Below are 54,302 nucleotides of genomic sequence, written 5' to 3' on the forward strand. Positions count from 1 at the left end.
ATGGTAGACTGTCCCTGTGGTGTGTGCACAAAATCATCACAGGCTGAAGATCTCCCCTTCCATGGTGCCCCCAGTACAGAATGCTCAGGGTGACCTTCACACAGAGGACCTTCACACAGTGACCTTCACACAGAGGAGGGCCAGGATCTCTTCTCAATCCTCCCAGAGTGCAGGACACGGAATAACAGGCTCAAGTTAAAGGAAGCCAGATTCCAGCAGGACATCAGCTCATTCCACAGCCGGGGTGCCACAGCAGAGAAGGCCCTCCTCCTGGTAGCCACCTGCCTCACTTCCTTTGGCAGGGGCTCGCGGGGAAGGACCCCTGAGGACGACTTTAGGGTCCGGGCAGGAACGTACGGGAGGAGGCGTTCCTTCAGATAACCTGGCCCCAAGCCGTTTAGGGCTTTAAATGTTAATACCAGCACTTTGAATTGGTCCCAGACCTGGACTGGCAGCCAATGAAGCTGGAAAAGGACTGGTGTGATGTGAACTACAGCTTTAACTGTGGTGATGAAGAGGGAATTTCACCAGATTCATATATACAAACGACACCTGCTGAAATTCCCTTGTCTATGCAACTGTTAATGATATAGGAGCCCTGTCCTCTTTTCATATTATTATTATTATTATTATTTATTTATATAGCACCATCGATGTACATGGTGCTGTACAGATAACACAGTAAATAGCAAGACCCTGCCGCATAGGCTTACAATCTAGTAAAGTTGTAGTAAACAATAAGAAGGGAAAGAGAATGCAAACAGGCACAGGGAAGTGTAAACAGGCACCGGGAAGGGTGAAGCTAACAGTATAGAGTCAGAACAAACTCAAAGTTTAAAAGCTATAGGGAAAAGAAAAGTTTTTAGCTGTGTTTTAAAAGCTGTGATTGAGTTGGTAGTTCTCAGGTGTTCTGGTCACCCTAGTCACCGCCAGCTCAGATCCCATTAGGTTATAGTTGAAGTCAGGGTTTTTTTTGCCCCAACATGCATCACCTTTAGGGTGACCATATGAAAAGGAGGACAGGGCTCCCGTATCTTTAACAGTTGCATAGAAAAGGGAATTTCAGCAGGTGTCATTTGTATATATATGGAGAACCTGGTGAAATTCCCTCTTCATCACCACAGTTAAAGCTGCAGGAGCTATACTAGAGTGACCAGATTTAAAAGAGGGCAGGGCTCCTTAAAGATACAGGAGCCCTGTCCTCCTTTTCATATGGTCACCCTAATCACCTTACACTTGCTTACATTGAACCGCATCTGCCATTCGGACACCCACTCTCCCAGTTTGGAGAGATCCCTTTGGAGCTCCTCACAATCCCTTTGTGTTTTAATTACCCTAAAGAATTTGATGTCATTGGCAAACTTGGCTACTTCACTGCTCACTCCTAATTCCAGATCATTAATGAACAAGTTGAAAAGAATTGGTCCCAATACTGATCCCTGTGGGACCCCACTATTTACTTCCCTCCACTGGGAGAATTTACCATTTATTCCTCCTCTCCGCTTTCTGTTCTTTAACCTGTTAATGATCCATAAGAGGACCTCTCCTCTTATTCCATGACTGCTAAATTTACTCAGGAGTCTTTGGTGAGGGACTTTATCAAAAGCCTTCTGGAAGCCTAAGTAAAAAATGTTCACCACATCACCCCTGACTACATATTTATTGACACTTATTATTATTATTATTTATTTATATAGCACCATCAATGTACATGGTGCTGTACAGAGTAAAACAGTAAATAGCAAGACCCTGCCGCATAGGCTTACAATCTAATAAAATCATAGTAAAACAATAAGGAGGGGAAGAGAATGCAAACAGGTACAGGGAAGGGTAAGCAGGCACAGGGTAGGGAAAAACTAACAGTAGAAAGTAACAGTAGAAGTCTGCACAACATCAAGTTTTAAAAGCTTTAGGAAAAAGAAAAGTTTTTAGCTGAGCTTTAAAAGCTGCGGTTGAACTTGTAGTTCTCAAATGTTCTGGAAGAGCGTTCCAGGCGTAAGGGGCAGCAGACGAAAATGGACGAAGCCGAGCAAGGGAAGTAGAGGCCCTTGGGCAGGCGAGAAACATGGCATCAGAGGAGCGAAGAGCACGAGCGGGGCAATAGTGTGAGATGAGAGAGGAGAGATAGGAAGGAGCTAGACCGTGAAAAGCTTTGAAGGTTAACAGGAGAAGTTTATATTGGATTCTGAAGTGAATTGGAAGCCAATGAAGAGATTTCAGAAGCGGAGTAACATGGTCGGAGCGGCGAGCTAAGAAGATGATCTTTGCGGCAGAGTGGTGAACAGAAACCAACGGACTGATGTGAGAAGAAGGAAGGCCAGAGAGAAGAAGGTTGCAGTAGTCCAACCGTGAAATAACCAGTGCATGAACAAGCGTCTTGGCAGAAGAGACAGACAAAAATGATCGAATCCTGGCAATATTATACAGGAAAAATCGACAAGATTTAGCTACTGCCTCAATATGAGGAATAAAGGAGAGCGAGGAGTCGAAGATAAAGCCAAGGCTACGAGCTTCCTTGACCGGAGTAAGCGTAACATCATTGACAGTAAGAGAGAATGAGAGAAGAACTCTCAAAGGTTAGTAAGATGGGACATATCTTTGTGGAAGCCATATTGATTCTTTTTCCATAGGATATGTTCTTCTACATGCTTACTAATTTTGCCTTTAATAATGCTTTCAACCAATTTACCTAGAACAGATGTTAAGCTAACCAGCCTGTAATTTCCTGGACCCCTCTTGATCCCCTTTTTAAAATTGGTGTTACATTTGCCGTCGTTCAGTCCTCTGGTACAGAGGCTGAGCTTAGGGACTTTTTGCATATTTTGGTTAAAAGATCAGCAATTTCATATTTGAGTACTTTGAAAACTCTGGGATGGATACTGTCCAAGCATGGTTATTTATTTATTTATTTTATTACATTTATAAACTGCCCCACAGCCGAAGCTCTCTGGGCTTCCCAGAGCACTGGGCTACCCAGAGCCTGGAGCCAAACCATATTTGCATTTAATTTGTCAATAAGGTCAAGAACTTCAACTTTTGATACCACTATTTGCCTCAGTTCCTCAGACTCCCTTCCTGAAAACACCATTACAGGCACACCTATCTGTCCTATATCTTCTGCTGAACACCAATGCGAAGAATTCATTCACCTTCTCTGCAATCTCCCTATCTGCCTTTAGTACTCCCTTAACTCCATTGTTATGTAACAGTCTAACAGATTCCTAGCAGATTTCCTGTTTCTAATATATTTAAAGAATTCTTTATTGTTAGCCTTGATATTGTTAGAGATAAGCTGTTCAGAACGCTTTTTTGCATTATTATTGTCTACTTGCTTCACCTTTGTGCAAACTTATGCTCCCTTTTATTTTCCTCACTTGGGCAAGAATTAAATTTTCTGAAGGAAGCCTTCTTTCCTACAATAGCTTCCTTGACACTGCTTGTTAACCATGCTGGTGACCTCCTGGACTTCATAGAATCATAGAATAGTAGAGTTGGAAGGGGCCTATAAGGCCATTGAGTCCAACCCACTGTTCAATGCAGGAATCCACCTTAAAGCATCCCTGTCAGATGGTTGCCCTGCTGCCTCATGAAGGCCTCTAGGATAGGAGAGAGCCCACAACCTCCCTAGGTCATTGGCTCCACTGTCATACTGCTCTAACAGTCAGGAAGTTTTTCCTGACGTCCAGCTGGAATCTGATTTCCTTTAACTTGAGCCCGTTATTCCGTGTCCTGCACTCTGGGAGGATTGAGAAGAGATCCTGGCCCTCCTCTGTGTGACAACCTTTTAAGTATTTGAAGAGTGCTATCATGTCTCCCCTCAATCTTCTCTGCTCCAGGCTAAACATGCCCAGTTCATTCAGCCTCTCTTCATAGGGCTTTGTTTCCAGACCCCTGATGATCCTGGTTGCTCTCCTCTGAACACACTCCAGCTTGTCTGCATCCTTCTTGATGCAATCTTTCCTTGCCTGTGGAATACATTTTAGCTGAGCTTCTATTATTGTGGTTTTGAGTAACTCCCATGCATTTTGCAAGGATTTAACCCTCTTGATTTCCCTTTTCAAATTTCTATTCACCAGTTCCCTCATTTTAGAGAAGGTTCCTCTTTTGATGTCAAATGTTACTTTCTGAGAAGTTTCCCACTTAAATATATATTGAGTCTGATGCACTGTGGTCACTATTACATAATAATAATAATAATAATAATAATAATAATAATAATAATAATAATAATAATTTCTTACCCTCCTCTCCATTTTGATCGAGGCAGGGAACAACAGTAAATATAAAATACATAAATCTGAATTAAAACATAATATACATTGTTAAAACATCCTAAAAACATTCTAAAAATGTCTTAAAATTTAGGGGTGTGCACGAACCCCCCAATCCACTTCGTGGCCTGATCCAGAAAATCCGGATTGGGCCCGATCCTCTTCGCGCCGCTCCGCCCATCTCCCGCTCCGCTCCACGGAGCAAGATCTGGCTTTGCCACCATCACTACATGGATGGCGGCGGCGGCACAAGGTAAGCCACCACCACCCACCCCCTTATCTGCATCCGTCACGGGCTTCAATTGAGGCCCCGGTTGAAGCCAGAAGAGGCCTCGGCCTTCACTTCTGCCTTCAACCGGGGCCTCAATTGAAGCCCGCGACGGACGCAGGTAAGCGTCCCTCCTCCCTGCTCCCTTACCTGGTGCTGCCGCCACCACTGCTGCATGGATGGCGGTGCCGGCAGCGCCAGATGAGTCCCACTCCCCCCCCACTTACCTGCAGGCGAAGCTCTGGATTGAGGCAATCCTCTTCACCTCAACCCGCAGCCCCCCTGACTCTCTTCGCCTCCGCCTTTTCCGGAGGCGAATTAGGCCACCTCGCTCCTGCTTCTCTGACCTGAAGAGAAGCGGAGCACATCCGTATTAAAATTCCACTGGATAGGCCTGCCGGAAGAGATCAGTCTTGATAGCTTTCTTGAATGCTAAAAGACTGTCAATTTGATGAGTGTCCTCTGGCAGGACATTCCTCAGTCTGGGTTCAGCAGAAGAGAAAGTCCTCTGGGTAATAGTTGTCAGCCTAACTTTGACTGACTGAAGTAGATTCTTCCCAGAGGACCTAAGTGTGCGGGGCAGATTGTACGGGAGAAGGCGATCCCGCAGGTAGCCTGGACCCAAACCATGTAGGGCTTTAAAGGTAATAACCAACACTTTGTACTTCGCCCGGAAACTAATTGGCAGTCAGTGAAGAGATTTTAAGACTAGTGTAATGGGGTCACCCCTAGGTGTACCGGTGACCAGCCTGGCTGCCATATTTTGAACTAGTTGAAGTTTCTGACTAGGCACAAAGGTAGCCCTATGTAGAGAGCATTGCAGAAGTTGAGCCTCGAAGTTACCAGTGAGTGCACTACCATCTAGTTTGACAATATTTACAGCTTGTGTTAGTTCCTGGGTGATGCCATTTATGATTAAATCAAGGGTCACCTCCCCTCTGATCAGTTCCATGACCAACTGCTTTAGGCATGGTCATTTAAGACACTAAGAAATTTATTCTCTTTGCCATGAGTGGAATATACATTTATCCAGACAATGTAGGGGTAATTGAACTCACCCATGATCCTCATTTGTTTTCCAAATCATAGAATCAAAGAATCATAGAATAGCACAGTTGGAAGGGACCTACAAGGCCATCGAGTCCAACCCCCTGTTCAATGCACGAATCCACCCTAAAGCATCCCTGACAGATGGTTGTCCAGCTGCCTCTTGAAGGCCTCTAGTGTGGGAGAGCCCACAACCTCCCTACGTAACTGATTCCATTGTCGTACTGCTCTAACAGTCAGGAAGTTTTTCCTGATGTCCAGCTGGAATCTGGCTTCCTTTAACTTGAGCCCGTTATTCTGTGTCCTGCACTCTGGGAGGATTGAGAAGAGATCCTGGCCCTCCTCTGTGTGACAACCTTTGAAGTCTTTGAAGGTCACCCTGAGCATTCTGTACTGGGGGAACTATGGAAGGGGAGATCTTCAGCCTTTGATGATTTTGTGCACACACCACAGGGACAGTCTACCATTTGGCCTGGCCAAAAAGCTTCCCTAGGTTTGACTGTCAATAATACGGAGAAGGCCATGTGCAACTTTTAAGATGTTGCCTTGCTAAAGACAATTACTCATATGACTACCATTTTCTCATGTCTTAAAATGAGTACGTGAGAGAGAGAGAGAGATTTTGCAATGTTGCAAGCTCCATTGTGGGCATGATTCAGATATTATTTCCAGAGCAAAGAAGAGGAACATCACCACTTTGTGTGTGCGTGTGGTGAAAATTAACAATTCTGCCGACTACAAGTGATTTTACTACATCAACCTTTGACAGGCACGAAAACCTACTGAGGGCGTTACTAGACGAGGCTCTAGCGCGCGTTACCTTCCGCAGCCACGTCGAGGCTTCCAGATGACGTTCACGAGGATCCGCCGTTATCCTGCGGTGAAGCCTCTTTCTCCCGACTTTAAAAAAGTGAGTTGTAGTGCGCCTTTTCCTGCTGTCCCGCGGTAATTCGGAGTACGTGTGGGAGGATGTGAGGTCACTGCGGTCGGCACTGGTCAGGAAAAGGCGTGCTAAGGGGGAGTGGTCAGCGGCTTCGGTCAAGCCGCCTCCGCCATTTGCGCGCAGTCCGGCAGCTGGGGCAGCGCGGCGGAGCGGCTTTTTTTTTTTATTTCCCCAGTGACAGTTTGCGCAGGAACGGAGGACCGCAAAAGTGGCTGGTGACTCCTTGCGGTGGGCAGCTACCGTGGCCGCATAATGGCGGTGCTGTACGCTGCAGGCTGGCAGAGGGCAGAGCTGTTTGTGGGCTGCTGCCATGGCTACGGCCAGATGTGGGTTGGCTCCTTGGGATGGGGCACAGGGCACAGAGGCGGTCATCGCCGCCGACACCTCAGAGGCATGATGGGAGATGTAGGCACAGAGTGGCCATGCAGACGATTGACCTCGGGTCATATGACACCCGCCACGACCCCCATCAGGAAGTGAGCGCATCAATGTTGACCCTCAACAGCACCAGCAGCACTTCGGCTGGCACTGGCACTGCCGCCGCTGCCGCCGCCAGGGCCGGCGGCGGCATCGCTGACGGCTGCGCAAGTTTGCGGTCTTTCGGACGTGCGCAAACCGTGCAGCGAGCGAAAAAAAAAGCCGCGGCATTCAGGCCGGTGTGGCTGCGCAACCGTGCTCGCGGCGGCAGCAGCACAACCGGCGCAAACTTCCGCCATAAATCGAAGGCAGGTGTGGATGATGAGGCGTCACGGCTGAACGGGAAAAGCCGCTTTCACCGCTCCTCAACGACGGAACACCCGGTACGTCTAGCAACGCCCTGAATCTAAACAAGTGACCCCAAAAGAAGAAGAAAATAAATCCTTATTATTATTATTATTTATTTATATAGCAACATCGATGTACATGGTGCTGTACAGATTATACACAGTAAATAGCAAGACCCTGCCGCATAGGCTTACAATCCTCTGGTCTCATATAGCATACAGCAAAATTAAACATTGCTGGACACTCACGGATTTTCACAGGTCCTTCTTTCAACATCGTCTGCCCCTTCTAGCCTTCTTTGCGTGACAAAACAACAACAGCACCCCAGTAAGTCGGACTTATTTTTAAAGATTAAAGTTGCCGCTGTCTCCTGTTGTGTGCAGGAGAAGCAGCAGGATCAAAACGGCCCACTGAATGGGCCACGTGCACGTTGTTTACCATGGGGAAAACCAGGGTAACATCTTTCTACACCTAAGGGTTATCCCAGGAAAATGGAGGGATCATCCCTGCCTGCCCTGTGCGTCATTGGGATGCACAGGGATGATCCCAGGACGATCCTGGGGAAAAGGGCAGGTGTAGAAATGTCCTCTCTCTTCTTAGGCCCCACAGCTATTCAGCTCAGTGTCGTGTTTCTCAGAAACCTCCTGCCTTCTTGGGAGTCAATGACGAGGCCTGCTAAGTAATCCACAAAGCTTTATTTAAGCAATGTACATCTCTTCCCACCTGAAGAGAGTCTAATCTCTTGGAAACTTCCCCCTAGGCAAAACTATGCAAACTAAGCGAGACAATTGTCCTTTCGAGGAGAACGGAAAGCCCTTTCTCAGGATGCATTAACTTCAGAGAGGCTAGTTCTGAGGCAGCTTCTGAGCGATGCGAGCCGGTCTGACTTTCTCTCGCCTTCCTTTCGCTTCGCCCGTTTTAGCCCATGATGGACCCTAGGATCAGCTAGCCTGTCGGTGCTCTCTACTTCGCAAGAATATTGGCTTCCCACTGACTGTGTATTATTTGCCCTTGAGGAGATAAGCTCTGGAAAGGGTTCACTCCCTGCTGGTGAAGAGCCTGTGAGAGCCTCCTCCCCCACTGGTACAGGCTGGCCCTTCCTAGCTCTAATATCGCTCAAATCAATGCCCAACTCCCACTCAATCTCTTAACTCCTCTCTCACCAGTCAACAGAAACCTATATATACACACACACCACCCTCTGACTCCTCCCATTCTCTCACAGCCAATGCAGGCACTCCACACCAATAGCCAATCAGCACTCTTCTTCCATCCGGCACTCACTCTCCCCTCTTGGGCTCTATACTTACCCATATCCTGTAAATACAAAGAGTAAACATTTAAAAAGCTTATGTTAATAAACATTAATAGCAAACTCTTCAAATACTTAAAAGGTTGTCACAACTCTCTCCAGCTGCACCCTGTGAAATGGCATGCCATGCATTAACTGGTGCCTCAAGTTCAAGCGACCATAGAATCATAGAATAGCAGAGTTGGAAGGGGCCTACAAGGCCATCGAGTCCAACCCCCTGCTCAATGCAGGAATCCACCCTAAAGCATCCCTGACAGATGGTTGTCCAGCTGCCTCTTGAAGGCCTCTAGTGTGGGAGAGCCCACAACCTCCCTAGGTAACTGATTCCATTGTTGTACTGCTCTAACAGTCAGGAAGTTTTTCCTGATGTCCAGCTGGAATCTGGCTTCCTTTAACTTGAGCCCGTTATTCCGTGTCCTGCACTCTGGGAGGATCGAGAAGAGATCCTGGCCCTCCTTTGTGTGACAACCTTTTAAGTATTTGAAGATTGCTATCATGTCTCCCCTCAATCTTCTCTTCTCCAGGATAAACATGCCCAGTTCTTTCAGTCTCTCTTCATAGGGCTTTGTTTCCAGACCCTCGATCATCTTGGCTGCCCTCCTCTAAACACTCTAATAGTTTTGCTGCCCTTATCATAGATAAGAATAAGGTATGGTTGTTTAGCTGTATGGAAGCAATCACCAAAGACCTTGAGGAAGCATTGAACTTGAGAAGTTGGTCACCCTCTTCCCCTACACTCTCCACCAGATCCGGAAATCCTCTTGCTATTCAGGATGGGATTCCGTCACTTGCTGGAAGGAGATAAATGAGATGGAATCAGGTTGGTTTGTAAGAGATTGGGCGGGTGGGTTATGTTCTCGTTCTCTCTCTCTCTCTCTCTCTCTCTCTCTCTCACACACACACACACACACACACACACACACATAATTTCGATCACAGCATTATATCAAAGGAAGTTGATGTTCCTTTGCTGCCATCCTGCCATTTCTCTGCAGAGACAGAAGAAGAGAGGTGGAGCTGAATGAAACTTCTAGAGAACTTCCAGTCCCTCCCACTGCAATGAGGGAGAGCAATCAGATCCAAATCCCTCCCTGGCAGATGCTCCTCCTGTCTCGACCAGAGATAAGAACATAAGAGGTGCCCTGGTACTGGAACAGCTTGAGAGTCCATCTAGTCCAGCACTCTGTTCACACGGTGGCCAACCAGCTGTTGGCCAGGGACCCACAAAGCAGGACATGGTGCAACAGGGCTCTCCCACCCATGTTCCCCAGCAACTCGTGCACACAGGCTTACTGCCTCGAATACTGGAGGTAGCACAAACCATCAGGGCCCGCTTTAGCCCACTATGCAGCCTAGGATCAGCTAGCCTGTCGGTGCTCTCTACTTCCCAAGAATGTTGGCTTCCCACTGACTGTGTATTATTTGTCCTTGAGGAGATAAGCTCTGGAGAGGGTACACCACCAGCTGGTGAAGAGCCTGTGAGAGCCTCCTCCCCCATTGGTACAGGCTGGCCTGTGTCTGCCGCCGACTCCTCTTCTTCAGAGTCTGATTCTGATTGATTACCTGAAACACCTTCTTCCAAAACAGGGGGAGGAGGGCTAGCCATGGATAGCCTTCGCCTCCAGGAATTTATCCAACCCCCTTTTAAAGCCATCCAAATTGGTGGCCATCACTACATCTTGTGGTAGTGAATTCCATAGCTGTGTGAAGAAGTCCTTCCTCTTATTAGTCCTGAATGTCCCACCCATCGGCTTCATGGGATGACCCCATTCGGTTCTAATATTTTGAGAGAGGGAGAAAAATGTCTCCCTGTCCACATTCTCCACACCAGGCATAACTTTGTACACCTCTATCATGGTCTCCCCTCACCCTCCTATTCCCAAGCTAAACTATCCCAGGTGTTGTAACCTTCCCCCATAGGGGAGATGTGTTAAGTATATGAAAAGAAATACTTGCTTAGTCATTAAAATTGTGTGTGTATGGCTATCTCAGGGTTAAACAGAGAAAGTCTATCTGTGGGCAATTACCTTGAGATAGAGGCTGTTCTGGGAACCTTGCCAAGATTCTAAGTTAGCCTCATCACAGCTGTATGTAATGTAGATAAGAATTGTGTAAGATGTGTATATAGTTTCTCACTTGTGTAAAATGGAACTGATCACTGCTTACTGATCACTGCTCTATGATCACTGCTCTCTGTGCATGCCTCAGTGTGCTGATCTGAACTGAACTGCACAGAAGCCTGAAGGAAATAAACCAGCTCTGCTGTGTAAGACCTGCGTGATGAGTGTTTGTTTCTGAGCACAAACAGAGTTCCAGAGAGAGAAAAGTTCTGGCACAATAACCCAACAAAGGTTATGGGCCCAGTCTAGCCTAGACCAGCCTACGCCAGCCTAACCCAGGCAGAAGAACCAGAACTTGGTGGGAACGGTGCAGTATCAGAACCAGGAGTCTGCTAAAACAGAAAACTGTTGATGAAGGAAGACATCAAGCTAAAGCCAGTGCTGCAAAGTGAGGAAGAATCTCAGTCGGCTGACTCTGAGGAGGACTCTGAGCAGGAGGACGGTGAGATTCAAATTCCTAAAGCAGAGGAAATGGCAGTAGCTAATATGTCTGGTTTGCATCAATTGTTGGAAAAGCTGAATGACTCTAACTATGCATTATGGTCTTACAAAATGCAAATGTATCTGATTCAGGCTGAACTGTGGTATGTAGTCACAGAGGATCCACCAGATAGAGCAGATCCACAGAATGCTAAATGGTTTAAGGATGATGCAAAAGCAATGGCAGTTATTGCATTAGCTGTGGAAGACTCTCAAATTTCCTTCATTCAGTTTTTGAATACATCAAAAGAGTGCTGGAATGCGCTACAAGCTGTATATCAAAGAGAAACAGCGGGCAGTAAAATAATTCTAACCCGGAAGCTGTATGGAATGAAGCTGAAACCAGGGGAGTCTATGTCAAACCATTTGAAAAGCATGAGAGAAATCTTCAATCAACTCAGGGCACGAGGGATGGAGTTTACAACTATACACCAAGTCTATGTGATTTTGTCAAGTCTTGATTCATCGTACGACGCGGTTGTCACCATGATGGAAAGTCAAGAGGAGAAAAATTTAACCCTCGAGTATGTAGCTGGAAAACTACTAGAAACCTATGAAAGAAGACAAGCTTCAAAACAACAGAGCCTTAAACATCCTGTGGCTGAATTTCAACAAAGCCATAAAACTTTTGACGTGGTGGCTGCATTAAAGGCAAGGAAATGCTTTAACTGTGGTTCCACAGGACACTTAAGGCGGGATTGCAACAACAAGAAAAAAAAGCTGTTGACAGCAAAGTGGAGAGAAGAAAACAACATGAATGAAGCTGAATCAACAAAGAAGTGTCTTCTAGCAAGAGTCAAAGAGACAATGAATCCTTGGTTTTTGGACTCTGGGGCTTCAATAAGTATGGCAAAAGACAAACTTTCATTTGTAACCTTGGAAACTTCTACTTCAGAGCAAAAGTGTGTTACCCTTGCAAATGGAACAAAAATCCAGATTTGTGGTGTGGGTAATGTATATTTTGATTGTCTGGGAGTTGAACTACAAAGTGTTTTATATGTACCAGAATTAGAAACAAACCTTCTAAGTGTGTTTCAGTTAACAGAAATGGGGTATGAGGTTTGTTTTACTGAAGAAAATTGTACTATAAAACATGGAAACAAGGCGTGTGTGCAGGGAATAATGAAAGAATCTTTGTATGTGATTAATACTTGTACAGAAAATGAAGTTGTAGCCAGCAAAGTCACAACAAAAACAATAGCCAATTGCAAACCACACCAAGAGTGCATCCATTTAACTCATAAAAGGTTTGGTCATGCTAACTATAAAACAATTTCTAAGATTCCAGAATTGTGTGAAGGGGTGAAAATCAAACCATGTTCTAACTATGTAGAATGTAATGTATGCAGTGAAACCAAGTGTCATAAGTCAAACATTCCAAAACATAGTGAGAGAACAACAAAAAGAATTTTTGAATTAATTCATGCAGATCTTGCAGGTCCTTTTGAGACAAGTCAAGGAGGAAACAGATTTTTCTTGTCTATTGTTGATGATTACAGTAGATTTGGATTTGTGTATGTGTTAAAACAGAAGAGTGAAACTTTTGGAAAGTTTAAAGCCTTTGTTAAGTGGAGTAAAAATAGATTTAAAGAACCTATAGCTAATCTAAGAACGGACCGGGGAGGTGAATTTCTTAGCAACCAATTTAAAAAATTCCTCAGTGATGAGGGTATACAACATGACCTTACTGCTCCATATTCACCATTTCAAAATGGAGTTGCAGAAAGGAAAAACAGAACCTTGCAGAACATGTTAAGAGCTCTATTGAAAGAGTCAGGATTGTCTAACCTGTTCTGGGCAGAAGCTTTGTCCACCTCAAATTATTTGTTAAACAGGCTTTACCACTCTGTACATGAAAAAACTCCATATGAAATGTTTTACAAAAGAAAACCATGGGCGTTACTAGACGAGGCTCTAGCGCGCGTTACCTTCCGCAGCCACGTCGAGGCTTCCAGATGACGTTCACGAGGATCCGCCGTTATCCTGCGGTGAAGCCTCTTTCTCCCGACTTTAAAAAAGTGAGTTGTAGTGCGCCTTTTCCTGCTGTCCCGCGGTAATTCGGAGTACGTGTGGGAGGATGTGAGGTCACTGCGGTCGGCACTGGTCAGGAAAAGGCGTGCTAAGGGGGAGTGGTCAGCGGCTTCGGTCAAGCCGCCTCCGCCATTTGCGCGCAGTCCGCCAGCTGGGGCAGCGCGGCGGAGCGGCTTTTTTTTTTTATTTCCCCAGTGACAGTTTGCGCAGGAACGGAGGACCGCAAAAGTGGCTGGTGACTCCTTGCGGTGGGCAGCTACCGTGGCCGCATAATGGCGGTGCTGTACGCTGCAGGCTGGCAGAGGGCAGAGCTGTTTGTGGGCTGCTGCCATGGCTACGGCCAGATGTGGGTTGGCTCCTTGGGATGGGGCACAGGGCACAGAGGCGGTCATCGCCGCCGACACCTCAGAGGCATGATGGGAGATGTAGGCACAGAGTGGCCATGCAGACGATTGACCTCGGGTCATATGACACCCGCCACGACCCCCATCAGGAAGTGAGCGCATCAATGTTGACCCTCAACAGCACCAGCAGCACTTCGGCTGGCACTGGCACTGCCGCCGCTGCCGCCGCCAGGGCCGGCGGCGGCATCGCTGACGGCTGCGCAAGTTTGCGGTCTTTCGGACGTGCGCAAACCGTGCAGCGAGCGAAAAAAAAAGCCGCGGCATTCAGGCCGGTGTGGCTGCGCAACCGTGCTCGCGGCGGCAGCAGCACAACCGGCGCAAACTTCCGCCATAAATCGAAGGCAGGTGTGGATGATGAGGCGTCACGGCTGAACGGGAAAAGCCGCTTTCACCGCTCCTCAACGACGGAACACCCGGTACGTCTAGCAACGCCCCTAGAGTGTCACATATAAGGGTTTTTGGGAGTAAATGTTTTGCTCATATTCAGAAAGAAAACAGACCAGGAAAACTAGCTCAAAGAGGTTTGGAATGTAAACTGTTGGGATATGATACACAAACAAAAGGCTATCGTTTGTGGTCTCCATATCACAAAAGTGTAATTGTGAGCAGAGATGTAGTTTTTCATGAACAAATGCAGGAAACAAAACAGTATGTAAGTTTGCCTGTAGAACAGAAAGCTGTAGAAACAGAAGAAATTCCTGAACAATCTCAGCAAGAGAGGGAGGGGGAAGAAACTGTGAAGGAGGAAACTATGCCTGTAACTATGCCAAGACGATCAGAAAGGGAACGCAAAGCTCCAATTCGTTATTCAGATGAATACCAAAGCAAACAGGTTTCTCATAGAGCTTTACTGATAGCCTATGAACCTACTTCATTTGAGGAAATTCAGGAAATGGAACCTACAGAAGCTCAGGGCTGGCATGAAGCAATGTCAGAGGAAATCAGAGCAATGGAAAAAAATGAAACGTGGGAGCTAGTACCTTTACCTGAAGGTCGTAAAGCCATTACCTGTAAATGGGTATTCAAAGTAAAACAAAATGAGAAAGGACAGGTGGAACGTTACAGAGCAAGATTGGTAGCAAGAGGATTTGCTCAAAAATATCTAATAGATTTTGAAGAAGTTTATGCACCTACAACAAAATACTCAAGTGTAAAACTTTTGTTAAAAATTGCAGCAGAAAAACAATTGAATGTATTTCATTTTGACATCAAAACAGCTTTCTTATATGGAGATTTAACTGAGGAAATTTACATGACTCAACCAAAAGGTTTTGTTAAAAATCCAGGGTTAGTTTGTAAATTGAAAAAATCCATATATGGTTTGAGGCAAGCAGCAAGGTGTTGGAATAAGAAACTGGACAATGTATTGATCAAAATGGGTTTTAAACAAAGCAAAGCTGATCATTGTTTGTACACAAAACAGGATGGTTCAAATGTAGTGTATTTGCTGATTTATGTAGATGATTTGTTACTGGTTTTTAATGAAAAAGAACAGAAAAACACATTTGTAAACCAGCTGCAAAGACATTTTGAGTTAAAAGACCTTGGTTCAGTGAAAAGTTATTTGGGAATGCAAATTTCAAAAGATTCTAACACAGGGTCATTTCTGATTGAACAAAGTGGCAAAATTAAAAAATTGCTGGAAGAACACAGCATGGAGAATTGTAAAATTGTTGCCACACCTATGGTCACTGATTTTCAAAATCAGACAGACAGTACTGAAATGGAAGACATACAGAAATATCAGAGTGTGATTGGAAGTTTACTTTATCTAGCAAACCTAAGTAGACCAGATATTACATTTGCTGTAAATCTTTTAAGCAGAAAAATGACAAAACCTTCTGTAACTGATTGGACAGCTGTAAAACGTGTATTGAGATATCTAAAAGGTACAATCAATCACAAATTGGAAATATCTACACACAAAGATGGAAATTTCTGTGTTTATGCAGATGCTGACTGGGCTAACGCAATTGATAGAAAGTCTACCAGTGGAGCAGCATTCTTTTACAATCAATCTTTGATTGATTGGTATACAAGAAAACAAAATTGTGTAGCAACCTCTAGTGCAGAAGCAGAATATATCAGTTTATCTCTGGCTTGTAATGAGATTGAGTGGTATAAACAATTATTTGCTGATCTAAGGTTGGAAATTGAGACACCAGTAACCATATTTGAGGATAATCAGGCATGTATTAGTATGGCTACATCTGAAAAGTGTAAACCAAGAACTAAACATGTGGATGTTCGTTATTCTCATGTGAAAGATATAATTCAGAAGGGCTGGATTAAGCTTGAATATTGTCCATCTGAAATGATGTTGGCTGATTTATTCACAAAACCAGTATCAATGGTAAAACACAAAGAGATGCTTTTAAAGCTGGGTCTCAGATTGTAACACAATTTAAACAACATGCACAAGAGGAGGACTGTTAAGTATATGAAAAGAAATACTTGCTTAGTCATTAAAATTGTGTGTGTATGGCTATCTCAGGGTTAAACAGAGAAAGTCTATCTGTGGGCAATTACCTTGAGATAGAGGCTGTTCTGGGAACCTTGCCAAGATTCTAAGTTAGCCTCATCACAGCTGTATGTAATGTAGATAAGAATTGTGTAAGATGTGTATATAGTTTCTCACTTGTGTAAAATGGAACTGATCACTGCTTACTGATCACTGCTCTATGATCACTGCTCTCTGTGCATGCCTCAGTGTGCTGATCTGAACTGAACTGCACAGAAGCCTGAAGGAAATAAACCAGCTCTGCTGTGTAAGACCTGCGTGATGAGTGTTTGTTTCTGAGCACAAACAGAGTTCCAGAGAGAGAAAAGTTCTGGCACAATAACCCAACAAGATGCTCCAGGCCCTTCATCATTTGAGTTGCCCTTTCACTGCAATGAATAAGGTCACTCAGACCCTCAATCCTCCCTGGCAGATGCTGCACCTGTCTCTTCCAGAGGAGTGAGGATGGTCCAACTAGCTTTGCAGGCAACTCTTGTTTATAGTGTTCTGGACATTTTCCAGCTTCTTTTGTCAGGGAAATTATTTAACCCTTTCAGCGCTTGATTAACCCAGGTCAGGATGAACCTCTTGTGCCCCGACTTAGTAACCCATCATCTTACAGACACTGGCCTGAGTCTTTAGATATCTGGCCCCCAGTGATTACCTTAGCTTTCTTACAAATGTAAATTATGATGCCAGGCAGGATAAGCACAGCAGCCATGACCCCGAAGACGACTCCCACAAGGCGACCCACTGAGGCTGAAATGAATAAGAAAGAATAATAGAATCATAGAATAGTAGAGCTGGAAGGGGCCTATAAGGCCTTCGAGTCCAATCCCCTGCTCGTTGCAAGGACAAAATAGTTGAAGGAGACCCAAAACAATTTCGTCTATAGTTCTCTAGCAAACCCACCACCCTATGCAGTAGCAGCAGAGAAGGCTGGAACAGAACATCTCCACAGCTTTCAAAAAAAAATAATCTTTTTTAAAAATAGAAGAGCAGTCATAGTAGTGGGAGGGGGCAATCCAGGGAGCATCTCTCATTAACTAACAAGACACTCAAAATTGGGGTACTAGTATGTGGCTGAAAAGTGGTGGGTATGATTTTGTGAGGAACTGTATGACGCCCTTGTGGAAGCGGAAGGTATTGCTTGATGATTCATGCGTCTCAGACCCAAAACAGTAAAGAAAGACCCAAAGAGCTCCATTTGACAAGCGTTTTATTGCACTCTCGTTATGGGGCACTCATGGATTTTTGCCGGTCCCTCTCACAATGTCGTCTGCCTCCCACCCCTTCTAGCTTTCTTTGTGTGACAACCCCACCCCCAGAGTAACTCTGACTTATTTTTAAAGGTGGAAGTTGACGCTGTCTCCTGCTGTGTGCCGGCGAAGCAGCGCGATCAAAACGGGCCACTGAACGGGCCACGTGCACGTTGTTTACTTCCTCTTTCAAAAGAGGAAGTAATGAGGGACAGAAATGCGGGTGGAGAAGCGACGGAAAGGAAACGCGATTTTCCCCCGTGTGATGATGCTCAAAGTGGAATCCTTCTCCCACCTCCCTTTCCAACATCTGGCTAAGGCAAACCGAAATGTTTGTTTGTCAAATTAATCTTCTCATGATGACGTCCATCAATTCCTTTCTATAATATTTATTTATTGCATTTTTATACCACCCAATAGCCGAAGCTCCCTGGGCGGTTCATAAAAATACTCTTAAATACATTTAGTTTTTATTTTATTTTATTTATTATTTATTTTTGCAATTATATCCCGCCTGTCTTCCTCCAAGGAACCCAAGGTGGCATACATAATCCTCCTCCTCTCCATTTTATCCTCACAACAACAACCCTGTGAGGTGGATTGAGCTGAGAGTCTGTGACTGGCCCTGAGGGTTTCCAGTGGGTTTCCATGGCCGAGTGGGCTTACATTCATTAGAATGTAAGCCTATGCGGCAGGGTCTTGCTATTTATTGTTTTACTCTGTACAGCACCATGTACATTGATGGTGCTATATAAAATAAATATAATAATAATAATAATAATAATAATAATAATAATAATAATAGAACCCAGATCTCCCGTCTCCCCTCAATCTTCTCTTCTCCAGGCTAAACATGCCCAGTTCTTTCAGTCTCTCTTCATAGGGCTTTGTTTCCAGACCCCTGATCATCCTGGTTGCCCTCCTCTGAACACGCTCCAGCTTGTCTGCATCCTTCTTGAATTGAGGAGCCCAGAACTGGACGCCCTAAGCCTCTGAAAGGAATCACATCCCCTCCCCAGCTTGCATTCAGCACAAGAGGATATTACCTGCATCATAAGCAGCCACAGGTAGAGACTGATCCCGTTCAGACAAGACACTAAGCCACAGTGCTTATGAACCTTGAGCTAAACAATGGCCCTGTTCAGAAGACACTTTGACCACCATGAATAAGGCTTTGTGTCTTTGGAACAGAGCCATTATGGCTTAGTGTGTTGAGTGAACTTGTGTGCAACATCCCTAACCACAGTGACTACATCACCATGGTTTAAACATGCTCACTAATCATTATTATTATTATTTATTATTATTATTTATTTATATAGCACCATCAATGTACATGGTGCTGTACAGAGTAAAACAGTAAATAGCAAGACCCTGCCGCATAGGCTTACAATCTAATAAAATCATAGTAAAACAATAAGGAGGGGAAGAGAATGCAAACAGGCACAGGGTAGGGTAAGCAGGCACAGGGTAGGGAAAAACTAACAGTAGAAAGTAACAGTAGAAGTCTGCATAACATCAAGTTTTAAAAGCTTTAGGAAAAAGAAAAGTTTTTAGTTGAGCTTTAAAAGCTGTGGTTGAACTTGTAGTTCTCAAATGTTCTGGAAGAGCGTTCCAGGCGTAAGGGGCAGCAGACGAAAATGGACGAAGCCGAGCAAGGGAAGTAGAGGCCCTTGGGCAGGCGAGAAACATGGCATCAGAGGAGCGAAGAGCACGAGCGGGGCAATAGTGTGAGATGAGAGAGGAGAGATAGGAAGGAGCTAGACCGTGAAAAGCTTTGAAGGTTAACAGGAGAAGTTTATATTGGATTCTGAAGTGAATTGGAAGCCAATGAAGAGATTTCAGAAGCGGAGTAACATGGTCGGAGCAGCGAGCCAAGAAGATGATCTTTGCGGCAGAGTGGTGAACAGAAACCAACGGACTGATGTGAGAAGAAGGAAGGCCAGAGAGAAGAAGGTTGCAGTAGTCCAACCGTGAAATAATCAGTGCATGAACAAGCGTCTTGGCAGAAGAGACAGACAAAAATGATCGAATCCTGGCAATATTATACAGGAAAAATCGACAAGATTTAGCTACTGCCTCAATATGAGGAATAAAGGAGAGCGAGGAGTCGAAGATAAAGCCAAGGCTACGAGCTTCCTTGACCGGAGTAAGCGTAACATCATTGACAGTAAGAGAGAATGCAAAAGGGTTAACAGCCTAACCATGGCTTAGTGTGTTGTCTCAACAAGCGTATAAAGAGAGCTCTGGGTATTGGGTGGAATAGAAATATAACTAAATCAACCAATCATTAAGTACATACATACAAATATTGGGTGTTATGAGTCTTTTCTTTGAGTTTCTCTTTCCTCCCCTCCCAGAATCTGCCACACACTCACACTCACCCCCACCCACCCCCACCCAGAGGCCAGGCTCCTCCAACACCCCAGTCTCTCACCAGACTCCTGCCAGACCAGGTCCAGCGGCTCCATCAGGCCAGCATGTTCCACGTGGCACCAGTAGTGGTCCCTGTCCTTGGGCTCAATCTTGACGCTGATCCAAGTGTGGTAGGTGCCATCTGAGTTGGGGACAACACGCCCAGGAGAGGTCTCCTGCTCCCAGGGCTTCCCATCCTTCCTCCAGGTGGCATTGATCTCTTTGGGGTAGAAGCCATGAGCGCGGCAGGTGAGGATCTCCAGGCTGTCATAGCTCACCTTGCGTGACACCTTCACTGCTGGGGGCTCTGCAGAAAGGACAAGGATGGTCTTTACATGGACAGGAGGCAACGTTACAAATAACACAGGACATGGGACAGATGGAACCAGTTATCTAGGGAGGTTGTGGTCTCCTACACTAGAGGCATTCAAGAGGCAACTGCACAACCATCTTTCGGGTATGCTTTAGGGTGGATTTCTGCATTGAGCAGGGGGTTGGACTCGATGGCCTTGTAGGTCCCTTCCAACTCTGCTATTCTATGATTCCATTAAATTTGAAACTAAGTGGTTTTAAACAGGAATGGAACAGGTAATTGGATCTTCCCACAATTCAAGAAGGATGCAGACAAGCTGGAGCGTGTTCAGAGGAGGGCAACTAGGATGATCAGGGGTCTTAAAACAAAGCCCTATGAGGAGAGACTGAAAGAACTGGGCATGTTTAGCCTGGAGCAGAGAAGATTGAGGGGAGACATGATGGCACTCTTCAAATACTTCAAAGGTTGTCACACACAGGAGGGCCAGGATCTCTTCTCAATCCTCCCAGAGTACAAGACATGGAATAACGGGCTCAAGTTAAAGGAAGCCAGATTCCAGCTGGACATCGGGAAAAACTTCCTGACTGTTAGAGCAGTGCAACGGTGCAATCAGTTACCTAGGGAGGTTGTGGGCTCTCCCGCACTAGAGGCCTTCAAAAGGCAGCTGGACAACCATCTGTCAGGGATGCTTTAGGGTGGATTCCTGCATTGAGCAGGGGGCTGGACTCGATGGCCTTATAGGCCCCTTCAAATTCTACTGTTCTATGATTCTATGATTTTATGTTCTTCAAGGCAACTATGGATGAAGGCTCAGGCACCATAACACAGAGAACAGCTCCAATAGCGCCTAAAATAGTGTCCACAACAATGTTGCTGGACAACCATCTGTCAGGGATGCTTTTGGGTGGATTCCTGCATTGAGCAGGGGGTTGGACTTGATGGCCTTGTAGACGCCTTCCAACTCTGCTATTCTATGATTCTATGAATGTAGGAACAAAGCCAGACTACAAAGCACATGACCCTTGATGTCTACTTACTAATGCCCAGAGTATGGGAAACTAACAGAACAAACTTGAACTCTTAATACATGAAGGCAAATACGACTTCATAGGTATAACTGAAACAATACTCATGTGAGTACTGTGCTGCAAAAAGTCAAACCAGGCATAACAAGAGTGCGATAACACGCCGGTGGATCAGACCAATGGTCCATCTAGTCCAGCATTCTTTTCACGCAGTGGCCAGACAGCTGTCGACCAGGAACCCGGAAGCAGGACACAAGAGTAGCAGCACCCTCCTGTCCATTTTAGTAAACTTTCTGATTAGTATAACTTCTGAAGAGGAACAGGACCTAAATTGACATTAAGCATGCACCGCAGTCATGACCAGATGAAGCCCGCAGTCCAGGGTTTGTGCAGGGATGGGTGGGTGGGTGAAGAAGATGCTACCCTTTCCTTAAACCATCATTCCACTGCCACATCCTTGCACATTTCTCGTCCTCACCTTTTCTCAGCAGAGTTTCCTTCCCATATTTCCAGAATTGCTGTAGCGTCTGAAGGCAGTCCTCCTGCTGTACAATCCTTCTCTGGGAAAAGCCTGGGTCAGCTTCCCACTTCCTCTTGATCACTTCTGCATTTGCATCAAGTGCAATCCAGGTGAGGGCTTCATAGTCAAAGGTGATGAAATCCCTCCCGTTGTAGCCACACCGGTCATACCCTCTTTTGCTCCTGTCCTTGCCCTGGTTGCAGCCAAGCCTCTCCTGCCAGATGAGAACCCCTTAAAGGAACACAGAAGGCAGGAATTCAGAACAGATCCAGGGAATTTCTATGCCAGGCAAAATTCCCACAACTTTACCAGGGCTTCTGCTTCCGGATTCCTTGTGTAGACTGACCATACCTACCGGAGAAGTCCGGACTCCTCTGGAAAAGAAGGCCAACCAGAGCAACCGGAGCTGAGGGCCAACTCAGCGGTAAAATGGTGGCGCCCGGCCCTACGGTTGTGTTAGGCCTTCTTTTTCCCATCGACCTGGCCTTCTTCCCCAGGAAATTGGAAGTCTCACGAGACTTCCGGCGAGACTTTCAGTTTCCCGAGAGGCTTCCCAGCTGAGATATCGTTAGATTTAAACCTCACTAAAGACATGGCTGGCTGGCTGCTTCTGCGTAGCAGAATGACGACGACGACCAGCAACACCAGCACAAATGGACGGTAGGTGGCCAGAAGCGTGGCCATCCTCCACCCAATCTTCAGGCGCAGGCCATGGGTGACTCAGTTGTCTGGCCCGGGTGGACTTCCAGCGAGACTTCCAGTTTCCTGCAAGACTTCCCAGCTGAGATCTCGTTAGATTTAGAGCTCACTAAAGACAAAGCTGGCTGGCTGCTTCTGCGCAGCAGCGGGCGGCACAGCGGACAATGACGATGACCAGCAACACCAGCAGTGGTGGCCAGCAGTGCAGCCATCCTAATTCCCCCCCTTCACTTGGGAGCTGGAGGTGTGTGTATCCAGCTTTCCCTGTCTGTGGCCCTGCCAGCTCCCTCTCGAAAGCACCCAGCGTGTCATGGAGAACTCACGGCCCTGTGGGATGAGGCCCTCAGGGCCTAGGTGAGCAGCTGCAGGACCAGGCCTGTTCCTATCAGCTGGGCCTTTGGCGTGCCGGTGCGGGCTCCCTCCTACCTGGGGCTCGTTGTGGTTTCTATGGTGCCCTGAGGGGCAGGCTAGGAAGGCTGGTGAGGGTGGGTGGGTGAGTGAGTGAGGGGATGGTAGGTGGGTGGGTTTTCCAGAGGTGAGTCTTATGGAGTCTCCCCCTCCATAAATGCCTCCTCTCAATCTAACAGTCTCCCTTAAACGTCTTCTCTATTGCCCTCCTTTTTCTCTCTCCCCTTTTTTTCTCACCCCCATATTCTAGGGCACATCGGAAAATAAATGTTAATTTCTGAAATGTTGAATGTCTCACTTGTTCTTTATTTCAGTGATTTTAATATTAACATTTCACGTACAACACTTTTGTCTTAATTGTAAGGTGTAGAATTAGACATGTGGCTGAGGCCACGCCCCCCTTGGGGGCCAGACATGTTGAGTTGGCCCCGCCTAGGGGTGGGCAAGTTGGGGTGGCCACACCTCCTTGAGGGCAGCCATATTGTCCTCCTTTTTGGTTTCCAAAATATTGTCCGGGAAAGCCACCAAATGGCTTGACAAAGAAAGATAAGACCAGCCGGTAGCTAGGCAACGAAGGTGTTTATTTACAGAAGCTAAACAGTGCAGGGAAAGGAGGGGAAAACGTGGATTTGACTGCAGAAGTCAAGGAACAGGAACAGTTCAAGGAGCAGGCTTGTAGAGTAGTCAATGTCCAGTCCAAAGTCAAGGGAGCGTGGCAAAGAGGAGATTCGATAATGCAGTCCAAGTTCAAACACAGCCAACAGTCAGCGACAACCCAGTAACACAGTCCAGAGTCAGGGGCAACAACAGGCAAGACGTAGTCACAAACGGTCCAAGGTCGAAGCAGGAATCCAGAGTAGGCAGATGTGATCACGGGGTCCGGGAATCAAGACAGGAATCAGAATCCAGGCATTCAGGAACAAGGCACGAGGTCACAAGATCCAAGAGCAAAGGCTTCCGCCAGAATGCTCAGATAATCTCTGACAACTTTGCATGGCTCACAGCTGCACTTTTATCCTTAGTCAGAGTGCTGAGTCATGGCCTCTCAGCTGATCCCTAATTGCCTGGTGTTTCTGGTGGAGGCGGCGAGACCGGCGTCTGGTTGCCTTCTCCGCCCGCAACTGGCTGAAACCAGGCTTCTCCGCCTCCTCCTCAGACCTCTGCGGCTCCTCCGTAGTCTTTGCTGGCATCAGGCCCTCAGAGCTAGCAGAGGTCCCAGCTGGCCTTGGCTCTTCTCCCTGAGGCTCTGCCACAGTCTCTGCCAGTCCAGCCTCCTCACTACCTGAGCTGGGCTTCTCGGTACTAGGTCCAGCCTCTGCCACCTCCTCCTCATTTCCTGACTCCATCTCTATGCAGGGCATGACACTACTCCCCCCTCCATTATCCCCTTTCCCCGAACCCCGAGGGCCAGGCTTCCTGGGATAACGGCGGTGGAAGTCATGAACCAAGATTGGTGCGTGGACCTCCGAGGCTGGTTCCCATGATTGCTCCTCAGGACCATAGCCCACCCAGTCAATCAGATACTGGAGTCGACCATGGTGCCTCTGAGAGTCCAACACCTGTGCCACCTCGAATTCCTCCTCCCCATCCACGAGTACTGGAGCAGGAGGAGGCCCTGCCCTCGAATCCGGCCGCACCCCAGTCGCCGGGACTAGCAATGAGCGGTGGAAGACCGGGTGTATGCGTAACGTCTGAGGAAGCTGTAGCCGGAACGCCACTGGATTGACCTCTGCAGTTATCAGGTATGGCCCCATGAACCGAGCGTCCAGCTTCCTGCACGGCCGTCGAAGAGGCAGATTTCGGGTCGACAGCCAGACTCAGTCCCTGACCTTTAAAGGAGGTCCTTCCTGCCGCTTCCGATCTGCCCCGGCCTTGTATGCTTCCTTGGCTACCTCCAACTGTTCTAGAAGCAATGACCGAGCTGCCTGCAATTCCCGCAACCACTGGTCTGCTGCAGGGACCGCCGAGGAGGGAACGACTGCTGGAAACCATCGAGGATGAAAACCCCCTGTTGAGAAAAAAGGGGTCTGCTGGGTGGAGGCATGGACCGAGTTGTTGTACGCAAACTCCACCAAGGGGAGCAACTCCGCCCAGTCATCCTGCTGATAGTTTGTATAACAGCGTAGGTACTGTTCCAGCGTGCCGTTAGTTCGCTCCGTCTGACTGTCCATCTGGGGATGGTATGCTGACGACATGTGGGCCTTGATGTCTAACAGCTGGAGGAGACTCTTCCAGAACCTAGCCGTAAACTGAACTCCACGGTCTGAGACTATTCCCTCTGGGAGGCCATGGTACCTGAACACCTGATTTACAAAGAGCCTCTCCGTTTCTTTCGCCGTGGGCATCCCTACGCAAGGTACAAAATGGGCCATATTCGAAAATAAATCTACTACCACGAAGATGGTGGTATGGCCTGCAGACAGAGGAAGGTCCGTTATAAAATCCATTGAAATCACCCGCCAGGGCCCTGAAGGAGTCGCCAAGGGGTGCAGTAGCCCCGCCGGCTGCCCCCGCAAATCCTTTGCTCGGTGGCAGACTGGGCAGCTTTGCACATAGCGGGCAACATCCGCTCGGACCCAAGGCCACCAAAATTCCCAAGTCAGGAGGTGCAGCGTTTTGCACAGTCCAAAGTGCCTGGCAGGCTTTGAATTGTGACACAGACGGAGCACAGTGTCCCGACAATTGTGACATAGAGACGGCCCCGATGATACAGAAGGCCGTCCCGCATGGAAAACGGAGTGGGGGGATCGTCCCTGGCATGTGCTGCCACCAAAGAGTCCTGACCCCGTAGGTCCCGAATCTGGTCGATCAACGTGGAAGCTACTGGTGCAGCTGCAAAATGCTCTGGATGCAGAATCATTGACCGCTTCTCCTCTCCCAGCTCTGTTGCATATTCGGGCTTCCTGGATAACGCGTCCGCCTGTCGGTTCTGGGAACGTGGGATGTACTTGAGTTTAAAATTGAACCAGACGAAGAACAGGGACCATCGCTTCTGGCGCTGCGTCAGTTTTTGAGCCGTCTGTAAGTACTCCAAATTACAACGGTCTGTTCTTACTTCCACCGGGTGCGCCGCTCCCTCCAGCAAGTGCCGCCACGCCTCAAAAGCCGCCTTAATGGCCAGCAGCTCCTTCTCCCAGATGGTGTAATTTCGTTCTGGGGGCGTGAGCTGTCTGGAGTAGAAGGCACAAGGCGACAACCGAGAGGCCTCCTTGTTTGGCTGCAGCAGCACCGCTCCAATAGCGACATCCAAGGCGTCCGTCTCGACCACGAAAGGGGTCCGAGGGTCGGGATGCTGCAAAATTGGGGAAGAGGTAAATCTAGTCTTTAGCCTCTCAAAGGCCTGCTGGGTACTCGTAGTCCACTGGAATGGGGTTTTTCCATGGAGCAACTGTGTGATAGGCTCAGCGAGGGTTGCAAAATTGGGGATGAACCTCTGATAAAAATTTGCGAACCCCAAGAATCGCTGAACCTCCTTCCTGTTCCTAGGAAGCTCCCAGGACAACACTGCCTCCACCTTTGATTGGTCCATCTCCACCCCCTTGGCTGAGATCCGGTACCCTAAAAATTCCACCTCCATCAGATCGAACTCGCATTTTTCCAATTTGGCATAGAGGCGGTGCTCTTGGAGTCTGCGAAGTACCGCCCGCACATGGACGTCGTGGATGGTCTGGTTCGGGGAATAGATCAGAAAATCGTCCAAGTACACAATCACGAACCGATCCAAGTAATCCCGGAACCCATCGTTCACGAAGTGCTGAAATACCCCGGGGGCATTGCAGAGGCCGAAGGGCATGACCGTGTACTCGTACTGGCCATATCGGGTCATAAAGGCAGTCTTCCATTCATCCCCGGGTCGAATACGCACCAAGTTGTAGGCTCCTCTTAGATCCAATTTTGTAAAAACGCGGGCATGACGAAGGCGTTCCAACAGCTCCGGGATCAGGGGTAGCGGGTAGCGGTTGCGGATGGTAATTCTGTTCAAGGCTCTGTAATCATTACAGAGGTGGAGTTCGCTCGTGTTTTTCTTCTTCACGAAGAGGACCGGAGCCCCTGCAGGCGATGTGGATGGCCTGATGAATCCCTTCCTCAGGTTGGACTCCAAAAAGTCCCGTAGGGCGGCCAGTTCCGGTTCAGACAAGGAATACAGGCACCCCGCCGGTATAGGGGCCCCTGGAACCAAGTCTATGGCACAGTCATATGCCCGGTGTGGAGGCAGTCGCTCAGCCTCCTTTTTATCGAAGACTCCCGCAAACTCCTGATATTTTGCGGGTAGACTGCCAGAAGGTTCCCTGGGAGTTGTTTCCGGGGCTGCAGGGATCTGTTCGGGCCAACAGTGCTCCTGGCAGTAGGGCGACGCAAACAGCACCTCCCGCCGAGTCCACGATATACAGGGGTCATGCTGGGTCAGCCAGGGCATTCCAAGAACCAATGGGAAGTGCAGAACAGCAGCCACAAAAAACTGGACCCATTCCACATGGCCCTGGATTTCCATAGTCAGCACCTCCATTTGTTGGGTCATGGGGCCTGACTTCAGAAGCCTTCCATCAATGGTCTCCACCGGCCGGAGTTCTTCCAGTCGCTGCAGCGGGACCTGATGCTGGATGGCAAACCCCAGGTCCATAAAGCTATTGGATGCCCCAGAGTCTATCATGGCACCCACTGACATCACCTGGCCCTCCTGCCCCCTAAGGGTGGCTGTGACCAAGAGCGGATCCCTTCGGGGTTCTGAATGGGGTGGGGTAGCGGCTGACACCGGTTCTCCCAGGCTTCCAACCCCAACTAAGCCTGGGAGGGTCCGTTTCCCAACAAGGGGCCCCCTCGCTGCTTGAGGGGACACACACGGGCAAAATGGCCCCCCTGCCCACAATAGAGGCAAAGCCCAGCTCCTCTCCTCCGCTCCTTTTCTGCTGCTGAAAGGCGTGGATGGGCTCCTCCTAGCTGCATCGGCTCCTCTGGTGGGCTAGGCACAGGAATCCTGGTTGGAGTGGCAGGCGTCTCTGGAGAAGCTACAGGACCCCGCAAAGCCCACCCGTCAGACCTGGGCGTGGTCTGTACTCGGGCTAGCCTGCGGGCGGTCAGCCTGCCATCAATCCTGGCAGCTTGTTCCATAAGCAGAGCGAGGGACTCAGGTGGAGCAGCTCGGGCCAGTTCATCCAGAACGTCATCTGAGAGCCCATACCGGTACTGGGCTTGGAGGGCACTATCATTCCAGTTCAAGTCCTGGGCGATGAGGTGGAACTCAGTGGTGTACTCCCTCACTGAGCCCTTCCCCTGGTGCAGGTGATGGATGCGCCTCTCCGCTGTCTCCATCCTGACTGGATCTCCCCAGGTTGCCAGCATTTCCTTTAAAAAATTGTCCAGCTGGTTCAGGAGAGGGCTGCTCTGAAGCAAATATGGGGTGGCCCATCGCTGTGCTGGTCCAGACAGGAGGCTGATGAGGAAAGCCACCTTGTGGGTGTCCGTGGGGAAATCCTCTGGCCAGATTCGAAAATGCAGCTGGCATTGTGCCACAAAGCCTTCCAGCTGCTGTGGATTGCCAGAGAATTTCTCAGGCAGAGCAGCCAAACACTTACTCCTTCGAGGGGGGGCGGGGGTTGAGCAGCTTGCATTTGTAACACAGCCACGGCCATTTGCAATTGAGCCACCAGTGTCTCCAGCTGCTGATTCCTCTGCACTAACTCTTCCATTGCTTTTGCTTTTCTTTGTCAGCCAGGTCAGAGATTATTCTGTCCGGGAAAGCCGCCAAATGGCTTGACAAAGAAAGATAAGACCAGCCGGTAGCTAGGCAATGAAGGTGTTTATTTACAGAAGCTAAACAGTGCACGGAAAGGAGGGGAAAACGGGGGTTTGACTGCAGAAGTCAAGGAACAGGAACAGTTCAAGGAGCAGGCTTGTAGAGTAGTCAATGTCCAGTCCAAAGTCAAGGGAGCGTGGCAAAGAGGAGATTCGATAATGCAGTCCAAGTTCAAACACAGCCAACAGTCAGCGACAACCCAGTAACACAGTCCAGAGTCAGGGGCAACAACAGGCAAGACGTAGTCACAAACCGGTCCAAGGTCGAAGCAGGAATCCAGAGTAGGCAGACGTGGTCACGGGGTCCAGGAATCAAGACAGGAATCAGAATCCAGGCATTCAGGAACAAGGCACGAGGTCACAAGATCCAAGAGCAAAGGCTTCCGCCAGAATGCTCAGATAATCTCTGACAACTTTGCATGGCTCACAGCTGCACTTTTATCCTTAGTCAGAGTGCTGAGTCATGGCCTCTCAGCTGATCCCTAATTGCCTGGTGTTTCTGGTGGAGGCGGCGAGACCGGCGTCTGGTTGCCTTCTCCGCCCGCAACTGGCTGAAACCAGGCTTCTCCGCCTCCTCCTCAGACCTCTGCGGCTCCTCCGTAGTCTTTGCTGGCATCAGGCCCTCAGAGCTAGCAGAGCTCCCAGCTGGCCTTGGCTCTTCTCCCTGAGGCTCTGCCACAGTCTCTGCCAGTCCAGCCTCCTCACTACCTGAGCTGGGCTTCTCGGTACTAGGTCCAGCCTCTGCCACCTCCTCCTCATCTCCTGACTCCATCTCTATGCAGGGCATGACAAATATGGTCACCCTACCTTGTGAGATTAGATCGGTTCCTTTCTGTTGTGATGAAGAGGGAATTTCACCAGGTTCTGCATATATATGCAAATGACACCTGCTGAAATTCCCTTTTCTATGCAACTGTTAAAGATACATTATTATTATTATTATTATTATTATTATTATTATTATTAATTAATTTATATAGCACCATCAATGTACATGGTGCTGTACAGAGTAAAACAGAAATAGCAAGACCCTGCCGCATAGGCTTACATTCTATTAAAATCATAGTAAAGCAATAAGGAGGGGAAGAGAATGCAAACAGGCACAGGGTAGGGTAAAACTAACAGTATAAAGTCCAAACAACATCAATTTTTAAAAGCTTTAGGAAAAAGAAAAGTTTTTAGCTGAGCTTTAAAAGCTGCGATTGAACTTGTAGCCCTCTCCTCCTTTTCATAGGCTCACCCTATGAGCTCATAGTTAAGCTCATTTTCAATAATCCACGATGGCTTTAGTACACTACAGAGTTAAAGCATTTCATTGCGAGAGGGGGAAAATGCCAGACTTTTGTCATCACCAAAAAACACCATGAGAAAGCTTGCGAAGAGCAGGAAGTGTCCTGGAGGATGACAACGTCATGTATAGAACCTGTGAACCTCCATGAGTGACCAACCGGGAGTTCATGATAAATGCCTCATGTAGAAAAGACCTCACACTCTACCACCCGTCCACTGTTCAGATTTTGTTTGTTTTGCTTCAGTTCCCCCATCACCCACCTCTGTTAGTGGAGGATATTTAAGGGTATTTCAGGTAATGTGTAGGGGATTTTGCTCCATGGACATGCTTTTCCATGCAGAAGGCATCTCCAAGTAAGGCTACAGAAACACTCCTGCTTGAAACCATGGAGAATTCCTGCCAGTCAATGTCAACAATACTGGGCTTTGATGGACTAAAGTTCTGATCCAATATAAGGCATAAGACCATAATAAGACTAATGCTGGATCAGACCAAGGGTCCCTCTAGTCCAGCACTCTTTTCACACATAGGACAACCAGATGTCAACCACAAGCAGGACATGAGTGCTACAGCACCCTCCTGCCCATGATCCACCCATGTAGATAGGCTTACTGCCTCTGATCCTAGAAGTTGTACTTAGCCATCAGGGCTAGTAGCCCTTGATAGCCTTCTCCTCCAGGAATTTATCCAACCCCTTTCAAAGCCATCCAAATTGGTGGCCATCACTACATCTTGCGGTAGTGAGTTCCAAAGTTTAGCTATACACTGTGTGACAATGTCCTTCCTTTTATCTGTCCTAAATCTCCCACCAATCAGCTTCGTGGGATGACCCCAGGGTCTAGTATTTTGAGAGAGAGAGGGAGAGAGAGAGAGAGAGAGAGAGAGAGAGAGAGAGAGAGATGTCTCCCCATCCACATTCCCCACACCGGGCATGATTTTGTACAACTACGTGCAAACCATTCGAAGATTTTATTACCGTATTTATTTGATTCTAAGACACACTTTTTCCCCCTAAATAAGCAGCTCTAAAAATGGGGTGCGCCTTAGAATCGATGGCGTCTTAGAATCGAAGAAATACGGTAATAATCGCCTCTAACCCTTCCCTGCACAGCAACATACATTTGCAAGAGAGATAAAAGGAAGAAAAAAGGGGAGCGGCTTAATCCTTAGCCCCCGCCTCAGGGCAATCACAGCAAGCAAGCAACAGTTTGTTGGTGTGGGGTTAAGCACACACCACTTCCCGCGTCCTGTGGAGAAAAAGGGTGTGTGTGGGGGAGACAGCAGCAGCAACCATCTACCGCCCTTTGTGCCCTGCCTGCTCTGTCTCGCCTGTGAATCGCAGTTGCACTGACCTTCCCGGCTCACCGGAGCCGACGCGAGACGGGAAGCAGGAGAGCAAAAGCCTGGCGCAAGGCCCCAGCCAAATGGGCGGGGCGTGAACCCTCCGGCAACCCAGAATTGGGGAGAGAGAAAGAGATCGGATGGGATCGCAAAACAAAACACACACACACACACACACACACACACACACACACACAAATCCTGTCTCGGTAGAAATAGCGGAGGAGGCCACGAGATGAGGAGCAGCTCTCGCCTCTTTCCAAGAGAGGGGGCGAGAGAGGGTCTCGAGCACATGACGGTCCTCGGATAGCGCCTATTGCTCTGTGCTCCAGCCGCTCTCCCCACCCTGCGCGTAATCGTGCAGGGGCGGGCTCGGCGCTTTTGGGAGAGATTAGCGCGGGGAAATTGGGCTGTATGTTACCGTCCTTTTTCTGTAAGGCTAGAGTAGGGAAGTGGCTGTGAGGAATGCTTAAGGAGGAAGCCAGTTATGTTGGTAGAGTGTGTGGCCACAGCTAGACCTAAGGTTTATCCTGGGATCATGCAGGGTTCGCCCCTGCCTGAGCACTGGATCCCCTGTGTGTCACCTAGATGAACAGGTTTGACCCCTGGACGATCCAGGGATAAACCTTAGGTCTAGCTATGGCCTGTGCCTTTGTTCGTATTTCTTCGATTCTAAGATGCCCTTTTTTCTCAAATAAACATCTATAAAAATGGGGTGCGCCTTAGAATCGATGGCGTCTTAGAATCGAAGAAATATGGTATACTGTGAAGGTTTGAGGCTTGCACAGGTTTGGGTTTGGTTTAAGCCTGAAGGCCTAAAAATCTCCTGATGAAAGGGGGCATTCCTGAGTTTCATTTCCCCAGTTTTAGGTCACCTGATTCCATGTTTCAGTTCTGTGGGAGGGTATAAAAATGAGTAAAGTTAACAGCACACAGGACACTGGGAATGGCAGAGAAAGTTGCAGAGAGCCGCTGAGAGAAACTGTTTTGGAACAGAGAAAAGCTCTGAAGAAGAACAATCAGGAGAAGGCTGGAAGATAAGCTAGGCCAAAGCCTAGAGGTGAAAGCGTAGCTAGGCTAGAGGAAAATGCGGCTTTACTTCTTTTTTAATTTTCAGTATAAGAGCTTTATCACATCAGCGTTATACTGTGCAATCACTGCGAATTGCATGCAAAGGACTCAGAAGTTTTCCACCTTATAATCTGCTTTGATTGTGAAGTACTCCCAGGCATCCTACCTTAATTGTGCAATAAAGCCAAATGATACGCCGTATTTAGCCCCTACATTTTGAGCATATCTTCTGAGCCACCACTGGGGCCCAGGAGCAGGATTTTAAAGAAATGCTTACATCTATGTAAGCTTTAAAGCTAAAGACACCAAAATTGGCACAGTAATAGATATTAGGGAGAGCTTTAAGCATACAAAATTTGAATTGAATTGGGTCATCCGTTGATTTTTTTAATGATTTTTTTACATTTCCCCCCTTAAACTCACTTCCTGGTATGCAAAGGATCGCTGTCACCCGGTAGCAAAAACACAACAACCATGAAAGCTTAGTGCTACGGAGATAATCCGAGGGAAGCAGGTATGTGGGATGAAGCCCAGGCACACCCTAATGTCTCAAGCGTGATGCAGTGTCAACTAAGAGCTTAAGACCATGCCTGGGCTTGCTTACTTCACCCATCACCATGCCGCCACTTGCAAGAAGGCAGAGAGAACACACTCCCCTCCAAGATGTTCATTGGTGAAATTTAGGAAAGGGGGAGGGTGTGGATTGAAAACGGGACAACTCCCCGCTAACCACACATACATCATGGCTGCCTCTCCCTATCTCCTGGGAGGAACCTAAATGGATCCATGCCATCCTGCTCTTTACTCACCCTCACTCTGTTTGCGGTGTTTCAACAGGACGAGCAGGTGACGCCTGAAACCGAGCTCCACACCAGATGCCCTCTCAGTGTAGACGTCCCAAAGGGAGGGGTCATCCTCCTCTGCTTTCTTTATACAGGGGCCTCGAGGAACGAACCGCCTCGTGCTGCTGTCGTAATAACCACAAAGCTGGTCATCCAGGTATGCTGAAAGTAGAAATGTCGGCAGCTCTTGGCCAGTGTCCCATATTACCATGCCAAGATGCAGAGAGGGTGATGAGAAGCCTGCAAAGGAAGAGGGGCAGAGATAAGAGGGCTGTAGCTAAGCCCCCCCCCCCACCAAGCCACCTCTGGAAACGGTCTCCCTTCCCATAATCCTTCTTCCTCCATGAAGGCAGGGAGAGACTTAGGCCATAGCTAGTCCTCAGGTTTATCCCTGGATCGTCCAGGGGTCAAACCTGTTCATCTAGGTGACACACAGGGAATCCAGTGCTCAGGCAGGGGCGAACCCTGGATGATCCCAGGATAAACCTTAGGTCTAGCTGTGGCCTTAGTTGACCCAACAGTTGATAGACATGCATAGAGAAGATCCAATTGATTTTGACGAGGAGGTGCAGGGAACACTTATCAAATTTGCAGATGACACAAAATTGGGTGGGATAGCTAATACCATGGAAGACAGAAACAAACTTCAAAGTGATCTTGATAGGCTGGAGTGCTGGGCTGAAAATTTAACAGCGATAAATGCCAAGTTCTACAACTAGGAAAGAGAAACCAAATGCACAGTTACAAGATGGGGGATACTTGGCTCAGCAATACTACAAACGAGAAGGATCTTGGAATTGTTGCAGATCACAAGCTGAATATGTTGCAGATCACAAATCCTGCTCCTGCACCCCAGTGGCCACTCGGAAGATACGCTCGAAATCTAGTATCAAAATACGGCAAGTCTTTTGCTTTTATAGCACAATTAAAGCAGGATGTGTGGGAGCACTTTACAGTCTGGAAAACTTCGGAGTCCTTTGCACGCGGTTCGCAGTGATTGCGCAGTATAATGCTAGTGTGATAAAGCTCATTACATATACGGTTTTCATGCCGTTTTAAAAGTGTTATATCCTGCTTGGTGTAGATCGGCTATCTCTTCACCAGATGATGGTTTTGCTAGGGCCTCTTCCCCCAACCCGTTTTCTGGAACAGCGGCCGCCTCTTCTCTGCCCGCCTCACAAAGCCGCCTCACGCAAACCACATTTCCTCGCTCTGAATCGCTGCCTCAGAACTGGCAGCCAGGCCCACCCCGTCCTGACCCAGATTCCACGATGCATTTAATTGAATCACATGCTAACTTCTACACCCCTGCAACACACGCACACACACACAGAGGCATGCACAAGCATACACCCAGCGAGTTGTTCGTCACTTTATTTAGGCAAAGGAGGTGTGAACAAGCCAATGCAGGCGCCCACACAATGCTGAAGGAGCTGCAGGCACCAAAAATATTACAGCAACTTTAAGAACTTAAGACTGGAAGCTCCTTGAGGCTGGAGACTTGGGTGTGCCGTCAGCAGTGAGAGCAGGGGCAGCGAGTTCCATGGCAGGAGAGGCGCTTGCTTGCCTTCTCCCCTGGCCTGCTTAAGTGCCCCCCTGCCCATCTGTATTGGGGGTGCAAGTAGCTCACCTTGCCGAGGGCACAAAATAGTTTGGCACCAGCCCTGTGCATCCTCGCCATCAACAGTTCAGAAATCGAGGGGTGTTTCTCAGGGTTCTCTTTTGGCAGCAATGATGTGTCTATGCAAAAGCTAAAAGTAGCAGCAAGCAGAGGAATTCCTGCTCCTTGTAACTCAAGCTGTATTGCTGAGGAACACGGGCAGGAGGAGAAGTTCATGTTCTCCTCTTTCCACGAATCTCACCCTTGTTAGACTGAGGGCAAGTGATGGCTTCCCTGGAAAGAAGTACCACCCATCAGTACTCACCAAAGCATCTTCCCAGAAGCAGGAAAACAGATGAACCCAGCAAGAGATGCCCCGAGAGCGTACAACCAGTGAGCATGATGTTTTGTTTTGTTTTTTGCACACAAGCTGTTTCTGGAGCGGATCTCTCGTTGTGATCCTTCAGAAGTGGCTGAGTGGGGCTGGCATCAAGGCAAGGAGAAGTTCAGAGCAGCCCCCCCCCCCGAGGCTTGGGATTGGCCAAGAGGGAACCAATCGGGAAAATTTGCATTTTATCAGTTGCTGGGTAGAACTTGCCTGAAAAATCGAGACTCTGTGCTAGACAATCTGGTGTCTCGATCTCTCAGTGATTCTCACCATCACCCAGACTTGGGGAGGGAGGGATCATCAAAGGCAGGGAACTGGGGCCATAGCTAGACCTAAGGTTTATCCCTGTACTGATCTGGGATTATAGTTTGGAACAGAAATGCTGGCGCTGGCACAAGGGATTATCTAATGACTTTAAGCAATGCGGTTTCAATAATTAGAAATATGGATTCCTGGCCTTGTTTCACGGTTCAACAGCCTTTCTCACACTGTATAAGCAGAGCTGGCTCAAGGTATTTGACTGCCTAATACCCCACTCAAATTTCTCACTCCCACACACTAAACATTTAGTGAGATAGGAGTTACTTTTTCAGAAGCCATGCTGATCCTTCTTCTGAAAGACTTGTTCTTCTATATTCTCTGTCTTGATGGACAGAGCTCTGTTTACGACGGCTCCTGCCTCCCCAAGGTTGGCTTGCTGGCCCCCTGGTTCAGTGGAAGAGGATACCCCATTCCCAGGGTTGAGGTAAGATTCTTCTGCCAGTTGGTAGGTGGGAAAGCTTGTGTATGTGTGTGTGTGTAGGGATAACTCTTCGTCTTTTATTAATGGCAGCAAAATGTTATAGGTCATCCATGGAAACGGGGGTGGGGAGAGATCTTCAGCCCTGCAGAATTTTGTGCACACACCTTGGATACGTTGTATCATGTGAGGTCCTGGTTCCTCTCTATTTGGCCCTGGTTAGGCCTCATCTAGAGTATTGCGTCCAGTTCTGGGCTCCACAATTCAAGAAGGACGCAGACAAGCTGGAGCATGTTCAGAGGAGGGCAACCAGGATGATCAGGGGTCTGGAAACAAAGCCCTATGAAGAGAGACTGAAAGAACTGGGCATGTTTACCCCAGAGAAGAGAAGATTGAGGGGAGACACGGTGGGGGGATCTACACTATTGCTTTTAAAGCGCTTTAAAGCACTTTGAAAACGTTTTGAAACCTGTATATGCAGTGTGTCCTGGGCCCCATCAGTTGTCAAAATTGTTATAAAGCGCTTTAAAATTCTTTAAAGCAGTAGTGTAGATCCCCCCATGATAGCACTCTTCAAATACTTAAAAGGTTGTCACACAGAGGAGAGCCAGCATCTCTTCTCGATCCTCCCAGAGTGAAGGACAAGGAATAACAGGCTCACGTTAAAGGAAGCCAGATTCCAGCTGGACATCAGGAAAAACTTCCTGACTGTTAGAGCAGTACGACAATGGAATCAGTTACCTAGGGAGGTGGTGGGCTCTCCCACACTAGAGGCCTTCAAGAGGCAGCTGGACAACCATCTGTCAGGGATGCTTTAGGGTGGATTCCTGCCTTGAGCAGGGGGTTGGACTCGATGGCCTTGTAGGCCCCTTCCAACTCTGCTATTCTATGATTATATGAAATACAGAGAGTAATGGAGCAGGCTCTTTTCAACACCTTTCAGAACTTCTTGAAAAAGATATTTATTCATCTCATTGACACTTGTTAAAATGATCACGTGAGAGAGAGACAGACAGAGAGAGAGAGAGAGAGAGAGAGCCTTGGGTTGATGCCAGCTCCTTTGTGGCCACCTCAGGACTTCCCAGCCTGACTCAGATATTATTTACAGGACAAAAAGAGGGAAGTCGCCAGTTTTGTCTTGACGAACTGCTTACCATCAAATGTTGGCAACATAACTATAACTCTTGGAAAGGAAATCAATGAGAGCCCAATGTTTCTCTGGGCAATTCTACATAAATCCAGTCCAAAGTCTTCCTTCTAGTGTAAAAGTGTCTTTGGGATGGATGTGACAGGACACAAGGCCCAAGTCACCCCAGCACCAAGCAGTCAATAGGGATAGGATACAGCTAGCTTGTTGGGAATGAAGAAGACATCCCCAAAGCACACATGAGAATCTATAACACAGAGGAGGGTCCACTCTGTCTCTGTTGCCTCACATGTGTGGGCTTCAATGTCTGCTGACAGCAAGGCTCTTCAGGATGCAGAAAGAAGAAAACAAGAGACAGTGTGAATCTTATCTGGGATGAAGTCAATGTGATGAAATCTCAGGAGCCATGTGCTGGTTCAAGCCAATGGTCTGTGTATGGCAAGATGTCCTGCAGATCTGATGGCTGGAGCTCAGATCTCCCTCTGGAGGCTTTTGGCAATTTCTTGTCCTTCTAGATAATTCCTCACCCACCCATCTCTCCATCTTGTTTCAGATCTGCTACCTGGTCAGATTACTCCATGTATTGGAGGGATCTCTGAGGCTTTGTGTGGTCCTTGATCTTGAGATGAGCCCAACCATCACCACATGGGACATCGCCAACTGTTGGCTCAGTTTGTCACCAGAACCGGTGTCTCTGGACTGTAAGTGATCCAAACAGGGGAGAAGAAAGAATCTGCTGTATCCACACAAATGCAGAGGCAAGGGACATCCCATTCTGTTTCCTGACTCCTAGCTGAGCAGAGAAGAGAAGAGGAGCTGCCCCAGCTGAACTAGAAGCTACAAAAGGAAGCCATCCCCCAGAGAGTGAGTAATCAGAGCGAGCAAACAGGGGGAGCAAACAGGAGTTTGTTGGGGGGAGTGTAGTGGAAGAGGAAACCAAGGCTAGGAGGAGAGAGGCCTGGAGTAAATCCAGGAGGCTGCCTATTCAAAGAGACCATGTGCTTGCCATGTGCTCCGGAGTGCTGAGTCAAGGGGCATGTCCTGAGAACTGCTGCAGGGCCTGAAGGGGTGTGGACTGATTGCTCTCAGCAGCTGAGTGAGCAGGGAGTCTCATTCTGTTTCCTGACTCCAAGCTGAGCAGAAGCAGAGAAGAGGAGCTGCCCCAGCTGGACTAGAAGCTACAAAAGGAAGCCAGCTCCCAGAGAGAGAGAGCAAACAGGGGGAGCAAACAGGAGTTTGTCAGGGGGAGTGTAGTGGAAAAGGAGACCAAGGCTAGAAGGAGAGAGGCCTCGAGTAAATCCAGGAGGCTGCCTGCACATTCCTCATGGGTGGGTGTTTATATGTGTGAATGCAATCCCCAGAAGGCTTGCGGGTGTATTTAACTTGAGTAACTAATCAATCAAAATCAACCAACCAATCCATCTTTATTTACACTCCATAGACCATTAATACAACATGTGAAATACATACATAGTAATCAATGAATGCTTATAGAAAAGGAAGGATACAAAACCTGTAAAAGCGCTAATCAGCAAATTTAAAAGAAATGATCAAACAATCACGAGTGATCTCATGAGAGCAGCCAGTTTCTGAAATTTGGCCACTTGCTCAGTAATTGAGTGATTGGTGCCCTGGAGTAACATAAACGTACTGTGTAACGTGTAATGGCGCCTATTAGGTGTTTCTGGACCTCTTCGTAATAACTGCAGTAGAACACAACATGCAAGATGGACTCCAGCTCATTGTTGTTACAGGGGAAGCATCTGTCATTCATTGGGATCTGGTTAAATCTGCCATCTAATAGTTTGGAGCAGAGAACATTAAGCCTTGCTAAGGAAAATACCTTCTTATATTCGGGGATACTTAACCATCCTAAGCTAGGGTGACCCTATGAAAAGGAGGACAGGGCTCCTGTATCTTTAACAGTTGCATAGAAAAGGGAATTTCAGCAGGTGTCACTTGTATCTATGGAGAACCTGGTGAAATTCCCTCTTTATCACCATAGTTAAAGCTGCAGGAGCTATACTAGAGTGACCAGATTTAAAAGAGGGCAGGGCACCTGCACCTTTAACTGTTGTGATGAAGAGGGAATTTCACCAGGTTCTCCATATATACAAATGACACCTGCTGAAATTCCCTTTTCTATACAGGAGCCCTGTCCTCGTTTTCATAGGGTCACCCTACCTAAGCAGGACCTTCCATCTTTAGACGTGGGGCCTGGTAGACCCAATGACTGAGGAGAACATGGTCCCCATGCAGCTCTTTGAAGCTCCTGACAGCTTGTGTCCAGAAATCTCTATTTGACAGTTAGTTTGGCAGACCCCAGATGTGGCGAGAGTGCGTTAAACCGCTGGTGTGATGGAGCTCTGAGAGTAGCTGGTCCCTCTCCCTTCCCAAGCAGTCTCCACCAGATTTAGAAATCCTCTTGCTATTCAGGATGTGATTCCCAGGCTTTTGCTACTGCCAGAGCTGTCTGTCCATTATGTCGTTGGTCCCTTGCTAGAAGGAGAGAAATGAAACAGAATCATTGGCTTTTACTTAGAGAGAATGGGAAGGAGGGGCCCTCAAGAGGCAGCTGGACAACCGTCTGTCAGGGATGCTTTAGGGTGGATTCCTGCATTGAGCAGGGGGTTGGTCTTGATGGCCTTAGAGGCCCCTTCCAACTCTGCTATTCTATGATTCTATGATACTATGATTCACTCACACGCTGGCTCTTGGAGCGTCATCAGGCAAGCGTTTTATCATATGCTCATTGCTGGCCACTCATGCTTTTTGGCAGGTCCTTTTGATCATACCTCTCCCTCTGAACCGAAGCAGGGTACAACTCAAATACAAAACACCATAATATACATATAATTGATTAAAAACATATAAAACTAATACATTATTAAAAGGCAGCACATTATTAAAAGGCACCTTAAAATTCAACTGGGTAGGCCTGCCAAAAGAGAAACGTCTTTATAGCTTTTTAAAATTCAGAGAGACTGTTAAGTTGGCGAATATCTCCCAGCAGGCTATTCCACAAACTGGGAGTGGCAGAAGAAAAGGTCCTCTGGGAAACTGATGTCAGCCTAGTTTTCACTGATTGAAGTATGTTCTTTCCTGAGGACCTGAGTGTGGAGGGCAGTCCGCAGGTAACCTGGACTCAAACCAAGTAGAGGTTTAAAGGTAATAAGCAACACTTTATACTTTGCCTGGGACTAACGGCAGCCAGTGGTGTGACTTTAAAGCTGGTTGCAGCTCATCTTTTGGATACTGGCCTGAGATTTCAGATACCTCTACCATGACTTACTTACTCCTGTAAAATATGATGCCAGCCACCATTAGTATGGCAGCCATGACCCCGAAGAAGACTCCCACAAAGCGACCCACTGAGGCTGAAATGGAAAAAGAAGAATGAAATTAAGGAGGAGGGAGCCGAGAATCCCTGCTGCCACCCAACAGAATAATAATAATAATAATAATAATAATAATAATAATAATAATAATACATGAGGAGCCTAAGGAGCAGGGCAGACCAGGAGTCACAAGGACTCCTGCAAACCTTGCAGTGCCTCTGCTTCTGGTAAAGCAGATCTATTCATGAACTAACAAGACCATCAAAACTAGGGTGCTTCTAAGTGTCTGGAAAGGGGTGGCTATGAATTCGTGGTTAACTGTATTATGTCCCCGTGGAAGCAAAGGGTTTTGCATGATGATTCACCAACACCATAGGTGTGCACAGAACTTTTCATTAGGCTGTGCACCCAGGGATTTTTTTTTAAAAAAGGCGATCATTGATTAAATACTCAACCATAATGGACATTATTTTTATTCCTTTATTTTTTAAACACTGTAGACACTGATCCTCTACTCTGCTTTCGGCTTGCCCGACAGCAGGAGGGCCATTGCAGATGAGAGGAGGAATGAGGAGACGCTCCTCAAGCTCCGGCATTAGTGGGCTTTTGTGGTGACACTGGTCAGGGATGGGCTTACAAGGCAATATTAGCGTTTGGGGCCCCCACCTCCTGGCCTCTTTGAAGCATGGCTCGCCTTTTCCCTCCTGCTGCCGGGAACAATAGTGGTTCTTCAGCATGGCAGCAAAGCATAGAATCATAGAATAGCAGAGTTGGAAGGGGCCATCGAGTCCAACCTCCTGCTCAATGCAGGAATCCACCCTAAAGCATCCCTGACAGATAGTTGTCCAGCTGCCTCTTGAATGACTCTAGTGTGGGAGAGACCACAACCTCCCTAGGTAACTGATTCCATTGCTGTACTGTTCTAACAGTCAGGAAGTTTTTCCTGATGTCCAGCTGGAATCTGGCTTCCTTTAACTTGAGCCTGTTATTCCATGTCCTGCACTCTGGGAGGATCGAGAAGAGATCCTGGCCCTCCTCTGTGTAACAACCTTTTAAGTATTTGAAGAGTGCTATCATGTCTTCCTTCAATCTTCTCTTCTCCAGGCAAAACAGGCCCAGTTCTTTCAGTCTCTCTTCATAGGGCTTTGTTTCCAGACCCCTGATCATCCTGGTTGCCCTCCTCTGAACACGCTCCAGCTTGTCTGCGTCCTTCTTGAATTGTGGAGCCCAGAATTGGACGCAATACTGCTGCATCTGGATCCCCCTTTGGATCCCTACTCAATGGCCCCCTCAATCCAGTGCTTATTGCTTGAGACATTAGGGTGTGCCTGGGCATACCTGGCACACTCCTTGCACATGCCTATGGCCAATATCAAATCCAAAACAATAAACTAAGCCCCCAAATGGAATCCCCTATGTCCACTTCCCAGTGTAGGCCATTTTTAGGCAGTTATATATTGTTTTAACTTGGTTCATGGTTTAATTTGTTTTTAACTGTGTATATTTATTGTTTTATACTGTATGCTTTTATCTGTATGCCGCCCTGAGATCTTAGTGATAGAGAGCGGGATACAATTTTTTTAAATAAATAAATAAATAAATTTCTATGCCCACAACAACAACCCTGGGAGATGGGTTGGGCTGAGAGTCTGTGACTGGCCCAAAGTCACCCAGTGGGTTTCCATGGCTGAGTGGGGACTAGAACCCGGATCTCCCGACTCCCAGATCAACAGTTTAGCCACTACACCACACTGGCTTTTCTTTAGTTTCTCTTTCCTTCCCTCCTAGCATCTGCCACACACTCACACTCACACAGGAGCCCGTGCTCTCCAACACCCCCCCACCCCGTCTCTCACCAGACTCCTGCCTGGGCAGATCCAGAGGCTCCATCAGGCTGGCATGTTCCACATGGCACTGGTAGCGGTCCTTGTCCTTGGGCTCAATCTTGACACTGATCCAAGTGTGGTAGGTGCTATCTGAGTTGGGGACGACACCGCCAGAAGAGGTCTCCTGCTCCCAAGGCTTCCCGTCCTTCCTCCAGGTGGCGTTGATATCTTTGGGGTAGAAGCCGTGGGCACGGCAGGTGAGGGTCTCCAGGCTGTCGTAGCTCACCTTGTGTGACACCTTCACTGCCGGGGGCTCTGCAGAAAGGCCAAGAACGGTCTTTACATGGACAGGAGGCAACACTGGACAGATGTTCTTCAAGGGAACAATAGATGATGTCTCAGGAACCACAACACAGAGAACAGCTCCAATAGCGCCTTAAAATAGTTTCCACAACAATGTAGGAACAAAGGCAGACTACAAAGCACATGGTCCTGGATGTCTATATACTAATGCCCAGAGTATGGGAAACAAACAGAACAAACTTATTTATATATTTAAAACATTTGTATCCCGCCCTATATCAAAGGAATCTCAGGGCGGCATACAGATGAAATCATACAGCATAAAACAATAAATATACACAGCTAAAAACAAATTAAACCATTAATCAAGCGAAAACCAGTATAGACTTTAAAACAATTTAAACAATGTGAGAGATTGGTGCATTTAACCATTAAAGCAGGGGGTTGGACTCGATGGCCATAAAGGCCCCTTCCAACTCGACTATTCTCTGATTCTATGGGCTCATCAGCAGCATATAACACTCTTAAAATGGTATGAAAACTGTAAATGTAATGTGTCCTGAGCCTGAACAGTTGTCATAACCATTATAAATCATTATAAGCAGTAGTGTAAACCCTGCCCTAGCTGGATATTCCACCAGGAAAGCGGTATATAAAAGGCAGGGGCCACACGACTGCTTTATAGCGGTATTGAAGTGCATTGACAACTGTTGGGTCCCATAAGGCACAGACCATATGCCGCTTTCATACCACTTTCATAGAATCATAGAATCGTAGAATCATAGAATAGCAGAGTTGGAAGGGGCCTACAAGGCCATCGAGTCCAACCCCCTGCTCAATGCAGGGATCCACCCTAAAGCATCCCTGACAGAGGGTTGTCCAGCTGCCTCTTGAAGGCCTCTAGTGTGGGAGAGCCCACAACCTCCCTAGGTAGCTGATTCCATTGTCATACTGCTCTAACAGTCAGGAAGTTTTTCCTGATGTCCAGCTGGAATCTGGCTTCCTTTAACTTGAGCCTGTTATTCCATGTCCTGCACTCTGGGAGGATGGAGAAGAGATCCTGGCCCTCCTCTGTGTGACAACCTTTTAAGTATTTGAGGAGTGCTATCATGTCTCCCCTCAATCTTCTCTTCTCCAGGCTAAACATGCCCACTTCTTTCAGTCTCTCTTCATCGGGCTTTGTTTCCAGACCCTAGTGTTAGATCCTGCTTGGTGTAGATGTGTCATAGGGCCCAACAGTTGCCAGTGCACTTCAGTACCGCTATAAAGCAGTCGTGTGGCTCCTGCCTTTTATATACCGCTTTCATACCGCTTTCATAGTGAATAGCCCACTTTGTGTAGAAGAGTGCTATGGTTCTAAGAGGAAGTTAAAGGCAAGGCAAGGCAGGGTTTTCATTGTTTGAAACGTACGACTTCTCCTCAGCACACTCCTGCTAACTAAATTTGAATTAAAAGGGCAATCAAATTAATCTCATATTTATATTACATTCTCTCTCGCTGCAGATAACGGAATGAGATAGATAGAGATAGATTCTAACGTGCATGTAACCACCATGCGACCTTTGTTAATTCCCCCTCCCATTTTTTCAGTTGGTACAGCTCGAGGATGTGGACAAGGTGCTTGGACAGGTCCACGCGACCACCTCTGTGCTGGATCCTTGCCCCTCTTGGCTAATAAAAGCTAGCAGGGATGGAACAGCCGGCTGGGCCAAGGAGGTGATTAATGCCTCTCTAGGAGAGGGAGTAGTCCCAGACCATCTGAAAGAGGCGGTAGTGAGACCACTCCTGAAGAAAACTTCCTTGGACCCGGAAAATCTTAGTAACTACAGACCGGTAGCAAATGTTCCATTCCTGGGCAAGGTCCTTGAGCAGGTGGTTGTGGGCCAGTTCCAGACACTATTAGATGAGACTGATTATCTGGATCCATTTCAGTCGGGCTTCAGGCCTGGTTTTGGCACGGAAACAGCCTTGGTTGCCCTGTATGATGACCTACGTCGGGAGAAAGACAGGAGAGGGAGTGTGACTCTGTTGATTCTCCTCGACCTCTCAGCGGCTTTCGATACCATTGACCATGGTATCCTTCTGGGACGACTCGCTGAGCTGGGAGTGGGAGGTACTGCTCTGCAGTGGTTCCGCTCTTACTTGGCGGGTCAGTTACAGAAGGTGGTGCTTGGGGAACATTACTTGGCCCCGTGGACTCTCAAGTATGGGGTCCCGCAGGGGTCGGTTTTGTCCCCCATGTTGTTTAACATTTACATGAAGCCGCTGGGGGCGGTCATCCGGAGCTTTGGAGTGCGCTGTCATCAGTATGCTGACGACACGCAGCTCTATTTCTCCTTTTCATCTTCAGCAGGAGAGGCTGTGGATGTGTTGAACCGGTGCCTGGCTGCGACAATGGACTGGATGAGGGCTAATAAACTGAGACTCAATCCAGACAAGACTGAGATGCTGTTAGTAGGTGATTCCGCTGACAGGATGGGTGTGTGTGTTCTACCGGTTCTGGATGGGATTGCACTCCCCCTGAAGGAGCAGGTTCGTAGTTTGGGGGTTCTTTTAGATCCATCATTGTCACTTGAGGCTCAGGTGACCTCAGTGGCAGGGAGTGCCTTCTACAAACTCTGGTTGGTGGCCCAGCTACGCCCCTATCTAGACAGGGATAACCTGGCTTCAGTTGTCCATGCTCTGGTAACCCTCAAGTTAAATTACTGCAACGCGCTCTATGTAGGGCTGCCTTTGAAGACGGTTCGGAAACTGCAGCTCATGCAAAATGCAGCAGCCAGATTGATTTCGGGAACCAGAAGGTTCGACCATATAACACCTGCTCTTGTCCGCTTGCACTGGCTGCCTGTATGTTTCCGAGCCCAATTCAAGGTGCTGGTTTTGACCTATAAAGCCTTACACGGCTTGGGACCACAATACCTGACGGAACGCCTCTCCTGACGTGAATATACCCGGTCACTACGTTCAACATCTAAGGTCCTCCTCCGAGTGCCTACTCCGAGAGAAGCTCGGAGTGTGGCAACGAGGGATAGGGCCTTTTCGGTGGTGGCCCCCAGACTATGGAATGATCTCCTTGACGAGGCTCGCCTGGCATCAACGCTGCTATCTTTCTGGCGCCAGGTTAAGACTTTCCTCTTTGCCCAGGCATATGGCGGCACATCTTAATCGCCCACATGTTTAGTATTTTTAATGGTTTTTAATGCTTTATGTGTGTATGTTCTGTGTTTTAGAGTTTAAATTTTGTATACTTGTTTTTATCTCAATTTTAGAATTTCTGTAAACCGCCCAGAGAGCCCTGGCTATGGGAGCGGTATATAAGTGTAATAAATAAGCATTTCATGCATTTGAATTTACTCTTTAGTCTGGGGTAATGTTGGCCTCTTTGGACTCCATCACACCTACTTTTTCACCCCCCCTGGTTTGCCTCCGCGATTTCCACCTCCGTTTCATTAGCGGGTCAAGCTAACGGTGCCTTTCACGTGAGTTTGTGGTATTGCCATTGTACCTGTGAAATCTCCTTTCGCTTGTTTGTTCTCCCAACTGCACTCCACCCCACCCCTCCCCTTTTCCTTCCCCCTACAGTTCATTGGTTCTTGTCGTTCAACTGAGTCAGTGCAAGCCTGCTCGTGCTTGGCCCATTGTTGTTTTCTTTATACATGTTGTCCTTGGGTAATCTTATTCAATCTCATGGCCTCCAATATCATCTGTATGCCGATGATACACAATTATATCTTTCATCTCCAGATCTTTCTCCTGATGTTCACGATCGTATCTCGGCATGTCTTTCAGATATCTCAGCTTGGTTGCTTCATCGTCGTTTGAAACTTAAGATAGCAAAGACTGAATTGCTTGTTTTTCCTCCTAAACCTTCTCCTCATCTCTCATTCTCTCTTACTGTCAACGATGTTACACTTACTCCAGTCAAGGAAGCTCGTAGTCTTGGCTTTATATTTGACTCCTGTCTCTCCTTATTCCTCATATTGAGGCAGTAGCTAAATCCTGTCATTTTTTCCTGTATAATATTGCCAGGATTTGATTATTTTTGTCTGTCTCTTCTGCCAAGACTCTTGTTCATGCACTAGTTATTTCTCGGTTGGACTACTGCAACCTTCTTCTCACTGGCCTTCCTTCCTCTCACATCAGTTCGTTGGTTTCTGTTCACCACTCTGCTGCTAAGATCATCTTCTTGGCTCGCCACTCCAACCATGTTACTCCACTTCTGAAATCTCTTCATTGGCTTCCAATTCACCTCAGAATCCAATATAAACTTCTCTTGTTAACCTACAAAGCTTTTCACAGTCTAGCTCCTTCCTATCTTTCCTCTCTCATCCCACACTATTGCCCCGCTCGTGCTCTTCGCTCCTCTGATGCCATGTTTCTCACCTGCCCAAGGGTCTCTACTTCCCTTGCTCGGCTTCATCCATTTTCTTCCACTGCCCCTTATGCCTGGAATGCTCTTCCAGAACATTCATGAACTACACATTCAATCGCAGTTTTTAAAGCTCAGCTAAAAACTTTTCTTTTTTCTAAAGCTTTTAAAACTTGATTTTGATTTTACTTTTATACTGTTAGTTTTACTCTCCCCTGTGCCTGTTTGGTGCATTCTCTTCCCCTTCTTATTGTTTTATTATGATTTTATTAGATTGTAAGCCTATGCGGCAGGGTCTTGCTATTTACTATGTACATTGATGGTGCTATATAAATATAATAATAATAATAATAATAATAATAATAATAATAATAATAATAATAATGACATGATGGAGGAGAACTGCCCCACCCTCCTCTTTCATCAGGAAGACCTCCCTTCAAAGCAGACGCCCCCAATAAAGGAAATAGCATGAGGATGGTGATACATGGGTGTGGAAGGGCACTTTAATCCCACATGGAGGAAATAAACTGGATGTTGCCTGCAGAAAATGGATGAAAGAGTCGGGGTGACTGCAGGACAGGCACAACGGCATGGGAGTCCCGTGCTGCAAAACGGCAAACCTGGCATGACAAGAGTGCAATGAAACGCTGGTGTGATGGAGCCCTTAGTTACCCACCAAGGTGTGTAGTACCGTAAGAACAACCTAAAGTATGCTTTAGGGTGGATTCTGGCATTGAGAGGGGGGCTGGACTCAATAGCCTTATATGCGCCTTCCAAGTCTACTATTCTATGATTCTAAGAATATAAGCATATAAGAGGAGCCAGGCCTGATCAGACCAAGGGTCCATCTAGTCCAGCATTCTTTCCACACAGTGGCCAACCAGCTGTTGACCAGGGACCCACAAGCAGGACACAAGAGCAACAACACCCTCTTGCCCATGTTCCCCAGCAACTGACGGGGATTAGTAAACCTTCTGAAGAGAAACAGGACCAAATTAACATTACGCATTCACCGCAGTCATGACCAGATGAAGCCTGCAGACCAGGGTTTGTGCAGGGGTGGGTGGGTGGGGGAAGAGAGTGCTACCCTTTCTTTGAACCAACATTCCACCACCATGCCCTTGCACATTTCTCGTCCTCACCTTTTCTCTGCCGAGCTTCCTTCCCATATTTCCAGAATTGCTGTAGCGTCTGAAGGCAGTCCTCCTGCTGTACAATCCTTCTCTGGGAAAAGCCTGGGTCAGCTTCCCACTTCCTCTTGATCACTTCTGCATCCGCATCAACTGCTATCCAGGTGAGGGCTTTATAGTCAAAGGTGATGAAATCCCTCCCATTGTAGCCAAACCGGTCAAACCCTCTTTTGCTCTTGTCCTCGCCCAGTTCACAGCCAACCCTCTCCTGCCGGATGAGAACCCCTTAAAGAAACACAGAAGGCAGGAATTCAGAACAGATCCAGGGCATTTCTACGCCAGGCAAAATTCCTGCAACTTTACCAGGGCTTCTGCTTCTGGATTCCTTGAGAGATTAGATCGGGCCCTTTCCATGTGTTTTTTATACTTTTTTTGCCACCTTAGCGAGGTCCACTGGTTCCATGATAAAGCCACTAGATAGCACTGTTGTAGAATTGAGGCAAAGCAATACATGACATGAAGGTTCTGAGCTACACCCTGTAGGTTCCGAGCTATGATAAGAGCTTTGTGTTGCTAAGCAATAGGATATATAAACACAGCTGGAATTGGGGAAATTGTGTAGCACTATGGAAGGGGAAATAAAAGTATTTCAGGAATTTTATCAAGAGTTATATAAAGAAAAGGACACAAATAAGATGAGGATGGAGAGTTATATAGATAGGTATATAAAGAGGGGATTGATAAGGGAGGATAGAGAATTAATGGAAAGGGTTATATCTCAAAGGGAAATTGAGGAAGCTATTGAGAAATTGAAAGGGGGTAAATCTCCCGGGTTAGATGGGTTGGGATCTGAGTACTATAAAACATTTTTTAAAAAATTGGTACCAAAATTATTGAAATTATATAATGGAATAATAGAAGGAGAGAAGATACAGCCATCATGGGAACAATCACTAATTATATTAATTCCAAAACCAGATAAGGACTTGACAATTTCCGACTCTTATAGGCCTATTTCCTTAATTAATCAGGATGCAAAAATTTTCTCAGTTATTCTGGCAAGGAGGATGAATACTTTCATAGGGAATTATATTGGAGATGATCAGTGTGGCTTTGTAGCAGGTAGACAAATGCATAATTTAGCTGGAAGAGTTATAAATATGATGCAGGAGGTAAAAAAGTCAAAGATAAAAGCGGGAATAATAATGTTGGATATATTTAAGGCGTTCGATTGTGTGAGCTAGCAAGCACTAAAGATGATAATAATAAGATTGGGATTTGGAGACAGATTTAAAGGTATAATAGAACAATTATACTCTCAAAACACAGCTTCAGTTGTAATAAATGATGGGCTTACAGATAAGATACAACTGGCCAGAGGAACTAGGCAAGGATGCCCACTCTCGCCAGTCCTATTTGTATTGGTTATGAAATTGTTGGCAAATGCGATAAGAGATGATGGGATTATAGAAGGAGTAGGTGTAAAGAAGGAAGTAAAATTAAATATGTTTGCAGACGATACATTGTTAACTGTTAAGGATCCACTTGAGATAATGGAAAGAATTAAACAACGTTTGAAAGAGTTTGAAGAAATTATGGGATTAAGAATAAATTGGTTAAAATCAGAAATGATGATATTTAATTATATTAAAAAGGAAGTGAAAGATTGGGAAGGAAAGGAAAAGAAAATGAGAGTTAAAGAACAGATTAAATATTTGGGAATTAAAATTACAAAAAATTTAGAGAATTTAGAAAAGGAGAATTTAAATAAACTGAAAAAAGAAGTTATAGATAAAGTAGAAAAATATAAAAGGTTAAATTTATCGTGGTTTGGGAGAATGGCATTAGTAAAAATGAAAATATTATCAAAGCTTAACTTTATATTTAGAATGTTACCAATAAGAATATCAGAAAAAGAGATAAAAAGTTGGCAGAATATTATAAATAATTATTGTAACGGGGATAGGAAAGCGAGAATAAATAAAAATAGGTGGTACTTAGCACAAAAAAAGGAGGATTGGGACTCCCAAATATAAAGTTATATTATGTAGCCAATAGGTTAAGATATATAGTAGAAGGTATAATAGGAGTAGGAGAATTAGGTTGGTTGGAGGACAGAACAAGAATGGATAAAGATTGGAGTTTGGAAAATATATATTTTTAGAGAATGTAATAAAAAGTGGGGGGAAGAAATAGGAAACCCTCTTCTAAAAAACCACTGGGAAATTTGGCGATTATATAAAAAGGAGTTACTTTTGAGTATATCTCCATTGACACCAGTGATAATGTTAAGGAATTTCCCAGGGAATTTAAAAGAGAGATTGAGTAAAATTTTAATAGAGAAAAAAATAATGAGGTTAAAAAAATGGTTGAGAGAGATGAACACTCGTGGAAAATTAGAAGAGATGTTAAAGGGGAAGAATTTAACTTGGTTAAATTATTGGCAATTGGAACAATGGACAAAGAAATGGTTAAGAGATAATGGAGAGTGCAGTGAAATGACAAAATTTGAAGAGTTGATTGTAAAGAAAGAAATTAAGATAGGAGAAAATAAAAGGATAAAAGGTTTAACAAGCGAAATATATAGAATATTGGTTGAGAAGAGGGTGACAGAAAATATGGGGAAGATGGTTTGGGAAACCGATTTGAGGGTTCAGATAGGGCAGCAGAGTTGGGAGGGAATATGGAGACAAAGAGTGTTGAGAAATATGTCAGTGAGAATAAAAGAAAATTATTATAAAATTGAATGGAGGTGGTATCTAACCCCGGTGAGATTAAATAGAATAAATAAGCTGAATTCAGCAAATTGTTGGAGAGGATGTGGAAAAAAAGGAACATATTTACATATGTGGTGGGAATGCGAATTTGTACAAAAACTGTGGAACTGTGGAAAATTCTCCACACCAGGCATGATTTTGTACAACTATGTGTAAACCACTCGAAGATTTTATTATACTAAGCGGCACATACATGTCATGTTTTTACCTCAATTTTAGAATTTCTGTAAACCGCCCAGAGAGCTTCGGCTGTGGGGAGGCATATAAATGTAATAAATAAATAAAAATATAAATAAATAAATCTCCTCCCATCATTAGGGTTACAGATTAAGTTTGCGGTGCAGATGAGAACAAACATGTACATCCATAGTACTGATAGACATGAAGAAGTTTACATTCAGAGGCATTGCAAACTTTTAACACGGAATGCCAAATGTGTAAGGGAAATGAACCAAAGTGACTCCATCTTGTATGATCATGTCTGTATTAATTATGTCTGTGTAATCAATTATATTGTCTGCTGTTTGAACTGCATGTCTATATCAAATATGCTGGCCATTGCTTGAACTTTATGCCTATGTAATCATCTGAAGAACAACAAACAATGGAAGTAGCAGCAGGAAGACATAAAACAGGTACATCTCGCTAACTACTAGTCCATAGCATCCTGGAAGGAAGCCAGTTGCAAAGTGAGAGATAATAGGGATAAATGTGAAGTTCATAGAATCATAGAATCATAGAATAGCAGAGTTGGAAGGGGCCCACAAGGCCATCGAGTCCAACCCCCTGCTCAATGCAGGAATCCACCCTAAAGCATCCCTGACAGATGGTTGTCCAGCTGCCTCTTGAATGCCTCTAGTGTGGGAGAGCCCACAACCTCCCTAGGTAGCTGATTCCATTGTCGCACTGCTCTAACAGTCAGGAAGTTTTTCCTGATGTCCAGCCTTAATCTGGCTTCCTTTAACTTGAGCCCGTTATTCCGTGTCCTGCACTCTGGGAGGATCGAGAAGAAATCCTGGCCCTCCTCTGTGTGACAACCTTTTAAGTATTTGAAGACTGCTATCATGTCTCCCCTCAATCTTCTCTTCTCCAGGCTAAACATGCCCAGTTCTTTCAGTCTCTCTTCATAGGGCTTTGTTTCTAGACCTCTGATCATCCTGGTTGCCCTCTGTATAGAAGTTATACATCTAGGAAATAGAAACCAAATGCACAGATACAAGATGGGGGATACTTGGCTCAGCAATACTACAAACGAGAAGGATCTTGGAATTGTTGTAGATCACAAGCTGAATAGGAGCCAACAGTGCGATATGGCTGCAAGAAAGGCAAATGCTATTTTGGGCTGCATTAATAGAAGTATAGCTTCCAAATCACGTGAGGTCCTGGTTCCTCTCTATTCGGCCCTGGTTAGGCCTCATCTAGAGTATTGCGTCCAGTTCTGGGCTCCACACTTCAAGAAGGACACAGACAAGCTGGAACGTGTTCAGAGGAGGGCAACCAGGATGATCAGGGGTCTGGAAACAAAGCCCTATGAAGAGAGACTGAAAGAACTGGGCATGTTTAGCCTGGAGAAGAGAAGATTGAGGGGAGACATGATACTTAAATACTGAAAAGGTTGTCACACAGAGGAGGGCCAGGATCTCTTCTCGATCCTCCCAGAGTGCAGGACACGGAATAATGAGCTCAAGTTAAAGGAAGCCAGATTCCAGCTGGACATCAGGAAAAACTTCCTGACTATTAGAGCAGTACGACAATGTAACCAGTTACCTAGGGAGGTTGTGGGCTCTCCCACACTAGAAGCCTTCAAGAGGCAGCTGGACAACCATCTGTCAGGGATGCTTTAGGGTGGATTCCTGCATAGAGCAGGGGGTTGGACTTGATGGCCTTGAAGGCCCCTTCCAACTCTGCTATTCTATGATTCTATGTTTACGCAACAAATGCATGAAGATGTAGGATGTCTTCAGGTCACAACAATGTGTAAAACGTTAGATACATCATGATGCAATCCACGGTCTTTGATGACAAATATGATCCGGAAACAATTTTTGTTCAGTGCTGCTAGATCTATGAATTTATCTCATGTTACGCTCACTGTTGTATGCACAAAACTGGAACAATGAAACAACACCATCAATGAATGAATGGATGATGAAGATGTTGGAGTTGGCGGAGATGGCAAAGCTCACATCGATAATGAGAGAAAAGTCCACATCCAGGTCTGAATGAAACCTCTAATAGAATTTTTGCAAGAAACAGAGAGAAATGATGTATTTGTCTGTGGAAATATAGCTAAGATAGAAGAAAGAAATGAATTCAATTGTGGTGTTAAATGCAATGGAGGAACAAGAGAAGATAGTTCGCATTTCTGATATGAAGAAAGCCGAAAGTACACCTTAACCTTAGATGATGCTTTTGTTGTATTTTTGTTTGTACTCTGTGTAACGGGTTGTGGTATGGATGTTTGTGTTGCCAGAAAAAATAAAAATTAATAATGAGGGGGAAATGCAAATGTGTTATGGCCCAGAGAAACAAATGAGTGTGTATAATATTCAACCATGATGCAGCATCAAGTAAGAGTGTAAGACCATGCCTGGTCTTGCTTACTTCACCCATCACCATGCCGCCACTTGCAAGAAGGCAGAGAGAACACACTCCCCTCCAAGATGTTCATTGGTTAAATTTAGGAAAGGGGGAGGGTGTGGATTGAAAACGGAACAACTCCCCCCTACTCACACACTTACACCATGGCTGCCTCTCCCCATCTCCTGGGACGAACCTCGACGGATCCATGCCGTCCTGTTCTTTACTCACCCTCACTGTGGTTGTGGTGTTTTGCCGGGACGAGCAGGTGACGCCTGAAATGCAGCTCCACGCTGGATGCCCTCTCAGTGTAGATGTCCCAAAGGGAGGGGTCGTCCTCCTCTGCTTTCTTTATCCAGGGGCCTCGAGGAAGGGCCCGCCTCGTGCTGCTGTCGTAATAACCCCAGAGTTGGTCATCCAGGTACGCTGAAAGGAGAAATGTCGCCAGCCCCTGGCCAGAGTTCCACATGCCCAGGGAAAAGTGAAGACAGTGCGATGAGAAGCCTGCAAGGAAAGAGGGAGGAGGAAATAAGAGGACTGCAGCCAAGCCCCACCCCTGCCAAGCCACCCCTGGGAACCATCTCTGCTTCCCATGATCCTTCTTCCTCCATGAAGGCAAGGAGAGACTCAGTTGACCCAACAGTTGATAGAAATACATAGAGAAGATCCAATTAATCTCTCCAACGAGGGCCTGGGTAGCCCAATCCCCCACCTCCATCCCAAAAAACTACTAGCAACTTTGTTTGCTTGTTAATGATGGGAATGAATATATATTAATTTGTTAACATTCTACCAGAAGCTTTGCATTGTCTATAATTAATGTAAATGTGTCTATGAGGTTGAAGACTGAGGTATCATATTCCGTCACAACTAGGGTGACCCTATGAAAAGGAGGAACAAAGAGAAAGCTGTGGTTTAGAAACAACAGTATAATAAGAGTGATAACACTCAAACCACAAAAACATCAAAACAACTTTCATAGAT

General features: G+C 46.6%; 2 protein-coding genes across 2 annotated transcripts; both read right to left on the bottom strand.

The window, feature by feature from the left end:
• Positions 1–16,815: 16,815 nt before the first annotated feature.
• Positions 16,816–33,329, bottom strand: LOC134395773 (major histocompatibility complex class I-related gene protein-like). Its single transcript, XM_063121935.1, has 4 exons — positions 33,086–33,329; positions 21,632–21,904; positions 19,825–20,122; positions 16,816–16,900 (listed from the first exon to the last, which is right to left on the bottom strand). The coding sequence occupies exons 1-4, from the start codon at positions 33,327–33,329 to the stop codon at positions 16,816–16,818; spliced, it is 900 nt and encodes a 299-aa protein (XP_062978005.1).
• Positions 33,330–40,280: 6,951 nt separating this feature from the next.
• Positions 40,281–53,787, bottom strand: LOC134395774 (major histocompatibility complex class I-related gene protein-like). The gene is made up of 4 exons (XM_063121936.1): positions 53,550–53,787; positions 47,974–48,246; positions 42,187–42,471; positions 40,281–40,369 (listed from the first exon to the last, which is right to left on the bottom strand). Exons 1-4 carry the CDS (start codon positions 53,785–53,787, stop codon positions 40,281–40,283), a joined length of 885 nt encoding a protein of 294 aa, XP_062978006.1.
• Positions 53,788–54,302: the final 515 nt, after the last annotated feature.

Source organism: Elgaria multicarinata, chromosome 3, assembly GCF_023053635.1.
Source record: "Elgaria multicarinata webbii isolate HBS135686 ecotype San Diego chromosome 3, rElgMul1.1.pri, whole genome shotgun sequence".
Lineage (NCBI taxonomy): Eukaryota > Metazoa > Chordata > Lepidosauria > Squamata > Anguidae > Elgaria > Elgaria multicarinata.

Coding starts and splice junctions, on each gene's coding strand:
- LOC134395774 (XM_063121936.1), bottom strand. CDS start 53,787: ATGTGGAACTCTGGCCAGGGGCTGGCGACATTTCTCCTTTCAGCGTAC. Junction 48,247..53,549: donor ACACCACAACCACAGTGAGG/GTGAGTAAAGAA, acceptor TGTTTCTTTAAG/GGGTTCTCATCCGGCAGGAG. Junction 42,472..47,973: donor GGAAGCTCGGCAGAGAAAAG/GTGAGGACGAGA, acceptor GCCTTTCTGCAG/AGCCCCCGGCAGTGAAGGTG.
- LOC134395773 (XM_063121935.1), bottom strand. CDS start 33,329: ATGGTAATATGGGACACTGGCCAAGAGCTGCCGACATTTCTACTTTCA. Junction 21,905..33,085: donor ACACCGCAAACAGAGTGAGG/GTGAGTAAAGAG, acceptor TGTTCCTTTAAG/GGGTTCTCATCTGGCAGGAG. Junction 16,901..19,824: donor GAGTCTGGTGAGAGACTGGG/GTGTTGGAGGAG, acceptor TATTCATTTCAG/CCTCAGTGGGTCGCCTTGTG.